Below are 71059 nucleotides of genomic sequence, written 5' to 3' on the forward strand. Positions count from 1 at the left end.
TTACTTACCCGAATCCGGAGCTCTCCAGGAGCATTCATAGATTTGCCCCGCAGTGTGTCCGATGCCGCACAATTTTACCAGTCCGAGGATGGAAGCTCAACGGAGAAGCTGTTCTGGTCTCAGTATGCTGAGGCCGAACACCCGGTGCCAATGAGCGACCAGCTGAAGCAGATGGTTGAGCTACATAAGGCGGCCGATCGGGCCATGAAGAGCTTTATAGTCCGGCTGTGGCCTGGCGATGCCCTTCCGAACAGCTTCTTCGGCCTGGTGAGGCGGCTTGTGGATGCCTGTCCGCGGCTGGAGGTCGTTAAGTGATCGGTCTGCATTGAAGGTGCACGCCGGGCTTTCGCTCGTGTGAAATTGCAGTGGGTCAAGCTAGACGCCGTGAAGCTGGTCAAGGAGGGGCCGCCGAAGGGCAAGGAGCACCGCCACCCCGAGTTGTACTACGAGGGTGTTCTGCCGGGTGCCCGTCTCATAGCGGACGAGTGTTCCAAAGATGTAATATTTGAGTGAGACTTGCTCGTTTTATCCTGTATTTATGAAAACTTGTTTCATATGCGCTATGCAACGCTTGTTTGAATTTAAAATATTACCTTCTGTTTGGCCGTTTATCAATCTGAGAGATGGCTAGTCCTCGACTTCTGCCCCCATGCCACGAGTGCTGGGGTGTTCGGGATAAATCTGAGCACTCTTGTTCCCATATTTGGGTCCTTCGAGGGAGGTGCTCAGCACAATGAACAAGGCAACCAGACTAATAATGATTTATCACTCTCACTTAGCCATAGAATTCTATAATTTTAAATTTTAGCGAAGCCCTTGCTATTTGAAAGGCCGAATTCGGGGTGCGATACATGCCTTTAAGCCGGACAGGGCCGGCCCCTCGCCCTAAGCGGCATAAGTCTTTAGGGACTCGAAAACCTCGCCGAACAGCGACCAGTCTCTCGCCTTATCATGACAGTCAGTTTTAGCTTTCTCTACTGAGGTGCTGAACCTAGCAGAACCGGGGCACAATCGCAGTAGTTCTCCTAGCGCTACCTTAGCCGATAGAGCGGAACGTAAGGTACCAAAACATAGGAGCCGGGAAAACCCAACATTTGACCAAAGACATGATTCGGAGCTGATGCATATAATGCTATAAGTTCGGGGTGCCGCACTTGTGAAAGTGTTCGGACTTGTCACACCGTATTATGGGGTACGTAAGCCCCTGGTGTGTTGGCCGTACCAAAGTGTACGGTTGCAAGGCGTCATTAATGAACACATGGATATATATATATATATATAATAGGAATGCAATAATAGTCGTAATGTCATGCATTGTTTAGTCAAAAGATCGCGTTAAAGCAGAGTGATACAGGTAGTGCGATAAGCAAAGAGTAGGACTATGTCCCTTCCAAGGGCAAGCTGAGGAATGATATGAAATCGAATATTTCGCTTATTACTGTAATCCACCTGGGAATTCTGTGGTATGACGTAGCTGGTTGCCTCCTTGGTTGCTGCATGATGTGTTCGGCAATAGTGCTACCGGACAGTGTTTCCAGAGATTAAGGTCCTAAAAAAAGAGAAAAATTACAAAACGGGAAGCCCCTAGTGCGTTTTAAACCACGTCTTGGGGCGTGCCGCAGTTTTGCCCCCCCCCCCCTCCCCGCCTGTGCCCATGGTATTTTTAGTGCATAATTGTGTACGCGTGGCACGAGTTTTGCTGTTGGGCTGGGATTTGGGTGGGCGCCGTATTGCTACGCGAGCTCAGATCGTGCCAGGCGGTCCGTTTGCCGATTGCTCTGAGTGCGCTTGAAGGTGTCCGGGCTTTGAAGCGCTGAACTGGTTGATTGCCTTGAGAGGCTGCTTTGCGCTTCTGCTGTGAGGGCCGCGGTGTGCTCCTCTGTTCGGAGAGAGCAATCTGTGTTTCCATTGACTGTAATAACTCCGCGAGGTCCTGGCATCTTGAGCTTGAGGTATGCATAATGTGGCACCGCATTGAATCTAACAAATGCGGTTCGCCAGAGCAGCGCATGATAACCACTGCGGAACGGGACTATGTCGAAGATTAACTCTTCGCTTTGGAAGTTATCCGGGGATCCGAAGACCACTTCCAGTGTAATTGAGTCTGTGCAATGGGCCTCTACACCTGGAATGACGCCTTTAAAGGTCGTTTTTGTGGGTTTGATCCTTGAGGGTTCTATACCCATTTTTGCGCACTGTGTCCTGATAAAGCAGGTTCAGGATGCTACCGCCATCCATAAGGACTTGAGTGAGGTGAAATCCGTCAATGATTGGGTCTAGGACCAATGCGGCGAATCCGCCATGATGGATACTAGTGGGGTGGTCCCTGCGATCGAAGGTGATCGGACAGGAGGACCAAGGGTTGAACTTTGGGGCGACCGGCTCCAACGCATATACGTCCCTGAGCGCATGCTTCCGCTCCCTCTTGGGGATGTGGGTTGCGTATATCATGTTCACCGTCCGCACTTGTGGGGAAAACCTCTTCTGTCCTCCGGTGTGTGGCTGACGTGATTCCCCCTCGTCATCGCTATGCGGCCCCTTGTCTTTGTTTTCGGCAAGCAACTTGCCGGCCTGCTTGAACACCCAACAATCCCTGTTGGTGTGATTGGCTGGCTTGTCTGGGGTGCCGTGTATTTGACACGAGCGATCAAGTATACGGTCCAAGCTGAACGGACCCGGCGTACTTTGTTTGAATGGCTTTTTCCGCTGACCGGGCTTAGAGCCTTTGAATCCGGCATTGACTGCCGTATCCTCGGTATTTTCGCTGTTAATGTGGTGCTTATGTTTGTTGCGACGTGACCTGCTACTGTCGTCCTTGGTATCCGAGGTACCATGGTTCTTTGATATATTATTACTACGAGCCAGCCAGCTGTCTTCTCCCGCACAAAAGCGGGTCATGAGCGTCGTGAGAGCTGCCATAGATTTTGGCTTTTCCTGACCAAGGTGCCGGGCTAGCCACTCGTCTCGGATGTTGTGTTTGAAAGCCGCTAAGGCCTCTGCATCCGGACAGTCAACGATTTGATTTTTCTTTGTAAGGAACCGAGTCCAGAATTGCCTGGCCGACTCTTTTGGCTGCTGAATTATGTGGCTCAAGTCATCGGCGTCTGGTGGTCGCACATAAGTGCCCTGAAAGTTGTCGAGGAATGCGGCTTCCAGATCTTCCCAACAGCTAATGGAGTCTGCCGGCAAGTTGTTAAGCCAATGCCACGCTGGTCCTTTGAGCTTTAGTGGGAGGTATTTGATGGCGTGTAAGTCATCACCGCGGACCATGTGGATGTGGAGGAGGAAATCCTCGATCCATACTGCGGGATCAGTTGTGCCGTCGTATGATTCAATATTTATGGGTTTGAAACCTTCTGGGAATTGATGATCCATTACTTCGTCTGTGAAGCATAAGGGTTGTGCGGCGCCTCTGTATTGGGCTATATCGCGACGCAGCTCGAATGGGTCTTGCCCGCTGTGTTCGGCCTGGCCGGATTTGCTTTTACTATATCCGGCATAACGTTTATCGTCTCGCAGAGTGGTGCGCCTTCGTGATCCGTAGATCGATCTTGCATGCTTTGCTTTGTCCTCCAATATGTCCCGCAGGTCTGGCGTATCTCCCCAGGCCTTTTTATGTGAATGGCATCGGGGTGGAGGCTGAGTTTCTGGCTGGAATGCTTCTCTATCGCGGCCACTAGGTGGTCGATCAGCCGTATCATACGCTTCTTCCTCCAGTCGGGGTAGTAACCTGCACTTTGGGTAATTCTTGGAGGGGCGCTTGAGTTTATATTCCTCGGCCGCGAGGACTTCAGTCCATCTGTCAGCTAGCAGATCTTGATCAGCTTGAAGCTGATGCTGCTTTTTCTTGAGGCTATTTGCCGTGGCCATAAGACGGCGCTTGAAGCGCTCTTGTTCGACGGGATCCTCTGGTACGGCGAATTCATCATCGCCGAGGCTTGCCTCATCTTCGGAGGGGGGCATGTAATTGTCATCTTCCTCCTCTCCATCTGCCGCTCTCTCAGGAGGGCTAGCTTCTCCATCCTCCTGCTCTAAATCTTGCTGGAGGGGATTGTTGTTGTCTTCGGCACTATCCGGAGTGTTATTATCTCCTATGCCGGTATCACCACTTTTGCTTTGGCGGGACTTAGAGCGGCGCCGCTTACGTTGGCGCTTGGGTTGCTTCTTAGAGGGGTCATCCTCTGTTATCTCGTCGCCATTGCCTTCTTTGGGTGTATCCACCATGTATATGTCATATGACGACGTGGCTTTCCAGTGCCCTATAGGCGCTGGTTCATGTTTGTCTCCTACATCGTCGTCAATACCGTCGATGTCTTCGGAGTCGAAGTCGAGCATGTTGGTTAAATCATCGACAGTGGCTACAAAGTGGGTGGTGGGTGGGTGTCGAATTTCTTCGTCGTCCGCATCCCAATCCTGTTGGCCATAGTCCGGCCAGGGCTCTCCTGACAAAGAGAGAGACTTTAGTGAATTCAGAATGTCGCCGAAGGGCGAGTGTTGAAAGATATCTGCGGGGGTGAATTCCATGATCGGCGCCCAATCAGATTCGATTGGCAGGGGCGCGGGCGGTTCGGAGTTCGGAAAAGAGTCCGGCACCTTGGAGTCACGGGCTTTGCAGAGGATTAGGCTGGTGTTCGGCTCGATCGCCGTCGAGACTGCAGCCCCTGAGGCGGTGTCTAACCACCCGTCCTCGATTGGCGCAGTTGGCTCTGAGCTAAGGGTCGGAGCTGATGCGGGCGCGCCTTCTGGGGTACTGTTCGGTGGCAGAGCTAGGTCATACCCATCGTGACAGTGCAGCGCGCCCGGCTGCGGCTCGAATCCATCGAAGATCAAGTCTCCGCGGATGTCGGCCGTGTAGTTCAAACTTCCAAATCTGACCTGATGTCCAGGGGCGTAGCTTTCAATCTTCTCCAGATGGCCAAGTGAATTAGCCCGCAGTGCAAAGCCGCCGAATACGAAGATCTGTCCGGGGAGAAAAGTCTCACCCTGGACTACATCGTTGTTGATGATCGGAGGAGCCATCGAGCCTAACGGCGACGACACAGAGGAACTCTCAATGAAAGCACTAATGTCGGTGTCAAAACCGGCGGATCTCGGATAGGGGGTCCCAAACTGTGCGTCTAGGCCGGATGGTAACAGGAGGCGGGGGACACAATGTTTTACCCAGGTTCGGGCCCTCTTGATGGAGGTAAAACCCTACATCCTGCTTGATTAATATTGATGATATGGGTAGTACAAGAGTAGATCTACCACGAGATCAGAGAGGCTAAACCCTAGAAGCTAGCCTATGGTATGATTGTATGTTGTGGTTGTTGTCCTACGGACTAAAACCCTTCGGTTTATATAGACACCGGAGAGGGTTAGGGTTACACAAGGTCGGTTACAAAGGAGCAGATATCCATATCCGTATTGCCTAGCTTGCCTTCCACGCCAAGTAGAGTCCTATCCGGACACGAGACGAAGTCTTCAATCTTGTATCTTCATAGTCTAACAGTCCGGCCAATGGAGATAGTCCGGCTATCCGGAGACCCCCTAATCCAGGACTCCCTCAATCTCCCCAAGGAGAAGTGGTTTAAATATCATCCTCCCATAGAAGTAAAAGTAGCTGCACCTATTGAAGTTGAAGAAAAGACTGTCACTTATAATGATCCTATTGTTCCTACTTCTTATGTTGAGAAACCACTTTTCCCTGTTAGGATAAAGGATCATGCTAAAGCTTTAACTGTGGTTCATAAAAGCAATATTAAAACTTATACACCTCCTCAGCAAATTAAAGTTGAACCTGATATTGCTATTGTTAAAGATCTCTTGTCTGATAATATTGATGGGCATGTTATTCATTTCCTTGATGAGACTGCTAGAATTGTTAAACCTTGTGCAAAAGATAAAAACAGACCTGTGGTAGGCATGCCTGTTATTTCTGTTAAAATAGGAGATCATTGTTATCATGGCTTATGTGATATGGGTGCTAGTGCTAGTGCAATACCTTACGACTTATACAAAGAAATTATGCATGATATTGCACCTGCTGAGATAGAAGATATTGATGTCACAATTAAACTTGCCAATTGAGATACTATTTCACCAATGGGAATTGTTAGAGATGTTGAAGTATTGTGAGGGAAAACTAAATATCCTGCTGATTTTCTTGTTCTTGGTTCCCCACAAGATAGTTTTTGTCCCATTATATTTGGTAGACCCTTCTTAAACACGGTTAATGCTAAGATAGATTGCAAAAAGGATGTTGTTACTGTCGGTTTAGATGATATGTCTCATGCATTTAATTTCTCTAAATTTAGTAGACAACACCATGAAGAAGAATTACCTAGTAAGGATGAAATTATTGGTCTTGCTTCTATTGCCATACCTCCTAGTGATCCTTTAGAGCAATATTTGCTAGACCATGAAAATGATATGTTTATGAATGAAAGAAGGGAAATAGATGAAGTATTCTTTAAACAGGAACCTATTCTGAAACACAATTTGCCTGTTGAAATCCTAGGGGATCTTCCTCCACCCAAGGGTGATCCCGTGTTTGAGCTTAAACTGTTGCCTAATACTCTTAAATATGCTTATCTTGATGAGAAAAAGATATATCCTGTTATTATTAGTGCTAACCTTTCAGATCATGAGGAAGAGAGATTATTGAAAACTCTGAAGAAGAACCGTGCTGCTATTGGGTATACTCTTGATGATCTTAAGGGCATTAGTCCCACTCTATGTCAACATAAAATATATTTGGAAGAAGATGCTAAACCAGTTCGTGATCATCAACGACAGCTGAATCCTAAAATGAAAGAAGTGGTAAGAAAGGAAATACTAAAGCTCCTTGAGGCAGGTATAATCTATTCCGTTGCTGATAGTCAGTGGGTAAGTCCTGTCCATTGTGTCCCTAAGAAGGGAGGTATTACTGTCGTTCCTAATAATAAAGATGAATTGATTCCTCAAAGAATTATTACAGGTTATAGGATGGTAATTGATTTCTGCAAATTAAATAAGGCCACTAAAAAGGATCATTACCCCTTACCTTTTATCGATCAAATGCTAGGAAGATTATCCAAACATACACATTTTTTCTTTCTAGATGGCTATTCTGGTTTCTCTCAAATACCTGTGTCAGCCAAGGATCAATCAAAGACTACTTTTACTTGCCCTTTTGGTACTTTTGCTTATAGACCTATGCCTTTTGGTATATGTAATGCACCTGCTACCTTTCAAAGATGCGTGATGGCTATATTCTCTGACTTTTGTGAAAAGAGTTGTGAGGTTTTCATGGACGATTTCTCCGTCTATGGATCTTCTTTTGATGATTGCTTGAGCAACCTTGATCGAGTTTTGCAGAGATGTGAAGAAACTAATCTTGTCTTGAATTGGGAAAAGTGCCACTTTATGGTTAATGAAGGTATTGTCTTGGGGCATAAAGTTTTTGAAAGAGGTATTGAAGTTGATAAAGCCAAGGTTGATGCTATTGAAAAGATGCCATGCCCCAAGGACATCAAAGGTATAAGAAGTTTCCTTGGTCACGCCGGATTTTATAGGAGGTTCATTAAGGACTTCTCAAAGATTTCTCGGCCTCTGACTAATTTATTACAAAAAGATATACCATTTGTCTTTGATGATGATTGTGTAGAAGCATTTGAAATACTTAAGAAAGCATTGATCTCTGCACCTATTGTTCAGCCACCTGATTGGAATCTACCTTTTGAAATTATGTGTGATGCTAGTGATTGTGTTGTAGGTGATGTTCTAGGGCAAAGAGTTGATAAGAAATTAAACGTTATTAAATATGCTAGTAAAACCCTAGACAATGCTCAAAGAAATTATGCTACTACTGAAAAAGAATTCTTAGCAGTTGTATTTGCTTGTGATAAGTTCAGACCTTATATTGCTGATTCTAAAGTAACTATTCACACTGATCATGCTGCTATTAAATATCTTATGGAAAAGAAAGATGCTAAACCTAGACTTATTAGATGGGTTCTCTTGCTACAAGAATTTGATTTACATATTGTTTATAGAAAGGGAGCTGAGAACCCCGTTGCAGACAACTTGTCTAGGTTAGAAAATATGCTTGATGACCCACTACCTATTGATGATAGCTTTCCTGATGAGCAATTAAATGTCATAAATGCTTCTCATACTGCTCCATGGTATGCTGATTATGCTAATTACATTGTTGCCAAATTCATACCACCTAGTTTCACATACCAACAAAAGAAAAAGTTCTTCTATGATTTGAGACATTACTTTTGGGATGTCCCATATCTTTATAAAGAAGGAGTAGATGGTGTTATTAGACGTTGTGTACCTGAGCATGAACAGGAACAGATCCTACACAAGTGTCACTCTGAAGCTTATGGAGGACACCATGCTAGAGATAGAACTGCACATAAGGTATTGCAATCTGGTTTTTATTGGCCTACTCTCTTCAAAGATGCTCGTAAGTTTGTCTTATCTTGTGATGAATGTCAAAGAATTGGTAATATTAGTAGACGTCAAGAAATGCCTATGAACTATTCACTCGTTATTGAACCATTTGATGTTTGGGGCTTTGACTATATGGGACATTTTCCTGCCTCTAATAGTTATACACATATTTTAGTTGCTGTTAATTACGTTACTAAGTGGGTAGAAGCTATTCCAACTAGTAGTGTTGATCATAACACTTCTATTAAAATGCTTAAAGAAGTTATTTTTCCAAGATTTGGAGTCCCTAGATATTTAATGACTGATGGTGGTTCACATTTTATTCATGGTGCTTTCTGTAAAATGCTTGCTAAGTATGATGTTAATCATAGAATTGCATCTCCTTATCACCCTCAGTCTAGTGGTCAAGTAGAATTGAGTAATAGAGAGCTCAAATTAATTTTGCAAAAGACTGTCAATAGGTCTAGAAAGAATTGGTCCAAGAAACTTGATGATGCATTATGGGCCTATAGAACTGCATATAAAAATCCTATGGGTATGTCTCCCTATAAAATGGTTTATGGAAAAGCATGTCACTTACCTCTCGAACTAGAACACAAGGCATATTGGGCTATTAAAGAGCTCAATTATGATTTTAAACTTGCCAGTGAGAAGAGGTTATTTGATATTAGCTCACTCGATGAATGGAGAACCCAAGCCTACAAAAATGCCAAGTTGTTTAAAGAAAAAGTTAAAAGATGGCATGATAAAAGGATACAAAAGCGTGAGTTTAATGTAGGTGATTATGTATTGCTATACAACTCTCATTTAAGATTTTTTGCAGGAAAACTTCTCTCTAAATGGGAAGGTCCTTACGTTATCGAGGAGGTCTATCATTCCGGTGCCATAAAAATCAACAACTTCGAAGGCACAAATCCGAAGGTGGTGAACGGTCAAAGAATCGAACATTATATCTCAGGTAATCCCATAAATGTTGAAACCAATGTTATTGAAACCGTAACCCCGGAGGAATACATAAGGGACACTTTCCGGAACGTTTTAGACTCCGAAAAGGAATAGGTATGTGGTACGGTAAGTAAACCGACTCCAAAATAGTTTTTAAGGCAATATTTCTCCGTTTTGGAATATTTAGGAAATAGAAAAATAAGAAGCAGTCCAGGAAGGACACGAGGCCTCCACGAGGGTGGAGGGCGCGCCCTACCCTATTGGGCGCGCCCCCCTACCTCGTGGGCACCTCGTGCGCTCTCCGGACTCTATTTTCTTGCACGACACGTATTTTGGTCGGTAAAAATTCATTATATAATCTCCCGAAGGTTTTGACTCCTGTATCACGCAAATATTCTCTGTTTTTGTTTCGAGTTGTCCTGCTACAGATTAGAGCAACATGTCGTCCCAGGATTTGGAAGGAGAAAGCTATGTGGATGATTACCTTGCAGATCCTAAGGTCTATGGGGATGTGGAGCATTGTGGTTGGACTACGGAAGAAGAAGAGGACTATGAAGCCAAGGGAAGGGAGGAGACGAGCTCAGAAGAAGATGAAATCCCATTACCTCAACCTGGGGACATCCATGTGGAGTTCAAAAAGTCAAGCCTCCCGGATAGAGTAAATAAACCTAAGATCGAGTTTATCCCTTTTCGCCTCTTGCAGGAAAACAAGCAGGAACTATGCAAAAAGATACTGAGCCTGGAGGGAGATCGATGACCTAAGGGACCAAAACTCTGTCCTCAAGCATAAATTAAGGAAGAATCCTATGCCATCAACAAAACCATCACCTTCTCCACCAACAAAGAAGAATTGAGTATCTGGTATGGGCACTCCCCTTGGCAACTGCCAAGCTTGGGGGAGTGCCCCGGTATCGTATCACCATCACTTTTATCTTTACTGTTTTTCTTAGTTTGATCCTTTTGGTAATATCTTGATCTAGTAGAATAAAGTTTATGGCATGATCTAGTTTTGAGTTTTGCTTTATGATCCCTCTATGTAATCGAGTCCGTGAGCTATATAATAAAGATTAGTGTTGAGTCAAGGGCTTGATTATTTTGCCATGATCCTAAGTGAATAAAAGAAAAGAGAAATAAATAAAAAAGGAAACAAAGAGATCATATGGATCTTATGGAGAGTAATGAGCTCACATAGAAAAAGTATGATGAATAAAAGTTGTTGAGACTTGACAAACATAGTTTTGGTCATTGTTGCAATTAATAGGAAGTAATAAAGAAAGAGAGGTCTTCACATATAAATATACTATCTTGGACATCTTTTATGATTGTGAGCACTCATTAAAATATGACATGCTAAAGAGTTGACGTTGAACAAGGAAGACAACGTAATGGGTTATGTTTTCTTACATATGAGATAAATTATATTTCGTGGATCATCCAACATGGTTGAGCTTGCCTTTCCCCCTCATGCTAGCCAAATTCATCGCACCAAGTAGAGATACTACTTCTGCTTCCAAATACCCTTAAACCAGTTTTGCCATGAGAGTCCACCATACCTACCTATGGATTGAGTAAGATCCTCCAAGTAAGTTGTCACCGGTGCAAGCAATAAAAATTGCTCTCTAAATATGTATGACTTATTAGTGTGGGAGTAAATAAGCTTTATACGATCGTGTGATATGGAAGAAATAAAAGCGACAGACTGCATAATAAAGGTCCATATCACAAGTGGCAACATAAAGTGACGTTCTTTCGCATTAAGATTTCGTGCATCCAACCATAAAAGCGCATGACAACCTCTGCTTCCCTCTGCGAAGGGCCTATCTTTTACTTTTACCTCCTACCTTGCATAAGAGTCATGGTGATCTTCACCCTTCCTTTTTACATTTTATCCTTTGGCAAGCACAGTATGTTGGAAAGATCCCGGTATATATGGCTAATTGGATGTGAGTTTTCATGAACTATTATTGTTGACATTACGCTTGAGGTAAAACGTTGGGAGGCAAAACTATAAGCCCCTATCTCTCTCTGTGTCCGATTAAAACTCCATACCCATAAGTATTGTGTGAGTGTCAGCAATTGTGAAAGACTATATGATAGTTGAGTATGTGGAATTGCTGAAAAGCTCTTATATATTGACTCTTTCCTATGTTCTGCTAAATTGCAATTGCTCCAATGACTGAGATTATAGTTTGTTAGTTTTCAATGAAGTTTACGATTCATACTTGAAATTGTGATTGAATTATTACTCTAGCATAAGAAATCATATGACAAGAATTATGTAAGTTGCTGTTCTAAGAATGATCATGATGCCCTCATGTCCATATTTTACTTTTATCGACACCTCTATCTCTAAACATGTGGACATATTTTTCGATTTCGGCTTTCGCTTGAGGACAAGTGAGGTCTAAGCTTGGGGGAGTTGATACGTCCATTTTGCATCATGCTTTTATATCGATATTTATTGCATTATGGGTTGTTATTACACATTATGTCACAATACTTATGCCTATTCTATCTTATTTTACAAGGTTTACATAAAGAGGGAGAATGCCGGCAGCTGGGATTCTGGGCTGGAAAAGGAGCAAATATTAGAGACCTATTCTGCACAGCTCCAAAAGTCCTGAAACTTCACGGAAGACGTTTTCAGAATATATAAAAAATACTGAGCGCAAGAAGTTCACCAGGGGGGCCACACCCTGCCCACGAGGGTGGGGGCGCGCCCAACCCCCCTGGGCGCGCCCCCTACCTCGTGTGGCCCTCCGATGGCCATCTTCTGCTATATGGAGTCTTTCGATGAGGAAATAATCATAAGCCATCTCCTCGGATGAAACTCCAATCTAGGGCTCCGACAGAGCTGTCCTGCCAGGGAAACTTCCCTTCAGGAGGGGGAAATCATCGCCATCGTCATCACCAACGCTCCTCTCATTGGGAGAGGGCAATCTCCATCAACATCTTCACCAGCACCATCTCCTCTCAAAACCCTAGTTCATCTCTTGTATCCAATTCTTGTCTCCAAGTCCGGGATTGGTACTAGTAGGTTGCTAGTAGTGTTAATTACTCCTTGTAGTTGATGCTAGTTGGTTTATTTAGTGGAAGATCATATGTTCAGATCCTATATGCATATTAATACCCCTCTGATTATGAACATGATTATGCTTTGTGAGTAGTTACATTTGTTCCTGAGGACATGGGAGAAGTCTTTCTATTAGTAGTCATGTGAATTTGGTATTCGTTCGATATTTTGATGAGATGTATGTTGTCTCCCCTCTAGTGGTGTTATGTGAACATCGACTACATAACACTTCACCATTATTTGGGCCTAGAGGAAGGCATTGGGAAGTAATAAGTAGATGATGGGTTGCTAGAGTGACAGAAGCTTAAACCCTAGTTTATGCATTGCTTCGTAAGGGGCTGATTTGGATCCATATGTTTCATGCTATGGTTAGGTTTACCTTAATACTTTTGTTGTAGTTGCGGATGCTTGCAATAGAGGTTAATCATAAGTGGGATGCTTGTCCAAGTAAGGACAGTACCCAAGCACCGGTCCACCCACATACCAAATTATCAAAGTACCGAACGTGAATCATATGAACATGATGAAAACTAGCTTGACGATATTCCCATGTGTCCTCGGGAGCGCTTTTCTCTATATAAGAGTTTTCCAGGCTTGTCCTTTGCTACAAAAAGGATTGGGACACCTTGCTGCACTTTATTTACTTTTGTTACTTGTTGCTCGTTACAAATTATCCTATCACAAGACTATATGTTACCACTTATTTTAGTACTTGCAGAGAATACCTTGCTGGAAACCGCTTATCATTTCCTTCTGCTCCTCGTTGGGTTCGACACTCTTACTTATCGAAAGGACTATGATAGATCCCCTATACTTGTGGGTCATCAATCATCCTGCACCGGTTCACCCTCCTCCTCTCCACCCAGCGGCTGGAAATCAATGGTGGTCCAGTCGATTCCAGTTAGGGCCTTGAATACAGCTTCGTCGCTTATAAGGGTGGAGGGGTCAACATCAGGAGCGTAGGTATGCTTACGGATTGGTGGGATAAGATTCTCCACATCATGAGTTGGTGCAACAAGTCATTTGTTGTCAACATCATAAACCGGCTGATAGTGAGAGAGATCTGTTTCTTCGGCCAGTTTGCTCGCTAATGGGCGCATTTCCTTTGTCAAAGCTCGAAGATCATCATTATCAAACTCTAACCCATCTTCCTTTATGCTCGGATAGCTGCGTCCTATATCGGCCGAGTCAAGATCTGGTATCCAGGCATTAGCCCGGATTAGCGCAGTCAGAGCACCCACCCTTGCAGCTGATCTTTTTAACTCGTCCAACTGGGCAGGCAGCATTGACAACTTTTCTAACGTTTCCTTGATCAGGTTTGGGGGTGGTTTGTTATGAGCGGCAGTGCAAATGATCCGTTGTGCGCCGGTATATAACTGCTCTATAAGAGTATAGGCAGCCTTCAACTTCTTCTGCATATCAGAGCCCAGGTGGGTAATGCGAGATCCTGCATCATTGAACATATTGATAAACCGACAGTTTATGGGATAATACATGTTGAAGCTTATCATAAGGGTACTTACCAAACACAGCAGTGGTCATGGCATTGATTTGCTGCTTCAAGCCAGTCAATTCTTCTGCTACCGGTTTAAGAGTTGTTCCAGCGTCCTCCGCCCGCTTTAGCAGAGTTGCTTTTTCAGCGTCCCATCCTGCCCGTTCGCCTTTAAAGCCTTCTTTCAGTTGTTCCATGGCTGTTAAAGCGCCAGTCAGCTCTTCTTTAGCCTTGGAAATTTCTGCCTGTTGGGACTTGATATTTTCCTGAAGGTCGGTGATTTGAGATACTTTTTGGCTTAGATCGGCCTGCAAGCAACATGTAATGAGTTAGTAATGCATATTTGAAGTCCCAGGCATATAACAGGTTATACACTTGGCACTTGGGGGCTAATGCGTATGGCTTTTATCAACTAACATTTTCAAGTCCCAAGCACATAACAACTTATACACTTGGCACTTGGGGGCTAATGTATATTTTCTCAAGTCAAAATTATGGATTTTTCTTCATCAATCGGTTTACAAAGATGGTGTCAAGAGTTTTGGAAGCTTCACGACAAAAAGGTACCGATTCATCCTAAAGGTATAAACCGATCCCTGGGGGCTACACAAGCAAAAATTGCAAGATTCATACTTTAAAGTCCCAGTTCATCCTGAAACGATAAACCGGCCCTTGGGGACTACGCAGGCAAAAGTTGAAGCATTACAAAGTCCCGGTTCATGATGATATCATAAACCGGCCCTGGGGGCTGCTGGAGTTGATATTAGAAATTGGACACAAGAGAAACAATTATGAAGAGTTAACAGTGTTTACCTCATATCGCTCCATCATAAGGCCCACTAAACCGGCTTCATAGTCGCGGCTTGTATACAGGCGATTTAAGAAGCCAGAATGAATCTCTTGGGCGTTGAGGTGGGCATAGCTGGATAAATCCATTTTCCACTTGCCCTTATCCATAGCAGAAAACTCTTCCTTGGCACTATGCGTTGATAAAGCGATAGGATTGCCAGGGGTGGTGTGGCCGACGCTGGTGACAATGACATCATCCGATTGGTCATTAGCTGCTTTGGCTGGGCTTGGCGGCTTGTCTGCAGCTTTAGCCGGGCTTGGCGGGTCAGTAGCATGGCCGGTGGGATCCTCTTCCATCGGTTCAGCAAAGCTTTCATGATGTTCTGGTGGCGGATCATCATGTATAGCGTCAACATTAGGCTCAAATTGTTCTGGGATCTGTTCCGGGTTATCATCAACCGGATTATCATCAGTCGGTTTATCATCAGTTGGTTTATTCAATTTGGCCTTTTTGCTAGGCCTGGCCTTGGCTCTGAAAGGAAAAGATATAAAGGTTAGTATAACAAACAAGTATAAAGCGTCAAAGAGTTAAGTTTAAAGTGTTCACCCAGGAACAGTCTTGAGAGGAGGGAGTTGTGTGGCCATTGACTCGCTGGATGATGAATGAGGTGTTCCCTGATAGTTTGAATCAGACGGATTAAGAGGTTGCCTGAAATAACCCACCTTGGGATAAGGAGTATCAGAAATATATGAGACCTCCGATCGACGTTTCCGGGTTGGAGTGTTCGGTAAACCGACTGAAGTAGCTACATGGCCACTGTGCCGGGTTGTGCGGCGAGATTCATGCTGCTATTTCTTCAAAAGAAAGTTGGGATCCAGATAAGCTAGAGGGTGTGAAAATTTTACTTTCCAGTTTGCTTGACGGTTTTTCTGTTTTGGTTGAGGATCTGAACCGAAGGAAAGAATAATTACCTCTACATCTTCATCCCGGCTAGCTTCAGCGTCCTCCTGATAAGGGTCATTGTCAATGAGGTGTATGAAAAATGAACCAAGAGAATCAAGTTCTACCTATGAGTCCAGATTATAAAGATCCTCGTCGAGGTTCAGCCCGGTGGATTCAGTTGTTTTCTTCTTAGCAGGTTTTTTGACGACCTTTGTCTTGGGACGAGGGGTCTTGGCCGGTTTATCCTAAGGTTTCTTCTTCCAAAATGGGACGTCACCCTGTTAAAAGATTGACAAAGGTTATAAGAAAAAGTCAAGAATATCAGGTACAAACAGGAGTTAGGCAAATTCTTATAGCTGGCGATTTATTCAAAACGCAGAAGGGACTTAGCCCTGTTTTGCTGCAGACAGCCACCGATTCATTCAGTATCTTTTTAACAGCTTCAGTGATTTCAACGTCCGTTAACTGAATTTCAGTGTGCCATCGAGGATCTTTTGAGTCCCCTGTGTACTCGCACATTAAACTGGGGCGACGGCTTAAAGGCAAAATACTCCAAGATATCCAGCAATGAACAAATAGTAAAGATCAAATAGGACAGTTTGAGAATTGCGTGATGATGTAAATTTAAACCTTCTCACAAATGAATCAGTTAGGTAGTAGTACTGAGGGCACTTATCTGCCACGAAGCTCTCAAGATCAGCGTTACGCACATATGCTTCAAATTCCTCCTTAATTCCTGCCTGAACCATGAAGTCCTCTAACGACCATTCACAAGGCCGCACTTGAGCATCTCTTGGTAGTTCATTGTCCAGCTCACGTATTGCGGGCCTTGGGCCTTGCTTCCTTGAGGAACCACCTTGGTACATTTTCCTAAACATATTTCTTCCTCTGAAAAATTTCTAAATTTTTTAGTAACTTAAAAATAAAAGTGAACCAAACTCAACAAAATTGATAGCAACTACTCCTACAAGTGCCTAGAGGCTATATCATGCATTAAAACTACTTTTGACCACATAAATTTGACATGCAAGCTCAAGAACAGGGTCACCTAAGCAGCAAAATTTTGCAATGAATAAGGCACTAGAACAAAAACTAATTGGACCATTGGAGGAGTCACATACCGAAGAACAATCCCTCAAATCAGTTTTGTGAATGGAGCTTTTGAGTAAGGAGATCGAAAATGGCAGCAAGATGAGCAAGAACTCGGGTTTGAGCTGGCTAGTGATTTTTCTGGAGCAAGACGAAGTGTGTGGGTGTAAGTATAAGTGGAGGGGACCCACGTGGGGTCCACGAGGCAAGGGGCGCGCCCTCCACCCTCGTGGGCACGTGGCTGCTCCCCTTGTTGTGTTCTTAGTGCCTAAAATCCTTAAATATTCTGGAAAAAATCATATTTCATTTTCACGGCATTTGGAGAACTTTTATTTTCGGGGTATTTTTTATTGCAAGGATAATTTAGAAAACAGACAGAAAATACTATTTTTTTCTTTATTTAATATAAATAACAGAAAGTAAAAGGAGGGTACAGAGAGTTGTGTTTTCTAAATTCATCCATCTCATGCTCATCAAAAGGAATCCACTAACAAGGTTGACCAAGTCTTGTTAACAAACTCATTTCGAATAACATGAAACCGGAGAATTTTCAAATAACACTAGGTTACCTCAATGGGGATATGCACATCCCCAACAATAAGAATATCATATTTCTTCTTGACAGTAGGAAGAGGAAATTCAAAACCTCCAATAGTAACTGTTGAAATTTTTCCAATAGAATTGATACTTTGGACTTGAGGTTGTTTCCTCGGAAAGTGTACCATATGCTCATTACCATTAACATGAAAAGTGACATTGCCTTTATTGCAATCAATAACAGCCCCTGCAATATTCAAAAAGGGTCTACCAAGGATAATCGACATACTATCGTCCTCGGGAATATCAAGAATAACAAAGTCCATTAAAATAGTAACGTTTGCAACCACAACAGGCACATACTCACAAATACCGACAGCTATAGCAGTTGATTTATCAGCCATTTGCAAAGATATTTCAATAGGTGTCAACTTATTCAAATCAAGTCTACGATATAAAGAGAGAGGAATAACACTAACACCAGCTCCAAGATCACATAAAGCAGTTTTAACATAGTTTCTTTTAATAGAGCATGGTATAGTTGGTACTCCGGGATCTCCTAGTTTCTTTGGTATTCCACCCTTAAAAGTGTAATGAGCAAGCATGGTGGAAATTTCAGCCTCTAGTATCTTTCTTTTATTTGTAACAATATCTTTCATGTATTTAGCATAAGGGTTCATTTTAAGCATATCAGTCAAACGCATATGCAAAAAGATAGGTCTAATCATTTCAGCAAAGCGCTCAAAATCCTCATCATCCTTTTTCTTGGATGGTCTAGGAGGAAAAGGCATGGGTTTCTGAACCCATGGTTCTCTTTCTTTACTGTGTTTCCTAGCAATGAAGTCTCTCTTATCATAACATTGATTCTTTGATTGTGGGTTATCAAGATCAATGGCAGGTTCAATCTCTACATCATTATCATTGCTAGGTTGAGCATCAACATGAACATCATCATTAACATTATCACTAGGTTCATGTTCATTATCAGATTGTGTTTCAGCATCAAAAATAGAAATATCATTGGGATTCTCATGTGTGTCAACAACAGGTTCACTAGAAGCATGCAAAGTCCTATCATTTTTCTTTTTCTTCTTCTTAGAAGAACTAGGTGCATCAATATTAGTTCTCTAAGAATCTTGCTCAATCCTCTTGGGATGGCCCTTAAGATACAAAGGTTCCTGAGTCATTTCACCCCCTCTAGTCATAACTCTAACAACATTATCATTCTTATTATTATTTAATTCATTGAGCAAATCATTCTGAGCCTTAAGTACTTGTTCTACTTGAGTGGTAACCATAGAAGCATGTTTACTAATAAGTTTAAGTTCACCTTTAACTCTAGACATATAATCACTCAAGTGTTCAAGCATATCAGCATTGTGTTTTAATTGTCTACCAACATAAGCATTGAAGTTTTCTTGTTTAACAATAAAATTATCAAACTCATCTAAGCATTGGCTAGCAGACTTATAACGAGGAATATCACCTTCATCAAATCTATAGAGAGAATTTACCTTTACTACCTGTGTCGGGTTATCAAGACCATGTATTTCTTCAATAGGTGGTAAATTCTTAACATCTTCAGCTTTAATACCTTTTTATTTCATAGATTTTTTGCCTCTTGCATATCTTCAGGACTGAGAAATAGAATACCCCTTTTCTTCGGAGTTGGCTTAGGAGTTGGTTCAGGAAGTGTCCAATCATTTTCATTACTCAACATATTATTCAATAGCAATTCGGCTTGATCAACAGTTCTTTCCCTGAAAACACAACCAACACAACTATCCATGTGGTCTCTGGAAGCATCAGTTAGTCCATTATAAAAGATATCAAGTATTTCATTTTTCTTAAGAGGATGATCAGGCAAAGCATTAAGTAATCGAGAAGCCTCCCCCAAGCTTGTGGGAGACTCTCTTCAATTTGCACAAAATTATATATTTCCCTTAAGGCAGCTTGTTTCTTATGAGTATTTAGCAGAGAAGTAATAAATCATATCCTGGGGACTACGCACACAACCAGGATCAAGAGAATTAAACCATGTTTTAGCATCACCCTTTAATGAGAATGGAAACAACTTAAGGATAAAGTAATAGCAAGTTTTCTCATCATTAGTGAACAGGGTGGCTATATCATTTAATTTAGTAAGATGTGCCACAACAGTTTCAGATTCATAGCCATATAAAGGACCAGATTCAACCAAAGTAATTAACTCAGGATCGACAGAGAAATCATAATCCTTATCAGTAATAAAGATAGGTGAAGTAGCAAAAGCAGGGTCATATTTCATTCTAGCATTCAAAGACTTTTCTTTAAGCTTAGCTAATAATTTCTTAAGATCAGATCTATCATTGCAAGCTAAGAAGTCTCTAGCAGTTTCTTCATCCATAACATAACCCTCGGGCACAATAGGCAATTCATATCTAGGTGGAGAATCTTCATCATCACTTTCATCAATATTATCAGTTTCAATAATTTCATTCTCTCTAACCCTAGCAAGTTGTTCATCAAGAAATTCACCTAGTGGCATAGTAGTATCAAGCATAGAAGTAATTCCATCATAAGTATCATGCAAAGCAGAAGTGGCATCATCAATAACATGCGACATATCAGATGAATAGCAGGAGTAGGTGTCGCAAGTTTACTCAAAACAGAAGGTGAATCAAGTTCAGAGCTAGATGGCAGTTCCTTACCTCCCCTCGTAGTTGAGGGAAAAATCTTGGTTCTTTTATGTTTCAAGTTCTTAATAATTATATGCAGATATAAATCCCAAGTGACTCAAAGAATATAGCTATGCTCCCCGGCAACAGCGCCAGAAAATAGTCTTGATAACCCACAAGTATAGGGGATCGCAACAGTTTTCGAGGGTAGAGTATTCAACCCAAATTTATTGATTCGACACAAGGGGAGCCAAAGAATATTCTCAAGTATTAGCAGCTGAGTTGTCAATTCAACCACACCTGGAAACTTAATATCTGCAGCAGAGTGTTTAGTAGCAAAGTAATATGATAGTAGTGGTAATGGTAGCAAAAGTAATGGTAGGAGTTTTGGTTTTATAGTGATTGTAACAGTAGCAACGGAAAAGTAAATAAGCGAAGATCAATATATGAAAAGCTCGTAGGCATTGGATCGGTGATGGATAATTCAATCATGCAACAGTTATAACATAGGGTGACATATAAATAGCTCCAGTTCATCAATGTAATGTAGGCATGTATTCCGAATATAGTCATACGTGCTTATGGAAAAGAACTTGCATGACATCTTTTGTCCCACCCTCCCGTGGCAGTGGGGTCCTATTGGAAACTAAGGGATATTAATGCCTCCTTTTAATAGAGTATCGGACCAAAGCATTAACACATAGTGAATACATGAACTCCTCAAACTACGGTCATCACCAGTAAGTATCCCGGTTATTGTCACTTCGGGGTTAATGGATCATAACACATAATATGTGACTATAGACTTGCAAGATAGTATCAAGAACTCACATATATTCATGAAAACATAATAGGTTCAGATCTGAAATCATAGCACTCGGGCCCTAGTGACAAGCATTAAGCATAGAAAAGTCATAGCAACATCAATCTCAGAACATAGTGGATACTAGGGATCAAACCCTAACAAAACTAACTCGATTACATGATAAATCTCATCTAGCCCATCACCGTCCAGCAAGCCTACGATGGAATTACTCACGCACGGCGGTGAGCATCATGAAATTGGTGATGGAGGAAGGTTGATGATGATGGTGGCGACAGATTCCCCTCTTCGGAGCCCCGAACGGACTCCAGATCAGCCCTCCCGGGAGAGATTAGGGCTTGGCGGCGGTTGCGTATCGTAAAAGGTGATGAATCCTTCTCTCTAATTTTTTCTCCCCGAAAGTGAATATATGGAGTCAAGATGGACGTCGGTGGAGCATCAGGGGGCCCACGAGGCGCCCCCACCCTCGTGGACAAGGTGTGGGCCCCCTGACGTGGATTCTTCTTCCAGTATTTTTTATATATTTCAAAAATAATCTTTGTTGATTTTCAGGTCAGTCCGAGAACTTTTATTTCTGCACAAAAATAACACCATGGCAATTTTGCTGAAAACAGCGTCAGTCCGGGTTAGTTCCATTCAAATCATGCAAGTTAGAGTCCAAAACAAGGGCAAAAGTGTTTGGAAAAGTAGATACGACGGAGTCGTATCACCCGCCCGGTCGGAGGAGCAGGAAGCGACCGGGGGAGGGGGATTGGGCCGGCCTACTGGGATGGGCCGAAGCCTAAGGGGAGGCCAGGGGCATTCTCTCTCTCCTTTGAGTTTCCTTTTTCTTTTTTCTTTTTTTTGTTTCTCTTTTTCTAGCAGCTTTTGCATTTTATTTTGCCACAAATGACTTTGCAAAAATATGCCACTAGCCAAAACAAATTCAAAGAAGTACTGTGCACTGCCACAAAAATGTTGGGAATGTTTTGAATCCCTTTGGATTTATTCAAAAAGAATAGGGCATTTTGAAAGGCTGTTTTGGCTCTATTAAAAAGCATTAGGCCCATTTAGAGTTGGTGATGATGTTGTGTTCCTTAACAACAAATAGTTTTGGATTATTTGCTAAAAGGTGAACATTTTTCCAACAAGTTTTGATCAACTTCATTTTGCACTTTGAAGTTGAATGGAATTCCAAAGAAGGAATTTGAAATGAGATATTATCCCAACATGATTATCATTGCAAATCTCAGTAGCTTAGCATCATCATGATGGATTACTATAGCTCCATTACATAGGGGTGTTACAATTCTCCTCCTCTAAAAGAAATTCTCGTCCCGAGAATTAGGAGGTAGAAGGGAAAAGATCGGGGTATTTGGCACAGGGGTTATCCTCGCGTTCCCAAGTGGCTTCATCCTTAGTATGATTTGACCATTGCACCTTGAGGAACTTGGTAACCTTCTGGCGTGTTTGACGTTCAGCTTCTTCAAGAATGCGGATCGGATGCTCTTTGTATGTGAGATCATCTTGAACTTCAATCAGTCCTGGATCCACTTCACGTTCCGGATTCTTGAAGCATCGGCGAAGTTGCGACACGTGGAAGACGTCATGGACGTGAGAGAACTGAGGTGGCAACTCCAATTGATAAGTCACCAGTCCACGATGGGAGAGAATGCGAAAAGGACCAATGTAGCGAGGAGCTAGCTTGCCCTTGACTCCAAACCGATGAGTGCCTCTCAAAGGGGTGACACGCAAATAAGCTTGTTCACCAGGTTGATAAGTTGAACCCTAGTGTTTCCGGTCATAGTTGCTCTTATGGCGGGACTGGGCCGCCTTGAGATTATCCCGTACAATGTGAACCTGCTCTTCAGCTTGTTGAATAATGTCTGGACCAATGAGCATCCGTTCCCCAGTTTCTGACCAATTCAGAGGGGTTCGGCACTTACGTCCATAAAGCACTTCGAAGGGTGCCATTTTCAAGCTGGCTTGATAAGTGTTGTTATAAGAGAACTCCACATAAGGGAGAGATTCTTCCCACTTCTTGCCGAAAGAAATAACACAAGCTCGAAGCATGTCTTCAAGAATTTGATTGACTCGCTCGACTTGGCCTTGGGATTGGGGATGATAAGAAGTGCTCCAAGTAATATGAGTTCCCATTGCCTCTTGGAAACTATCCCAAATCTTCGAAGTGAATATATTGTCGTGGTCTGAACCGATCTCCTTCGGAATGCCATGGAGTGACACAATTCGGGAGATATACAAGTTTGCTAATTGACTAGCAGTGATTGTCTCCTTGACTGGCAGAAAGTGAGCAACCTTCGAGAATTGGTTGATGACGACAAAGATAGCATTGTTACCTTTCTAAGACTTGGGAAGGCCAGTGACAAAGTCCATCTGAATCTTATCCCATTTCCATTCAGGAATAGGGAGAGGTTGTAGAAGTCCAGTCGGTTTCTGATGTTCTGCTTTGACGCGACGGCAAACGTCACATTCTTTGATATATCGAGCAATATCTTGCTTCATCTTGGACCACCAATACTTCTGACGAATGTCTAAGTACATCTCGGTACTTCCCGGATGAATAGAGAGAGGGGTGTCATGCACTTCTTTCATCACCTTCTTTGTCATAAGATCGAACTGGGGTACTACAATACGATCTCTGAAGTATAAGGTTCCATCTTCACCAAGTGAGAAATCTCCAGCTTTCTCTAAGGCAAGATCCTTTTTCATCAGATCAACATGAGCACCTTTGGCTTGAGCAAACTTCATTGCTTTTAGAAGAGTTGGTTCCAATACGAGGTTATTTAGAGAACCTTGTGGAACTAGCTGAAGGTTCAGCTTGCATAGCTCTTCATAAAGGCAGGGTTGAGCTTTGTAGGCCATGTGATTATTGCAATATGACTTGCGGCTCAGAGCATCGGCCATGACATTAGCCTTACCATGGGTATAGGATATACCGCAGTTGTAGTCAGCAATAGCTTCCATCCATCGCTGCTGACGGAGGTTCAGGTCTGGCTGAGTAAACAGGTACTTCCGACTCTGATGATCAGTGAAGATATCGCAATGATTGCCGAGAAGGTACTGTCACCATAGCTTCAGTGCAAAGATAACCGCAGCAAGCTCGAGGTCGTGAACTGGGTAGTTCTCTTCATGAGGACGCACTTGACGGGAGGCATAAGCAATCACTCTGTGCTCTTGCATTAGGACACAGCCTAATCCTTGTCGTGAAGCGTCGCAATAGATGACGAAGTCCTTGTGAGAATCAGGGGAGCAAGCACTGGGGCAGATGTCAGCTTGACCTTGAGTGTCTGGAAACTTTCCTGACACTTTTTAGTCCAATCAAACTTAACGCCTTTGTGTAGCAGATTGGTCAGTGGCTTGGCGATCTTGGATAAGTTCTGGACAAAGCGGCGACAATAGCTGGCTAGTCTGAGAAAGCTTCTGACTTGCTTGACAGTCTTCAGAGGGGTCCAATCAAGAATAGCCTGAACGCGCTCTGGGTTGAAGGCAATACCATCCTTGGAGATGACATGACCAAGGTATGTGACTTCGGGTAACCATAATTCGCACTTGGAATACTTGGCATAAAGTTGATGCTCTCGAAGCTTTTCCAGAACAAGACGAAGATGTTCGACATGTTCTTCTTTGTTCTTCGAATATACCAGAATATCATCCAGATAGACCACGACGAACTTGTGAGGTAATCCATGAATATGTAGTTCATCAGACGTGGGAATGTGGCCGGAGCATTGGTCAAGCCAAAAGACATGACGGTGTACTCGTAAGAACCATAACGAGTGACGAATGCAGTCTTTGGAATATCGTCTTTGCGAACACGGATCTGGTGGTAACCCAACCACAAGTCGAGTTTAGACAATATTGATGAACCAGCCAGTTGATCATACAGATCATTGATCCATGGAAGGGGATATTTGTTCTGAATTGTAGCTTGGTTGATAGGACGATAGTCTTGGACCAAACGATTCGTTCCGTCCTTCTTCTTGACGAAGAGAGAATGTGCTCCCCAGGCGGAGGAACTTGGAAGAATGAAACCCTTGCGAAGGGATTTGTCGATTTCCTCCTTAAGTTCAAGGAGCTCATGAGGTGGCATCTTGTAGGGTCGCTTGGCGATAGGAACGGTGCCTGGTTTCAAGTCGATGACGAACTCCACAGCCCGAGTAGGAGGTATTCCTGGAAGTTCTTCCGGAAAGACATCTAGGAAGTCATGAACAACTGGAATCTTTTCAATTCCCTCAAGAGGTGCTGCGTTCAACACATTCAAGAGATAGAGCCGGGCCTCGGCATTTTGAACCAGACGAGCATTGTAGCTTACTATCTCATCTGAAGGGTGTAGAAGGTGGACGGTTTTAGTGGCGCAAACAATAGAAGCCATATGTGCTTTCAACCAATCCATTCCCAGAATGAGGTCAATATTGGAAGACTTCAGAATAATGGGGGAGGCAAAAAATTCCAACCCTTCGATTTCAATTGAAACGTTGTGGCTAACCATGGAGGTTTGGCATTGGCCCGCAGTGGTTTTTACCACTAGTGGAGTGTGCATCTCTTCGTATTAAATGCCATGCATGAATGCAAAATCTTCTTATATGAAAGAATGTGATGCTCCTGAATCAAACAAGACAGATGCTGGTACTGAATTAACTAGAAGAGTACCCATCACAGTAGCAGGCTGGTCTTGAGCTTCGTTTAGATCAACATGATTAGCCTGACCATGACCATAAGGTCTGGCATTGTTGTTGCAGGGTTGATTGATACACGAGCATTAGAAGGCAGAGCCAACTGATTCTGATTCTGAGGGCAGTTCCTGGAACGGTGACCTGGAAGGCCACACTTGAAGCACAGACCATCATTGGGATTGGAAGCAGGAGCTTGGGGTGGTGCAGTCCGAAGAGGCTACCTCATTGGTGGAGGAGGCAGACGCGGAGCAGCATAGGACTGTCTTGGTGTAGGTGCAGTTGGATGATACATGCTGTGGGGAATCCATATCGACGCTTCTGCGCTGACGGGCCCGAAGGTGAGCCAGCGTCACGGCTGCGCCTAAGGGATCCCTGGTGTTCCTGAAGACAAGTCTCAACCTTAATGGCCTTGTTCACCAAGGTGGCGAAGTAGGCAAAGTCATGAACGAGCAGTGCTAGTTTGATATCAGGGTGAAGTCCATCATGAAACTTCTCTTGCTTACGAGCATCAGTTGCAATGTCTTCTTCAACATAACGTGACAAGTCCAGAAATTCCCGCTGATAAGCATCTACAGTCTTGTTGCCTTGGGTGAGGTTGCGGAAATCTCGCTTCTTCCTGTCCATGATTCCCTAAGGAATGAAGCGGGCACGGAAGGCAGCTTGGAAATCCGGCCAAGTGATGATTGTTCCAGTAGGCAGGGTACGCCTATGGCTGTCCCGCCATTGAGCAGCGGGACCCTTGAGGAAGAAGGATGCGAAGGTGACATAGCTTGCAGTGGCTACATCAGCAGACTCCATTTCATATGTGATGTCGCGGAGCCAGTCATCAGCATCAAGGGGTTGAGTTGAGCTGCGGTAGATAGTTGGGTTGAGGCGCATGAAGTCCTGTAGAGTTACTGGGGTTGGCTATTGATTCATGTTCGGACGAGGAAACTGAGCCATCATTCCTTCCATGAACTGGTGATTCAGCTCAAATTATTGCATCATTCCGGCCATGAATTCAGACGGCGGTGGAGCATGGGCACCACGGCCACGACCAGCGGGTCTAACCATCCTGCTAACATGTAACATGGGTAGTTCAACATTGAGCATTTGCAATGACAAGGATCATTCATGATGAAACATGCATAATGAAAGAGGTACGATGGATACCACATAGTAGTCAACACGATAGTGTGTGTACTATTCAGAATACTATTCTAAGGAATAACTATGGCTTATCCAACTTTGGGGTGAATGTGGTCACGGGATCCTAATGTTAGAGTTAGTAAATTTGTCTAACCCGAATGGAAGAGAGATTAGAGCCCCAAAGTATAGACGAGGCGTAAAAGATCCTAATACCACCCAAATGGCGACGTAGGCTCGTAAGACACACAGCCAATGTTAGTAAAAGTTTTTTAGTGACTAGACTCAACTTCGACCAAGGAGTTGGAAAGGGGGCTACCTACAGGCAGTCGGCTCTGATACCAACTTGTGACGCACTCGACTCAATCATACACTAATCATACACGCAAATGTGTATGATCAAGATCAAGGACTCACGGGAAGATATCACAACACAACTCTAGACACAAATTCAAATAATACAAGCTTTATATTACAAGCCAGGGGCTTCGAGGGCTCGAATACATAAGCTCGAATACACAAGAGTCAGCGGAAGCAACAATATTTGAGTACAGACATAAGTTAGACAAGTTTGCCTTAAGAAGGCTAGCACAAAAGACAATGATCGAAAAGGCAAGGCCTTCTGCCTGGGAGCCTCCTAACTACTCCTGGTCGTCGGCAGCCTCCATGAAGTAGTAGTCACCCTCGGTGTAGTAGTAATCGTAGGTGGTGTCATTTGGCTCCTGAGCTCCACCATCTGGTTGCGACATTCGGAAAGAAGAAAGGGGGAAAAGAGGGAGCAAAGCAACCGTGAGTACTCATCCAAAGTACTCTCAAGACTTATGTCGGTGACAAAACCGGCGGATCTCGGGTAGGGGGTCCCGAACTGTGCGTCTAAGGCGGATGGTAACAGGAGGCAGGGGACACGATGTTTTCTCAAGTTCGGGCCCTCTCGATGGAGGTAATACCCTACGTCCTGCTTGATTGGTCTTGATGATATGAGTATTACAAGAGTTGATCTACCACGAGATCGTAGAGGCTAAACCCTAGGAGCTAGCCTATGGTATGATTGTTGTTGTCCTATGGACTAAACCCTCTGGTTTATATAGACACTGGAGGGGGCTAGGGTTACACAGAGTCGGTTACAAGGGAGGAGATCTACATATCCGTATTGCCAAGCTTGCCTTCCACGCCAAGGAAAGTCCCATTCGGACACGGGACAAAGTCTTTAATCTTGTATCTTCATAGTCCAACAGTCCGGCCAAAGGATATAGTCCGGCTGTCCAAAGACCCCCTAATCCAGGACTCCCTCAGTAGCCCCTGAACCAGGCTTCAATGACGATGAGTCCGGCGCGGAGATTCATCTTCGGCATTGCAAGGCGGGTTCCTCCTCCGAATACTCCATAGAAGATTTTGAACACAGGGATAGTGTCCGGCTCTACAAAACAAGTTCCACATACCACCGTAGAGAGAATAATATTTCCACAAATCTAATCTGCTAACACGTTTAGCAACATGACATCATGCCATGGCCCAGTCTTTATTCGAACCGTTTTTCTCAACCAGCACTGCACATATCGCGAGGCGGTTTTCCTGACACGTCTTGTCAAAGCAGAGATCGTGTCCCCCTTATTACGGGATTCTCATCAATACGGACGTGGGTAACCCAATCGTGCCTGTGGGTATGACTCCTCGATTTTAGGCAAGTCCCAAATAGACACGAGGAGGACGCTTGATATTCACCCTCTTTATAAAGAGGCCAAGACATGTCCTTTTTCCCTCTCGTGCTCAATTGAATCCTTCCCCCGCCTCGAGTTCCAACACCCAAGGCTCAGGTCAGGCGCTTCGGACCTTCAACCATGTCCGGATCCAGCCTCCAAGGTCGGTGGATGCCTTCCTCTATCACAGAGGAGGACATCAAGAAGCTGAGAGAGGCCAGGTATCTGACCGCCGAAATCTCGCACAGGCTGCCTGTCCGAGGGCGGGTCATCCCCACTCCCGAACCCAACGAGAGTGTTGTGTTCATCTTTCACTTCCTCCGAGGGCTAGGCCTCGCTCTGGATCCCTTTGTTAGGGGGCTCATGTTCTATTATGGGCTGGATTTCCATGATCTGGCCCCGGATTCCCTCCTTCACATCTCGTCGTTCATCATCGTGTGTGAGGCCTTCCTCCGCATTACCCCACACTTCAGCCTGTGGCTCAAGACTTCCAATGTGAAGCTAAAGATGATCGAGGGGCGACACGCAGAGTGCGGAGGCGCCGTAATAAGCAAAAGCGTTGATGCTCCATGGCCAGAGGGTTCCTTCCCAGAGGTGTCCAGTTTGTGGCAGCGGGGGTGGTTTTATATCACAGCTCCCCGGAGTACCAAGTAGGTAGCCGCCCCTGCCTTTCGCTCAGGCCCCCCACCACAACTGATGTCATGGATCAACAAGGGGCTGAACTGGGGGCCAGTAAATGATGTGCCGATATTGCAGAGTCGCATCCGAGATCTCCTTGAGAGAGATGTCAGCCTGGTCTTGGTAATGCAAGTCATGCTAGTTCGCCGGGTCCCGCCTTGCAAACGTCGACCCCTCCGTATGTGGGAGTTCAACCCGGAAGGACCATGAATTATTCAGCACTTCCTCGGCATGACGCTCGAAGAGATGTACAAATTGTTCTTCGGACCACAAATAAGGTGTCCGGACACCATCTAGGATGCGGGTCTGAGCTGCAATCGCCCAGATACCCAAGTAAGTAAGCCCGTGGCCGAACACACTGTCTTTTTATTTATCATAACATCATTATGAAAAGTCGCTCTTTGACCAGGACTTGGTAACAAAGGCGAAGATGATCAGGTGTTCAGCCCCCCTTCCCGAAGGTTCAGCAAATCTAGTACTAGCCAGAATGCTTGAGCTGGCGCCTTATCAGGCGCCCTCAGGGGAAGATAAAGGGGAGAATAAAGAGGCTGGAAGCGGGCCTTGCTCATTATTCATCCAAACCGGGGGAATTAGCGCCTCCGTGAAGGAGGATAACCACGGAGAAGAATCTGAAATTCCCTCTCCCCAAGGAAGGAAGAGGACCACCTCTGAAGACCCGGAAACAAAGGTTTCCAAACGGGGGAAGAAATCTTCACTAGAGGGTCCAGCCTCGGAGGGTACTCTTGCCGCACAGTGTCCGCAAGGGGATCAGCCCTCTACCGAGCTGTAAGTAAACAAAAAGTACTTAATGGTAAAAATATCCTACATTACTTCTGAAGATAATAACAGAAGCATATATCTTGCAGTTCAGATCGTAGCCCTTCTCGACAGAGTTCGTCTTTGGGGGATCTTCTTCCGGAGATGATGGAGAGCGAAACACCTCCCCCTGCCACCCCGCCTCATGAGCCGGGCGACCCTGAAGTGTCGTCGCGGAGGGTTTCTCCTGATCCGCCAAGGCCAGAGGGTAATCCTTTGGCCACCCGAAGTCCTCAGTATTTGGATCCTAAAGAGAGCAACAGAAAGAGTCCGGAACCATACAGTGTGCGGTCGGACGCACTGAAGGATCTTCTAGAGCAAGTGGCCATCTCAGAAGAGCATCATACGCTAATGGGTATGGTGATTGAAAGGATTTCATGCGCCAAAAGCGGGTTGCATGAAGGTTTTATGAGTCTGCTGAAAGGCTTTGAGGTACGTGAAATAGTGTATGTTTTTGACAGTACCGCACACGTTAGGTGTGCCCTATGCAGATAGTAGCCCCTGAGACTCTGGTTGCCGTCGAGAATGGCGGCAAACAGAGGATCATAGTCCCAAGAAATAATCAGACCACCGTCATGTGTAGGTGGCTGAAGCTCCGGTGGCTAGCCGGACTGGTGAGTTTGCCGAGCTGAAGCGGCAACTTGATGCGGCAGATGCCGACATCGTGCTTGTCAACAAGCGGCTCGACGAGGCACAGGGTATGTGATTTCTCCGGTGATCAACACATAGTAAGAGGAGCATGATGCCAGTATCTTTAATATGTTGTGACTGCAGATGGAGCTGCCACCGTGGAGATCCTTCAGGCAGAACTTGCCCGAGCCAAGGAACAAGCCAGAAATAGCGATGCGGCCGCTCTAAAGGCAGTCGAAGAGTTGAGGGCCGAACAAGCCGCGCATTGCCAGAGCAAGGAAAGAATGGCCAAGATGGCGTTGAGTTGAAAGATGCCGCCGACCGTTACCAGCTTCTTGAAAAAGAAAGCCGAGCGAAGGCAACGGACCTAGAGAAGGCCATGGTAGCAGCCAAGGAAGCCCGCTCCAAAATCAGAGCGACGAAGGAGGAGCTGCGTCAAGCTGGAGATATCATGGCTGGGAAGCCCTTTTTTTTGCGGACTAAGTTCAGAGATCCGAAGTATGCCCCTCTTGATCAACTATGGAGTTCTGCAGACGCATACGTGGATTTGGCGGCAAGTGCTGTTGATGCGGGCGAGTACTTCAAGGATCAAAAAGATCGTGAAGTGGAAAAGCTGTTCTGGTCATAGTTCCATGCTCCAGTGCGTCCGCTGCTGTTGAATGAGCGAATGGCCGAGTGGGCCGAGCTCCATAGGTTGTCCGGACTTGCCATGAGGTCTTTTGTGGATCATCTGTGGCCGGAAGGGCCAAGGCCGAATAGTTACTTTAGTTTAGTGCAACAATTCCTTGGTGTTGTGCCGCACATCGACGCTATGAAAAGGTCAGCGTGCATAGAGGGTGCGCGGATGGCACTTGCCCGTGTCAAGACATATTAGGCAGAGATTAAGGATGGCAATGGGTCGGGTTTGGATCGGGTTGAACAATATTAAATCCATATCCATATCCATGAAGACAGTCTTTGTCCATCCACGAAAAAATCCATGGGTGATAAATTGTGTCCATGTCCAAACCCGATAGATATCCATACCCATTGGTATCCATTGGGTCCTCTCAAGAAATATAAATTACACATAACATAGCGTTAACATAAGCTCCTCCATTCTTCACCTTGTGGCAGGCTAGGCCTCACTTATGTTAAACATCAACTTATGGTAAATCAACATCCACTAACATGCTAAGATCATTTAGTATTTTTCTAATAGTTGTGAATGACAAGTCATTTAACAAGGAGATAAAAATAAGGGAAGGGGCATTGGAGTATGTTACAGAGGGGATTGAATGTCAACTAATAAAAGTTATGATAGAGATTGTGCAATTTCTTTTACATGTTTTAGATAACAAAGTGTAAAATTGCAGTGGGACATGTGACTGTGGGGTAGGGATAGCAGATTTTGGCCCATTAAGTCACACTATCGGATCGGGTTTGGATATATCCACGGGTACAATATTATATCCATGCCCTACCCACGAGCAACCGGGTCGGGTTTGGGCGGCATCCATGGACACAAAAGCATATCCAGATCATGTCCATTCGGGTCGGATATGTTGGGGAACGTAGCAGAAAACAAAAAAAATTCCCTACGGTTTCACCAAGATCCATCTAGGAGTTCATCTAGCAACGAGTGATTAGATGCATCTACGTACCTTGTAGATCGCGAGCGGAAGCGTTCAAAGAACGGGGATGAGGTAGTCATACTCAACGTGATTCGAATCACCGAATATCCTAGCACCGAACGAACGGTACCTCCGCGTTCAACACACGTACGGTTAGCGTAACGTCTCCTTCTTCTTGATCCAGCAAGAGGGAAAGGAGAGGTTGAGGAAGATGGCTCCAGCAGCAGCACGACGGCGTGGTGGTGATGGAGCTGCAGTACTCCGTCAGGGCTTCGCCAAGCGCTATGGAGGAGGAGGGGGTGTTGGAGAGGGAGAAGGAGGCAACCAAAGGCGTGGGATGAAAGCCCTCCTTCCCCCACTATATATAGGAGGGCCAAGGGGGGGCGCCGGCCCTAGGAGATCCAATCTCCTAGGGGGGTGCGGCCAAGGGGGAGGAATCCCTCCTCCCCAAGGCACCTAGGAGGTGCCTTCCCCTCCTAGGACTCTTCCTCCCTTGAAACCCTAGGCGCATGGGCATCTTGGGGCTGGTGCCCTTGGCCCATGTAGGCCAAGGCGCACCCCCTACAGCCCATGTGGCCCCCGGGACAGGTGGCCCCACCCGGTGGACCCCCGGGACCCTTCTGGTGGTCCCGGTACAATACCGATAACCCCGAAACTTGTCCCGATGCCCGAAACAGGACTTCCCATATATAAATCTTTACCTCCGGACCATTCCGGAACTCCTCGTGACGTCCGGGATCTCATCCGGGACTCCGAACAACATTCGGGTTACTGCATATACATATCCCTACAACCCTAGCGTCACCGAACCTTAAGTGTGTAGACCCTACGGGTTCGGGAGACATGCAGACATGACCGAGACGACTCTCCGGTCAATAACCAACAGCGGGATCTGGATACCCATGTTGGCTCCCACATGCTCCACGATGATCTCATCAGATGAACCACGATGTCGAGGATTCAATCAACCCCGTATGCAATTCCCTTTGTCAATCGATATGTTACTTGCCCGAGATTCGATCGTCGGTATCCCAATACCTCGTTCAATCTCGTTACCGGCAAGTCACTTTACCCGTACCGTAATGCATGATCCCGTGACCAGACACTTGGTCACTTTGAGCTCATTATGATGACGCATTACCGAGTGGGCCCAGTGATACCTCTCCGTCATACGGAGTGACAAATCCCAGTCTCGATCTATGTCAACCCAACAGACACTTTCGGAGATACCTGTAGTGCACCTTTATAGTCACCCAGTTACTGGTACACCCAAAGCACTCCTACGGTATCCGGGAGTTACACGATCTCATGGTCAAAGGAAAAGATACTTGACATTGGAAAAACTCTAGCAAACGAACTACACGATCTTTATGCTATGTTTAGGATTGGGTCTTGTCCATCACATCATTCTCCTAATGATGTGATCCTGTTATCAATGACATCCAATGTCCATAGCCAAGAAACCATGACTATCTGTTGATCAACGAGCTAGTCAACTAGAGGCTTACTAGGGACATGTTGGTGTCTGTTATTCACACATGTATTACGATTTCCGGATAATACAATTATAGCATGAATAAAGACAATTATCATGAACAAAGAAATATAATAATAATGCTTTTATTATTGCCTCTAGGGCATATTTCCAACAGGATTTCCATGGATATCCATGTCCATGGGTAAAATTTCCATCCTTAGCAGAGATGGAGGCCACCACTATTGGAACACAGGGTTCGGCCGTGGGCCGAGTAGCTGCCGAGCACTACTTTGAAGAAGTCCTTGAAGGCGCTCGTTCGATAGAGGCTCGGTGCTCGAAGAATATTATGTTCTAGTGACATGTATTCCCATTGTAAAAACAATGTTCTATTGAATTATAAAGGCTATGTTTATACTTTTTCCTGAAAGTATTATGATGCCTCATGTGCGGCCGTTTATGTATATATGTATATAACCTGAAAGATTGCAGTCGTCGGTTTCAGCCCCCACGCATATAATGCGGGGGTGTTCACAAAAAACGCGTATTCACACTTGATCCATGAAGGAGGTGGTAGCGGAGCGAACAAGGCAATCGGACTATATTGCTTTAACACTTTCACTTAGCCATAGGAGTTTGACGGTGGGACTACTATATAGCCCCTGGTACTTCCGCGCTCGTGCGAATATGGGGCGCGTACGTACATGACCGGGAAACGGCCCTTCGTTAATGCGGAGGAATCCCGAAGATTCCGCTAAGTCATCAAGTGGTTAACCAGTCTCGCGCTTTATCATGACAGTCAGTTTTCGGCTTTCTCTACTGAGGTGCTCATCCGGATGAACCAGGGCACAATCGCAGTAGTTCTCCCGGTGCCGCCTTAGCCGATAGAGAGGAACATAAGGTAGCAAAACACGGGAGCCGGGCAAACCCAACATTTGACCAAAGGCATGATTCAGAGCTGATGCGTATAAGGCCAAACTCGCGATGCCGAACACTCCCTAAGGTATTCGGTCTTTATAACATATGTCGGGCTGAGCAATGCCCTTAATAATAAACCCCGAGTGTCCAGGTATGTGCAATATCCTGACGTGGCCACATGCCAATAACATCAGCATCCTTCTCGGTTGTATTGAGTATCCGGAGGATGTGAACAACAAGAGACAGTAAAAAAGGTTTACGCAGGGTCTTAATCTGAAAAGAAACCTTTGAGCGGGTCCTTGATGCAGTCTGCGCCTGTGTCTCCGTTGTGCCGTGTCCTGGATGGGTGTAGCATGATTGTCATCTGTAAAAGAGAAGAACTTAGGTGAAAGTTGCCGTGCCAGAAAATTGGTTATTATCAATAAACCATTAAAATTCAAGATAAGTCAAGTTGAGCCGAACTAGCCCTGATTACAAGCGGGAAGCCCCTGGTACCGTCTATGAGGGTTTAACCATCAAACCAATCTCATGTATATGTAGTGATGCACCAGACTCGTCTAACTGTGTCCGTGGTCTTGACGACCTGTCATTTATTCTGGTTGGTGAGGCCGTCTAGTGCTCGGCTGTTAAAGCCGCCGCACATTCTTCCGCGCGTAGAGAACGCTCAATATTTCCACTAACTGTGATGGTGCCACGTGGACCGGGCATCTTAAGCTTGAGAGAATCGTAATGCGGTACTGCATTAAAACGAGCAAAAGTCGCTCTTCCGAGTAGTGCTTGATAGCCACTTCGGAATGGAGCGATGTAGAAAGTTAACTTTTCGCTTCGGAAGTTGTCGGGAGAACCGAATACAACCTCTAGTAATAGAGAGCCCGTACAGTGGGCCTCTGGGCCTGGTATTGCTCCCTTGAAGGTAGTATTACTGTGGCTTATTTTTGTCGGGTCTATCCCCATTTTGCGGACTGTGTCCTGATATATCAGATTTAGACCACTTCCGCCGTCCATAAGGAGTCGTGTGAGATGGTATCCCTTTATTATTGGGTCTAACACCAAGGCAACCAATCCTTCATGCCGGATGCTTGTCGCGTGATCCCCTCGATCAAAACTGATCGGGCAGGCCAACTAGGGGTTGAACTTAGGGGTGACGGGCTCTATGGCGCGTATGCCTCGGAGTGCATGTTTGCTTTTCCTCTTCGTCACATGGATCATGTTTACTGTTTTAACCTCTGGCGGGAATTTTTTCTGTCCTCCAGTGCTTTGCTGGCGAGGTTCGTCCTCGTCTTCGCTTGGTGTCTCACCCCCCCTTGTGTTCGGCGTTTAGCTTACCGGCCTGCTTGAAGACCCAGCATTCTCTGCGGGTGTGGTTTGCAGGTTTATCGGGGGTGCCATGAATCTGACATAGTTTGTCGAGAATCTTGTTTAGGCTAGACAGTCCATCTCTGCTGCCTTTGAAAGGCTTTTCCCGCTGACCTGGTCGAGAGCCCCTGAATCCGGTGTTGACCGCCGTATTATCTGGGTTGTCTTCTTTATTTCGACGCTTGTTTTTACTGCATCGTGGTTTTCCATTGACATCTCTGACTTCGGATGTGCTTGGGTCGCTGGTGCTACTGTGGGCTAACCAACTATCTTCGCCCGCGCAAAAGCGGGTCATGAGGCTTGTCAGGGCTGCCATTGTTCTCGGTTTTTCTTGGCCGAGGTGTCTGGCGAGCCATTCGTCTCGGATGCTATGTTTGAAAGCTGCTAAGGCTTCGGCGTCCGGACAGTCGACGATTTGGTTCTTCTTAGTGAGAAACCTATTCCAAAGCTTTCGGGCTGACTCTCCGGGCTGTTGAATTATATGACTTAAATCGTCTGCATCCGGAGGTTAGACATAGGTCCCTTGAAAATTAGCCCGAAAAGCGTCCTCGAGCTCCTCCCAACTTCCAATTGAGTTTTCAGGGAGGATTTTCAACCAGTGCCGAGATGGTCCTTTAAGCTTGAGGGGCAAGTACTTGATGGCATGGAGATCGTCTCCGCGAGCCATATGGATATGGAGGATAAAGTCCTCAATCCAGACCCCAGGGTCTGTGGTCCCGTCGTATGCCTCTATGTTCACTGGTTTGAATCCTTCTGGGAATTCATGGTTCATCACCTCATTGGTGAAACATACGGGGTGTGCGGCACCCCTTTATTTGGATGTATCATGGCGTTCGGATGGTTGTAGTATTCGGTTTTGATTTTGTGCCGGAGCACGCTTCCTAGATCCATAAATGGATCTGGTCATACTGGATTTTTGGCGCAAGTCCTCACGTAGATCGTGTGTTGACTTATGTGCGACCTTGTTAGCCGCTCTATCGCGGTCACAAGGTGGTTGATCCGGCCAGTTAGCCGTTTTATTTTTCGGCCGTATGGGGTCTAAGGACTCATCGTCGAATTCGGGTAATAGCTTGCGCTTTGGATAGCTCTTTGTGTGGTAACCTCCACCATACTTTTCTTCGTTGTCGAGCACTTTGTTCCACCTGCTGTTGAGCGTATTTTATATGGCCTTAAGCCTTTGCTTCTGCTTCTTCAGACTCCTCGCTGTGGCAATAAGCCTTCTACGGAGGTTCTCTTGCTCAAAGTGCGTTTCCGGGATGATGTGTGCATCTTCGTCCGGACTGTTTTCCTCCCCGGAGGGGGTTTGATGAGGTTTATCCTCGGCGTCGCCGTGTTCGGACGTCGAATCCGTACTATGTTCGCCATTTGCAGCTTCATCGTGCTCTGCCGCCGGGGCAATGTGGTCGTCATTTCCTCTGGAGTTGACTGGAGTGTTATTTTCTCTTGTGCTGTTATCGTTGTTTTTGCCGATGCGGGATTTGGAGCGGCGCCTACGCCGATGCTTTGTTTGCTTCTTGGAGGGGTCATCCTCCGATGTCTCCTCCCGTTCCTCGTCATCGTTTTCTTTGGGTGTATCCACCATGTATATGTCATGTGATGAAGTGGCTATCCAGTGCCCTGTGGGCACTAGTTCCTATTCCTCTGCTGCATCGTCGTCCATGTCGTTGATTTTTGCAGAGTCAAAATCGAGCATGTCGGTTAAATCGTTGACAGAGGCTACTAAGTGGGTGGTGGGTGGGCAGCGAATTCCTTCATCGTCCGCATCCCATTCTAGCCGGACATAGTTCGGCCAAGGATCTCCTGACAAGGAGAGAGACCTTAATGAATTTAGCACGTCGCCGGAAGTTGAGTGCTGAAAGATATCCGCGGAGGTGAACTCCATGTCGGCGCCCAATCAGATTCGATAGGCACGGATGTAGGCGGCTCGGAGTCTGTGGCCGGAGACGAATCCAGTGGTTCGGCAACACGGCTCTCGTAAGGGGTGAAGTCAGTATCCGGCTTCATCGCCACTAAGAGTGTGGCCTCCGTGGCAGGGTCTATCCCTCGGTCCTCGGATGGCGCAATTTGCTCTGGATTGAAGGCCAGAGTAGTTGTAGGTGTGATCTCCCGAACACTGTCCGACGACAGAGCTAAATCATGCTCGTCGTGATCGTGCGGCGCACCTGACATGGGCTTGAATCCGTCGAAGATCAAGTCTCCGCGGATGTTGGCAGTGTAGTTTAGGTTTCCGAACCTGACCTGATGGCCAGGGGCGTAGCTCTCGATCTGCTCCAGATGGCCAAGTGAGTTGGCCTGCAGTGCGAAGTCACCTCTGGTCCACGGGTCGGTGAACGAATGGGTTTTGGGAAATAGAGAACATGGACTCGATTGAACAAAGGTGGCACCGGAATGAATAGCCCACTTGTTTCGGGCAAGAATGAATGGGACTGATCGACTCGAGTTACCGAGCGACCTTCACTCTTCTACTCGAGCTTTCACTTCTGCGCCGAATACGAAGATCTGTCCGGGGAGGAAAACCTCACCCTGGACCACATCGTTACCGATGATCGAAGGAGCCATCAAGCCCTATGGTGACAACACAGTGGAACTCTCAATGAAAGCACCAATGTCGGTGTCAAAACTGGCGGATCTCGGGTAGGGGGTCCCGAACTATGCGTCTAAGGCAGATGGTAACATGAGGCAGGGGACACGATGTTTACCCAGGTTCGGCCCCTCTCGATGGAGGTAATACCCTACGTCCTGCTTGATTGATCTTGATGATATGAGTATTACAAGAGTTGATCTACAACGAGATTGTGGAGGCTAAACCCTAGGAGCTAGCCTATGGTATGATTGTTGTTGTCCTATGGACTAAACCTTCCGGTTTATATAGACACCGGAGGGGCTAGGGTTACACAGAGTCGGTTACAAGGGAGGACATCTACATATCCGTATTGCTAAGCTTGGCTTCCACGCCAAGGAAAGTCCCATCCGGACATGGGACGAAGTCTTTAATCTTGTATCTTCATAGTCCATAAGTCCGGCCAAAGGATATAGTCCGGCTGTCCGGCGACCCCCTAATTCAGGACTCCCTCAACTTACATCAGATCTAAACTAAGTATGCATCTGTATCAAACGAATGGGTTGTATCTGTGGACTAAACTGCAGAATGCCAGAAGAGAAGGGGAAAGCCTAGCCTATCAAAGACTAGCATCTTCAAGCATCTTGCAGCATTTAGAAGAGTACAGATCAACATAATGTAAAGTAGTAGCAGTGTTATCAACCTCGGCCAGAGATCCTTTCTCGACTCCCTACGAAAAAGCAATCCCAGAGCCATACTATCTAGCTATCACCTCAAGTATCCAGTTCTAGTTGTATCGATCGGGATACAACTCCAAGTGTCCGTTACCGTAGGACAGGCTATCGATAGATGTTTTCTTCCCTGCAAGGGTGCACCAACTTACCCACCACGCTCGATTAACTCCGGCCGGACACACTTTCCTGGGTCATGCCCGGCCTCGGCCAAACAATACGCCGCAACACGACCTAGGCTTAATAGAGAGGTCAGCACGCCGGACTAAACCTATCCCCCAGGGGTCATCAGCCATCGCCCCGGGAACTCTTGCACGTTGCAAACGCGGCTGGTGAGCATACCTATCTACCTCCTTAAAAAGGTAGGTGCTTACGCAGTCCAACCTGTCGCGCCGCTCAGTCGCTGACGTCTATTAAGCTTCGGCTGATGCATACGACGCAGAACGCCCATACAATGCCCACGTGATGGCTAGTGCTATCAGGCCAGAGGCCCCTAGGATCAAATATCCAAATCATAGTGGATTAGGAACGCGCGGTAACAAGCAAAGACTCGCGAAAGATGTGACCCCGTCGCCCCGTCTCGAGGACTTGCGGCAAGGGCTAAGAATGCCCAACCACGCCTAGTAGTTATCTCGCGGGCACCCTCCAGGTCAACCCGACTCCACATCACTCACAATTAAGCTCGCGCGGGTACCCCTCAGGGCCGACCCGTCTTTAGTAACCTGGTTCAGGGTAAAGTCATAGTAAGCATAGTAACCGTGTGTCTAACACCAAGGGGAACCCTGAGGAACCACCCTCGATGTATTCCACTCGATGTCATCATCAAGGTGAACGTAAGAAGAACCACCCTCGAGGTTCACACTTGAGGGTTTGCACGACAGAGTCGTATCGGAAGTGGTTAAGGAGGAAATCACCCTCGATGACCACGACCGAATAGCTACACTACATAGATCTTATCAGGAGTGATGTATGAGGTGTCATCCTCGGCACTCGATAGTAACTCTGCAGAGTCGTATAACTAGGGAGGGGGGTGATGTGCGGTGTCGGGGCCTGGACGTCGACCATGTTGATCGAGTCATCGAACATAAAGCGGGGCAACAAGGACAAGGTGGGGGTCACTGATGGATCACTAACCAACCTATATTAAGCAGTTTAGGATAAGCAGGTAGGTAACAATAAGCAGGTTATAAAAACAGGCTATGCATCAGAATAGTATCATACAGAAAGCAGTAGTAGTTCTAATGCAAGCATGAGAGGGAAAGAAATGGGCGACATCGGAATGCTCAAAGGGGGGTGTCGGTGTCAAAACCGGCGGATCTCGGGTAGGGGGTCCCGAACTGTGCGTCAGGACGGATGGTAACAGGAGGCAAGGAACACGAAGTTTTACCCAGGTTCGGGCCCTCTCGATGGAGGTAAAACCCTACGTCCTGCTTGATTAATATTGATGATATGAGTAGTACAAGAGTAGATCTACCACGAGATCGGAGAGGCTAAACCCTAGAAGCTAGCCTATGGTATGATTGTTGTTTTGTATCTTGTCCTACGGACTAAAACCCTCCGGTTTATATAGACACCGGAGAGGGTTAGGGTTACACAAAGTCGGTTACAATGGTAGGAGATCTACATATCCGTATCGCCAAGCTTGCCTTCCACACCAAGGAAAGTCCCTTCCGGACACGGGACGGAGTCTTCAATCTTGTATCTTCATAGTCCAGGAGTCCGGCTGAAGGTATAGTTCGGCCATCCGGACACCCCCTAATCCAGGACTCCCTCAGTAGCCCCCGAACCAGGCTTCAATGATGATGAGTCCGGCGCGCAGATTGTCTTTGGCATTGCAAGGCGGGTTCTCCTCCAAATTCTGTGTACCTGTTGAATAAAGTCTGGTTTCTTGTAGATGTTGCGCTCTTTGGCTTCTACGCCCAATAATGGCCGCTTCCCACGTGTCAAACGAATATGAAAAGTCTGAGTGTTTTTACATTCACACCCCTAGCTGCGTAAATGAGCTGACCTATTTAAGGGGACGAGGATTTAGATCCAAACTACATCTTCCCCCCTTCGTGAGTGTTCATCAGAATGCATCCGACAAAGGTCCATTCCACCATGGCCAGCCGTCGCGACTCCTCCTCTCGCCCTTCCAGCCCTCAGCATGGATATTGGGAGAGATGCTCTATCCCACATAGCGAGCTAGTGATGCTCCAGACCAAGGGATTTCTCCCCCCGGCCTATATGGTCCCGGTTCGAGCCGGCCTTGCCATTTATAATGGCGGAGAGCAAGCGGAGAGTGCCCCTAATCCCTCCAAAGGAGAGTGGGTGTGCCTCGTCCCTTATTTAATAAGGGGGCTCGGATTTCCAATCCATCCATTTCTCTGGGGGCTCCTGGAGTTCTATGGCCTCCAGCTACACAATCTCACGCCTGCCTCCGTATTGCATATCGCGGTCTTCGTAGCCCTCTGCGAGCTGTTTTTGGGTATTGAGGCTCATTTCGGGCTATGGAAAAGGTTATTCTGCCTCGTGCCCCGCTCTAAGGAGGGGTCAATGTATCAAGTGGGCGGAGCCGAAGTGTGGCACATCGCCGGGACCGGATATCTGTCCGGAACCCCAAAGAAGGCGTCCGAAGACTGGCCCTCGGAATGGTTTTATATAGAAGATGTCCCGCTGCCGGATCCTGTCCGGATCGGCCTTCCTGAATTCGATAGTGCTCCCTTAGAGAAGCACCTAAGCTGGCGTCCCCGGAGCCCTCAGAGGAAAAGTGACAGGGACATCATTTACCTGATGGGACGAATAAGATTGCTAGCCCATTCCGGACTAACCATGATCGGGGTTATGGCCGAATGCATTATGCGGGGGGTGCAACCGCTTCAGTATAGAAGCCACCCCATGTGGGACTTCAACGGGGAGGACGACGCCACCCGCTACGGCCGTAAGGGGCCGGATTCAGCTGCCGCTCTGCTAAAGATCTTGTCCACTTTGTATAAGGGAGAAGAGGAGGAATTTCTCCGCGTCAACCCACAGGGTGGATTCTCTATGCACAATCCCCAGCTGGGTAAGCGGTCGTATTTACTTGCCCATCCGTTTTGTATTCCCATTGTTAAATATTCAGGCTGACGACTTCAACGCAGGAACTGCGCCAGGCTGTTAAGGAAATAAGCAGCCCTCCTCCACAACCCGAGGACCCAAGACGGTCCCTCGACCCGGCCTCTCGATAGGATCCGGACATATCTGTGGAGCTGATTGATGGAGTGTTCCATCAATTGAGCAAGGACAACGCATTGGTGGCCATTACGGCCGATTACCCAGGGCTAATCCCGGCCTCCCAGGTAACTGAGATCGAAGTCCCAGTACCCCGAATAGGTGTCCGCCCTCTCGTGTTTTCAGTTTCCTGATTACAACCGAACTTTGCAGGGGAGGTTTTTAAGGCGGAAGGCCAAACCTGCGGCGACAAGCCAACGAGGGGCCGCAGGGCCCCATGGGCAGAAAAGAAGTGCAGTCCGAACCAAGGTGTCAACGCAAAGGTATGGCGCGCCCCCTTATCCCAGGTGTTATACCTTCGAGGCACATTGACACTCGTGCTCTCTTTAGGACAAAGAGACCTCGCCGGACTATATCCGGAGAGGCTGCCAATCGCGCCTCCACCAGCCAGGCTCCAAAGCCTGGTCCGGAGGCGGAGGCGAATGCAAGGCGCGTGCCAGGCGCTCCTCCAACGGAGGATGTGGACGGGTTGTCTGCCACCAACTCTGAGGTGGAGAGTGCCATGAACCACAGGCATCGCCGGACAATTCTTTGTGATGCTTGTTTCCCCCAAGGGGCGTTAGATGCCTTCAACTCGGGAGATGCGTACCTCCGTGCCGCTCAAAATGGTCTAGCCAGAGCCACGGAGCAATATGTAAAAGACATACGGGTAAGAAAATTTTGGTAATTATATATATATACCAGTAGCCCCCGAGACTTGAAACAGTTAGAATAATTGATTTAAGGATCATTTGTTATGCAGGTTCTTACAGAAAAGAATTCCCTACTGTCCAAGGAGCTGGAAGAGTGCAAAGCCCAACTTGAGGCCGCACTAGCCGCGGCAGGGGAGCCCAAGGAGACCCCCTCTGGTAATATACACTTCGAAAGATAAGTATTTTGCGAAGCACGGCATGGGTGCGAATCTGACAAATGAAATTGCAGATGGCGCCAGATTGAATCCGGAAAGGCAACACCTCCTACGCCAGCTAAAGGCTGGTGAGAAGGTGCTGACAAAGGTGAGGCGGGAGAAGAACAATCCCCAAGATGCCAACACCAAGCTGGGTGTTGAGCTGAAAGATGTTCGTGCCCAACTGTCAGACTCCGTGAAGGAGACTCAGCGGCTTCGGCGCGGCATATTTAGTAAGTGCTTGAACAAACCTTTGAAAGAAAGTTCGGCAAGGAAGTCGACTAACAGAGCAATGTCTGTAGGTGTGCTAACAGGTCATCCTGTAGAGGAGATGCCCGGTTCTACGGGTGACCTTCTTCCCGAGCTCTCGCAACTGCTCGATCGAGTTCGGCAGGTGATGCAAGGCGTCGCCCAGGCCCTGTGGCCATCCGTCTCCATGCCTGAAGGTCTTGGAGAGCTTGCGGAGAAGTTAAAGGGAGCACGGCGGCGCTTCCGATTATGGAAGATATCGGCCTGCCGTCAAGGCGCTAGGGAGGCCTGGGCCATGGTGAAGACGCGGTACGCAAATGCTGACCCCAACCACATGGCCGAGGTCGGTCTTGTAGGGCCCGATGGGAAGGAGACCCCTGTAAGCTTAGTATACGGCCAAGTAGAGTTGGCCGCAAAGTATTCCCAGCAGGACTATAAATTAGACAGCCTGTTAGATGGTATTGAAGAGGAATACAATCAGTCAAAATGACTACGTAATTTAGTTGACATTTATAATGCCTTCTAGCCGGATTGTAGATCATTTGTCATGGCCGACCTTTTCGCTTCAGCCTCGGGACCTGACGGTCCGGAGTGTGTCTGAATTCCCATGTGGTTATATAGGAACCGGGGAATGCATGGAGACCAGGCGTAGGGGTCATTAGTGCGTGAAGAGACAAGTGCCCGACTAGTTATGTTATATTACATGGTTAGTAAGAAACATCTTCCAGGGAGAATAGTTCTGTTAGGGGTTCCTTTCCCTGGGAGGCATGCCCTAAGGTGCATGTCCATGTTGCGAAAAGAAATGCAGGAAAAACATCTGGGGGCGTATAGATAAAAATAAAAAAAGATCATCTTTAGTTCACCGACCGAATATTCCCTTAAGAATTCTAGCTTTTGGCTTCACCCAGTCTGAGGTACACGTCCGGCTGACCCGACAGTAACAATCGCAGAGGTGCTCCCTTTACCACCTAGCCAAACAATCGGGAACGTAGGGGTAAGCACAGGAGCCAGGCAACCCATCTTGGCCAAAACTTAAGACATATCGATGCATATAATGGTGAATAAAAGATACATGCGGAAGTGTGACACATGTGTTGGGCATGAAGCCCGTATGAATAAGCTTCTGTTTAAAGAAGCCCCCAGGTTTAATGAGCGCGGATAGCGCGTCACTTTATGAGCCTTTAAAGGCTATAAGAGAGAGAGAGAGAGAGAGAGAGAGAGAGAGAGAGAGAGAGAAGAAGAAGAAGAGAAATGTAAGACAGAAAATATATAAAAAATGGACAGAGGATGGAGACGAACACAGAGTCCGGTGCTAGGCATAGAATCTTTGGATACGGGCTGCGTTCCATGGGTTCAGCTCGAGTCGGTTAAACGATGCATCCCGCGGGCGGTACGCTCCTCCAGTCAGGACTTGGTCAATTATGAAGGGACCTTCCCACTTGGGCTTGAGTTTGTCCTTTTTCTTGTCCGGTAGTCGTAGAACTAATTCGCCAACGTTGTAATTTTTGGCCCGTACTTCTCTGCTTTGGTATCTTCGAGCCTGCTGTTGATAGAATGCGGAACGGGCTTTTGCCACGTCACGCTCCTCCTCCAATGCGTCCAAACTGTCCTGCCGATCGAGCTCGTCTTCTCTTTCTTCGTACATGCGCACTCGAGGTGAGTCATGAATTATGTCGCAAGGCAAAACTGCCTCTGCGCCGTACACCATAAAGAATGGTGTGTATCCGGTGGTGCGATTCGGCGTGGTCCGCAGCCCCCAGAGTACGGAGTCGAGCTCCTCTACCCAGTGCGTGTTAGATTCCTTGAGGGACCGCACTAATCTGGGTTTGATGCTGCTCATGATAAGACCATTTGCACGTTTGACCTGGTCATTAGTTTGTGGGTGATCGACGGAGGCATAATCGAACTTGATGCCCATGTTGTTGCACCAAAGTTTTACCTCGTCGGCCGTGAAGTTCGTGCTGTTATCAGTGATGATGTTGTGGGGGATGCCGTAACGGTGTACAACCCCGGATATAAAGTCTATCACTGGTCCGGATTCGGCCGTCTTAACAGGCTTGGCTTCTATCCATTTGGTGAACTTATCCACCATGACCAGTAAGTATTTTTGCTTGTGGGTTCCGCCTTTAAGGGGTCCAACCATGTCAAGCCCCTAGACCGCGAAGGGCCAAGTAATGGGGATAGTTTGGAGGGTGGTGGGTGGCATATGGCTTTGGTTTGCAGAGAGCTGGCAACCGGTGCATCGTTGGACTAAGTCCTGAGCGTCTGCCCAGGCCGTCGGCCAATAAAAGCCTGTACGAAAGGCCTTGCTTACAAGGGACCGAGCTGCAGCGTGATGACCACCGAGTCCGGCATGAATTTCAGCCAGGAGGTTCCGCCCCTCCTCTTCGGAGATGCACCTTTGAAGGACTCCGGTAGTGCTTTTCTTATAAAGCTCTCCCTCGTGGACTCTGTAGGCTTTGGATCACCGCACTATGCAACGTGCCTCATTTTGGTCCTCGGGGAGTTCCTACCTAGTAAGGTAGGCGAGGAATGGTTCTGTCCACGGGGCGATGACAACCATTATTACGTGGGCTGAAGGTGTTATTTCATTGGCAGAGCCTCCGATTGTGTCAGAATGTTCGGTGTCGGGCAGTGCGGTTGGGTCCGGGCTGTTATTGTCCGGCTCCCCTTCCCATACTACGGATGGCTTGAACAGCCTTTCCAAGAAGATGTTGGGGGGACTACATCGCGTTTTGCGCCGATGCGTGCCAAGACATCTGCCGCCTGATTATTTTCCCGTGCTATATGGTGAAATTCAAGCCCCTTGAACCAAGCTGACATTTTTAGGACGGCGTTGCGGTAAGCTGCCATTTTTGGATCCTTGGCATCGAAGTCTCCATTTATTTGGGATATTGCGAGGTTCGAGTCCCCGCGCACCTCTAGGCGTTGAATGCCCATGGATACTACCATCCGGAGACCATGTAAAAGGGCCTCATATTCGGCTGCATTGTTGGAGTTCGTGTACATAATCTGGAGTACGTATTGAACTGTGTCTCCTGTGGGGGACGTCAAAATGACGCCAGCCCCCAGTCTGGCCAACATCTTGGAGCCGTCGAAATGCATGATCCAATTTGAATATGTGTCGTACTCTTTAGGGAGTTCGGCCTCCGTCCATTCTGCGACGAAGTCGGCCAAGACTTGCGACTTGATGGCTCGCCGTGGCTTATAAGTTATGTCGAACGGGAGGAGCTCAATGGCCCATTTTGCAATCCGGCCCGTTGCGTCACGGTTGTTTATAATATCGTTAAGTGGTACTTCCGAGGCTACTGTTATTGAACACTCTTGAAAGTAGTGTCGTAGCTTCCGGGATGCCATGAATACCGCGTACGTGATCTTTTGATAATGCGGGTACCGTGATTTGCAGGGAGTGAGGACAGTGGACACATAATAGACCGGCTTTTGAAGGGGGAATTTGTGTCCGTCCGCTTCTTGTTCGACGACGAGCACTGCGCTTACAACCTGATGTGTTGCTGCAATGCATAATAGCATTGGTTCGCCAATGTTTGGCGCGGCCAGGACTGGGTTTGTTGCCAGTATGGCTTTTATTTCGTCAAGTCCGGCCGTGGCTGCATCCGTCCATTCGAAGTGTTCGGTGCGCCGAAGGAGGCGGTAAAGGGGTAGGGCCTTTTCTCCCAAGCGGGAGATAAAGTGGCTTAGAGCCGCCACGCATCCGGTTAACTTTTGTATTTGTTTGAGGTCCTTTGGGATATCCAGTTGCGACAAAGCTCAGATCTTGGCTGGATTTGCTTCGATTCCTCTACCGGATACAATGAAGCCCAAGAGCTTTCCGGCAAGAACGCATTTTTCCGGGTTGAGCTTGATGTCGTTTGTTCGGAGGTTATCAAATGTGAGCCTCAAGTCGTCTATTAGAGATTCGACATGTCTTGTTTTGACGACCACATCATCTACATATGCCTCCACTGTTTTGCTGATCTGGCTTGCCAGACATGTCTGAATCATGCGTTGATATGTTGCGCCGGCGTTTTTAAGCCCGAAGGGCATCGTGTTGAAGCAGAATGGGCCGTATGGTGTGATAAATGCCGTTGCGGCTTGGTCTGGTTCTGCCATCTTGATTTGATGGTAGCCGGAATATGCATCGAGGAAACACAACGAATCGTGTCCTGCGGTAGCGTCGATAATTTGATCGATGCGGGGGAGGGGGAAGGGATCCTTTGGGAAAGCCTTGTTAAGGTCTTTAAAATCAACACACAGGCGCCAGGATTTGTCCTTCTTTGGTACCATCACCAGGTTTGCTAGCCAGTCCAGATGTTTTATATCTCTGATGAATCCGGCCTCCAATAGCTTTGCTAGCTCCTCTCCCATGGCCTGTCTCTTAGGTTCGGAAAACGCCGAAGAGCCTGTTTGACAGGTTTGAATCCTATTTGGATATTTAAGCTGTGCTCGGCCAGCCTGCGTGGGATTCCTGACATGTCTGAAGGGTGCCAGGCGAAAATGTCCCAGTTCTCTCGTAGGAACTCTCGCAGTGCGGCGTCTACATCAGGGTTTAACTGTGCCCCGATGGAAGCTGTTTTATTGGGGTCCGTTGGATGGACTTGGAATTTGACTATTTCATCCGCCGGCTTAAAGGAGGTGGACTTGGATCTTTTGTCGAGTACCACATCGTCCCTATTCACCGTAGAGCATAGCGCAGTCAGTTCCTCAGCCGCTAGGGCTTCGGAATGCCTCGAGGGCCAGTGCGAATGTCTTGTTTTTGGCGCGGAGTGCTCTGTCCGGATCACTAGCGAGAGTGATGATCCCGTTAGGCCTGGGCATCTTGAGCTTCATGTACCCGTAATTGGGTATTGCTTGGAAGATTGTAAACGCTTCCCGCCCTAGCAGAGCGTGATAACCGCTGCTGAACGGAGCCACATGGAACGTGATCTCTTCGGACCTGTAATTATCCGGCGTGCCGAACACCACATATAGTGTGATTTTTCCTGTACAACGCGCTTCCCAACTGGGGATTATTCCTCTAAAGGTTGTGCTGCTTCGCTCAATGCGGTTCCAGTCTATTTCCATTTTTTGAAGGGTTTCCTCATAAATGAGGTTCAATCCGCCGCCGCCGTCCATGAGTACCTTGGTAAGACGAAAGCCGTCCACTATTGGACTGAGGACCAATGCGGCTGGTGCTCAGGCTGTTCGGAATTTAGGTTCATCACTGGCGTTAAAGGTAATAGCCGTGTCACTCCATGGGTTTATTGTTGCTACTTGGTAGACTTCGGCAAGGCTGCGGAGTGTCCTTTTCCGCATATTATTTGATGCGAAAGTCTCGAAGACTGTTAATACCGTATTGGTGTCTTTGGGGTGGCTTTCTGTGGCCTCTGGAATTAGGAGATTTTCGCCAATTTTGGCCACCTGCCGGAGTATGCAACATGCTCTAAGGCTGTGAGTTGGTGTGGCGTCCTCTGTACTGTGAATTTTACAGGGTCCATTAAGCCATCCTTCCAGTACGGTTCCATGCCCTGTAGAGGGTTTTTGCTTTTTGGTGTTTGACCTGGGTGTCTGGCGATGATGCACCCTTTTATTTCGGATTGGGTTTGTATTCAGGGCCGGATCGTCCCAAAATTTTATTTCGGTTTTCCAGGCGCTTTCCATCGCATAGTACTTTCGTACGATGGACGCCAACTCAGCGAAGCGTGTAATATCACGGCGACTTATGGCATTGAGGATTCCCTTGTCCGTGCAATTATTGCAAAAGATTGAGATTGCGTCTTCCTCGTGGCAGTCCTTTATCCTGTTCTTAACCAGGAGGAATCTGGCCCAGTAATGATGTACTGTTTCATCGGGCTCTTGCCTAATTTGGGATAGATCGCTTATGTTCGGGTGGGTGGGAGGAACTAAATCCGAAGCCTCACCCCATCTGAGGCTCAGAGGCCGAGGAATTTCCGAACTCAAAAATTTGGATTCCTGGATGCTGTCCAATGAATCCAGCCCGTCGCCTGACTCTAAGTTCAGGTCTTGAGTGATATCCTCCCCTCCGCGGGTATCCGGCTTGGAGGGATCGGGAATTCGGACGTAGCTAGTCCTTAAGATAGATGAAGGGTCGCCGCACTGTCCCTCTACCACGGCAACGTGATGGGTGACTTGGGGAGAGTTAATCTCTCTCAGATCGGGTTTAGGCCCAATCTGGTCATAATCCGTAGCGACTCCCAGGGCGGCGATGCGATCCAAGAGCTCGTTTATTGAGGAGAGCTCCATTGGATCTAACTGCTCGGCGAGTTTCGAGCTGACATGAAGATTGTTTTCGATGGCTCGAGAGGTCATTGTCGGCGCAGAAGCCGAACAGGCGGTCATAAGAAAACCACCTAGCCGGAGGGTTTGGCCGACAGCCAAATCTCCCTTAGCAACGGTGCCGTCTTTAAAGACGGGGCGAGGCATCCTTCCTGATGGCGACGACACAGAGGAACTCTCAATGAAAGCACCAATGTCGGTGTCAAAACCGGCGGATCTCGGGTAGGGGGTCCCGAATTGTGCGTCTAGGCCAGATGGTAACAGGAGGTAAGGAACACGAAGTTTTACCCAGATTCGGGCCCTCTCGATGGAGGTAAAACCCTACGTCCTGCTTGATTAATATTGATGATATGGGTAGTACAAGAGTAGATCTACCACGAGATCGGAGAGGCTAAACCCTAGAAGCTAGCCTATGGTATGATTGTTGTTTTGTATCTTGTCCTACGGACTAAAACCCTCCGGTTTATATAGACACCGGAGAGGGTTAGGGTTACACAAAGTCGGTTACAATGGTAGGAGATCTACATATCCGTATCGCCAAGCTTGCCTTCCATGCCAAGGAAAGTCCCTTCCGGACACGGGACGGAGTCTTCAATCTTGTATCTTCATAGTCCAGGAGTCCGGCTGAAGGTATAGTCTGGCCATCCGGACACCCCCTAATCCAGGACTCCCTCAAGGGGTTTGCTTGCCTGGAAGCTCTGCTCAAAAGGAAGAGGTGTCGTCGACATAGTCGATCACAGGGGCGGCATCGGTCTCGGGGTCTACCGGAGAGAAGAGGGGGAAGAAACAATAAATATAAAGCAAACAAAGCATCACAAAGCATAACATGGCAATATGTTGTGCCGGGTGTGACCTAACATATGGCTACACGATAAAGGTGAAGGGGGAAAACAACCGGGAATGTTTTCCCGGTTCCGGACCTGTGTCGGACACATGACCGAAGGGGGAATGTTCCATGTTCAGATAGTTAGAGGCATCTGACAGGTAAACGGACCGCGTATCCGGATTTGTCTCGTCGTTTTGAGAAACTTTCATGTATAAAACTTTTTCATCCGAGTTACGGATTATTTTCTATGATTTTCAAAGATCTAACAATATTCTGTAATTATTATTAACTAAAAAGATAATACTGCATCAGCATGACACCATCCTGATGTCAGCAGGGTCAACATTCAACTCTGACCGTGTTGACTGGTCAAAAGGAGTAGTGGGGCCCATCTGTCATAGACTCAACTAATTGAGCAGGTTTAATTAGACTAATCTAGTTCATTAGGCTAATTAAGCAAGATTAATTAAGTTAATTAATTATCCAACTAATTAATTAATTAACTATTTATTTTTTTATTTTTTTAAAAACCTTTTTTAATAAAAGCCAGGGCGCGTGGGGCCCGCTGGCAGTGGCATAAGGCCATCCTAGTGGAGCGGGTTAATGGGCGGAGGGGTATGGGCGTGGGCGCCCGTCGAACGGGGCACGGCGAGGCCGTGGCCGGCGATGGCCATCGGGGCGCGGTGGGGCGCCGGCCAGGGGAAGCGAGGCCGTGGGGCGAGCGGGCTGCGGCGTCGCAGCAGCGCCGGCGAGGCGGCGCGCGAGGGGGAGGCGGCCAGGGCGGACTCGGCGGGTCGGCGCGATGAGCGGCGGCGCGACACATGCGGGGGCAGCATAGGACGACGGGGTGGACGAGGCCACGGCGAGCGGCGACTGCTACGAGGTAGCGCGCTGCGGCGGGCGGGCAGACGGCGCAGGAGGCAAGGCGCGGGCGCGCAACGGCGGAGCCGGGCAAGACCAGGCGCAGGGCGCGGGCCGTGGTGGCAAACAACGCGGCTAGGGGCGGCGCGAGTGGCGTGAGGACGGCGGGCGAGGCCGCTGCGGCGACAGCGGGTAACCGGACGACGCAGTGGCCAGCGGCGGGAGGCGGGTCACGACGACAATATGCGGCGGCCAAAGTCGAGCGTCGAACAAAATGAGCATAGCGGCTCGGTCCCGACGGGCTATCCGGCTGGAGGACTCCTACGAGATGCCACGAGCGCGGTGGCGTGCTCGGTCGAACTGGAGAAGCACGAGAGCAGCGGCATAACGAGCAGTGGTGGCGCGAGCTTCGGCAATGGCGGCAACGGCGCGGGGAGAAGACTACGGATCGACGACGTATAAACGAAGGAAAGGAGAGGGGCGGGAGCTCACGTTGCGGCACACGAAGGCCATCGGGGGCTTAGTAGCGTAGGGCGGTGGCCAGAGTCGAAGGTGACGACGGCGACCCGAGGAAGACGACGAAGGGGATCCGGCGCTGTAGAGGTCCGCGGCTTCGACTCGTGGTCGGGGACGGCGTAGCGTGCACGGGCAGAGCTTCAAGACAACTCGGCGAGGTGAGGGTGGACAGTGGCATGCGATGGACGGCAGTGGCCGCGCTCGGGCGCTCGAGGGCAAAGGCAAGTCCATAGGGGGGGGAGGAGGTGGATCTGGGAGAGGGCGGAGAGGGGGGAAGTGGAGCAGGGAGGCGAGGGGATTCTGGGAGTGGGTGGAGGTAGGTGGGGGGGGGACTCGAGGAGCCGGAGGGGCGCTCTTATCCTCTCGCGGGGGCGTTGCTGGCGAGGTGGCTGGGCGGCGACGGGCGCGTGCTGCCCCGCCCGGTCGGAGGAGCAGGAAGCGACCGGGGGAGGGGGAGTGGGCCGGCCTACTGGGATGGGCCGAAGCCTAAGGGGAGGCCATGGGCTTTCTCTCTCTCCTCCGAGTTTCTTTTTTCTTTTTTTGTTTCTCTTTTTCCAGCAGCTTTTGCATTATATTTTGCCACAAATGACTTTGAAAAAATATGCCACTGGCCAAAATAAATTCAAAGAAGTACTGTGCACTGTCACAAAAATGTTGGGAATGTTTTGAATCCCTTTGGATTTATTCAAAAAGAATATGGCATTTTAAAAGGCTGTTTTGGCTCTGTTAAAAAGTATTAGGCCCATTTAGAGTTGATGGTGATGTTGTGTTCCTTAACAGAAAATAGTTTTGGACTTTTTGCTAAAAGGTGAACATTTTTCCAACAAGTTTTGATCAACTTCATTTTGCACTTTGAAGTTGAATGGAATTCCAAAGAAGGAATTTGAAATGAGATATTATCCCAACATGATTATCATTGCAAATCTTAGTAGCTTAGCATCATCATGATGGATTACTATAGCTCCATTACATAGGGGTGTTACAAAAGGTCCCCATTTAGCTTCGCCTCGACAAAGACGAGGCAGATGCTTTGGGGATGTCCTTCCCTAACGAGGCTTGCACATCACAAGCAAGGGTGTTGATGTACCGAGTGAATTGCACGTACAGTCCCTGTACTCGCTGGTTTGGTCCAGAACGGTCCTGGAACTTGCGCGTTGCCTCGTTACGATCCCGCTACTTGCGAAACTGGTCCATCGATGGTCCTGCGGCAGGCCCACGTACGTACACGACTACATGTCCTGCCACATCAGCACAGGCCGACGCGGGCCGATTCAGTTTTTGCAAAGGGGGCCCTTGCTTTCAGTCGAGTCCTGCACCCGTCGAGGTAGGCAGAGGCAACGACGAGCAGCGGCGGCGGTTGATTGAGATCGGTGGCGATCGGCAACGCGATAGCGAGCATTGAGGGAGAGAGTAGAAGGCGATTGGCGATGGCTGCGAGGACATAGCCACTGTGAGTCGTCATCGGCAGCGATGGTTCCCGTCCGGCGGCACAACAAGGGTCCTGTACCCAAATATGGTGAGTTCGTTTCCGGCTCATACCTCTCCTCTGGCTGTTGTTAGTAGGGAAATATTGTTTATTGATTTGGAGCCTTTCCATGATCATCAATTTAGTTCAAGTTGGTACTGATTTGGTTAGGGTTTGGATGCAGTCGTAGGGTTTTTGAACGGATAAACTGAAAAATTTGTTTTTCCTTTGTTTGACAGCACACGAAACTGATCACTTCACTACAGAGTTCGTTCATGGTGGATTTTTCATGGGGATAGGAGGCAATAGGTCCTATGTTAATGGAAGGAAGGTTTGTTATGATTATTGCGAGGCTGACATGACATGTATGGCCATGTTTGATGAGTTAATTGAGACATTGGGTTATGAAAGGAAAGCAAGTATTAACACGTACTTGTTGCTGCCTGGTATGCAAATCAATGAAGATGGTCTTCGATTGTTATCAAAGGACAGCGACACAACCTGCATCAGGGCAATGGTTAGAGAGGGACATAGGTTTCTCATGTTTTATCTTGAGCATGGGGATAACATTACCACAGAAACATGGGATATTGTTATTGCAAACCCCACCCCTCAATTGCATGATGTTATCAGGCCTATGAAGTGCAACAGAGAGCAGGAGCATGAGAGTGTTTTGGAGCAGAGCAATGTGCCATACAGTCATGTTGATGAGGGTACAAAAGAAGGGACAAGTACATGCAGAGTGAGAGGAAAAACAGAGAAAGAAGATGACGCGGGCAGTGATGATGAATCGTCTGACTCCGATTATGCTCCATCATTAGTAGATAGTGACTATGATCTAGAGGATGGTGATGAAGATTTGTTCATTCACAGGAAGCAGAATGGTGCGGAGAAGGAATGGAAAGGGAAAGGAAAAGAAGTTGTAGAAGATGACATTTCTGAAGATGATAGACTGGACCTTCCAGATTCAGATGAAGAAGACATGAAATTCAATTTCAAATACTTTACAGAGGCAGATATGAATGAGCCAAAGTTCCATTTGGGTCAAGTGTTCTCGTCTATTGATCAGTTGAGGAAAGCAATTAGAGAGTACAGCTGCAAAGAGAGGTTGAACATAACATTTCCGAAGAATGACAAAACTAGACTTGGAGCTAAATGCAATGATGGATGTCCTTGGTATTTGTATGCATCATATGACAACAGGACACAATCAATTATGATCAAGACATTCATAGATGAACACACTTGTTGCAAGAAGTGGCAAGTAAAAGCTTTTACTGCCAGATATATAGCTCATAAGTATGTGGAGAAGATCAGAGCAGATGAGAAAATGACACTAAAGGGTTTAGGGTCACTAGTGCAACAAGAATGGAACATGAAAGTCAAGAGGGGAAAACTTGGTAGAGCTAGGAAAATTGCACACAACATAATATATGGAGATGAAATTGCACAATACAATAAGTTGTGGGACTATGGGCATGAGTTGAGGAGATCTAATCCAGGCAACACTTTCTTTGTTGAGCTTGCCAATGATGGTCAATTTAGGAAATGTTACTTCTCATTTGATGCATGCAAGAGGGGTTTTTTATCATCTTGTAGGCCAGTTCTCTTTCTTGATGGAACCCATTTGAAGACCCAATTTGGAGGCATTCTCTTGACAGCTATTGGAATGGACCCCAATGATTGCATCTTTCCAATAGCTTTTGGTGTTGTCGAAGTTGAGAATACCAAAAGTTGGAGATGGTTTTTGACTGCTTTGAAAGAAGACTTAGGCATTGCGAACACCTCGCGATGGAGCATTATGTCAGACAAGCAAAAAGTAAGATCATATGTCTCATGTATTTTATTAATGCTCACATGCATTTTATTGTTCTAATAAATTCTACATGCTTACATAGTTTTATTATCATAATTAATTCGGCATGCTTACATTGATTTATCTCAACCAGGGATTAATTAGGGCTGTTAAGGAACTATTTAGTGACTCGGAGCATAGATTTTGTGTTAGGCATTTATGGCAGAATTTCACAAAAAACTTCAAAGGTGAAATCTTGAAGAACCAACTGTGGAGATGTGCAAGAAGTACTACAAAAGGTCAATTTAGGGCCAACATGGATCAGATGCTTATTTTAAATAAAGAAGCTCATGATTGGTTGGATGAGTTAGATCCGAAAACATGGGTTAGAGCTTCTCAAAATGAATTCCCTAAGTGTGATGTGCTATTGAACAATAATTGTGAGGTGTTCAACAAGTACATCTTAGAAGCAAGAGAAATGCCCTTCCTAAGCATGGTGCAGACAATAAAGGGGCAGATAATGGCAAGAATTTATTCGAAGAAGGAAGAAGCAGGGAAGTGGCATGGCAAGATATGTCCAAAAATTAGGAAAAGACTTGAGAGGCATGTGGAAGCTGCTAACACATGCACTACTGACCCAGCAGGACTTGGGATATTCCAAGTTAATGATAGAGGTGCTGATTTTGAAGTGGACATCAAGTCGAGGACTTGCAGCTGCAGGAGATGGGATTTGACTGGAATTCCATGTTGTCATGGAGTGGCTGCTTGTAGGCATGAAAAAATACCTCCTGAAGAAATGGTGCACTCATGCTACTCCATTGAGACATATTTGAAAGCATATGAGCATATTATCATGCCATGCAGAGATGTGGCTGAGTGGCAGAGGATGTATGGCAGAGAAATACTTCCTCCACCAATTCTGAAAAAGAAGGGAAGAAGAAAGAAAAATAGGAGGCAACAACCAGAAGAGAAAGAAGGCAGGGCAGGGAGAAAAATGGGTAGAGGAGGGGCTGTTATCCATTGCAGCTATTGTGGTGCTGCAGGCCACAATATTGGAGGATGCACTGATTTCAAGCTTGGTTTGAGACCAAAGAAAAAGGGCAAGATAGTTAGAGCCAAGCCACCAGTTTCCTCTGATTCAGAAAATGAGGATCCTGTCCTAACACAGGTAATATCTCTAATAGCATGTATCATTTCCCATATATATATTTAATTAACTGTGTGTGTCATTTCCCAATGTATTTAATTAATAGCAAGTGTCATTATTAATATAGGAGCAAAATATGCACACCATGGGTTTGAGTCAACCAGAACATACTCCATATGAAGCAGAGGTCATTTCTACATTGATTGTTGAGGTTTGTTTGTATGTGCTTTCTTAGTGACATTTCTGAAATATTTATCTATGCCACGTGCATAACTCAAATCCAATATTTAACATTGCAGACGCAGTCATGCCAGAGACAAAATGTGCAGCCAACTGCTTTACTAGAAAATGCTTTCATTCAAGCAAATGTCCAAATGCAGCCCCCTATGCAGGAGACAACTGCCACAATCCATGGAAATGTTCATAGGAAGAGAGAGGTTTTAGCTTTGGCCAAATTGAAGGCAGCTGCTGAGAGAAGGGAGGTTGCGGATCAAGCCAAATTTAATGCAGCAATGGCAAAGCTTAGAGAAGAAGAGAACAAATTAATGATAGCAGCTCAGCGGAGAAAGCAAGAGATGGAAGAAAAGAGGCAAGGTGCTGAAGAGAGGAAAAAAGCAATACTGGAGGAGAAAAAGTTAGCAGCCGAGGCAAGAAAAAGAGCTGCTGAAGAAAAAAAAAGGAAAGCTCAAGAGGAGAAATTTGCACTTGCCGAGGCAAAAAGGTTAGCTATGCAAGCCAAAAAGAGAGAAGCACTAGAGGCAAAGCAAAAGAGGTCGGAAGAAAAAAAAGAATTCAAGAAGAGAAGAAGAGAGAGGCAGAGCAAGCATATGAAAGGGAGGAAATGAATTTCCTGTTCATGCAACAAGAGGAGCAAGAAAGGTAGCAGAGATGGAAAGAATATCAGCAGCAAGAGGAGAAAGCAAAGCAAAAGGCCTGTGAGGAGCAGATGCAAGCAAAAGAAAAAACATGCGAGACAGAGGTTAATAGGGTTCAAACTACTCCAGTAATGGAAGAGGAGGTTAATAGGCCTCAATCATCTACAACAAGGAAAGCCTTTGAAGAGAAAAAAAAAGCTAGATGATATGGCAGCAATGAGGTTAAGAGCTGATGAGGAGAGGTATAGGGCATGGCTGCAAAAAGAGAAGGAAATGGACCAAGCAAATGGTCAACAAGGCACTTCCAACAAAAGAAGTCTTCCAAGCCAGCAAAACACTCAATTTAAGATGCCAAGAAAAGTTAGAATGTTTGATTATTTCAAGTAGTAGTCTAGTTCATGTGATGTGTCAAATTCAGTTTCTTCTGGACTATTATGTAGTTGAAACCATGTTTATTTTTCCACATGATCATCTTATGTTCATGATCATGGTGCCCAGGATGTAATGATCATCTTATTTTGGAGGATATTTGGAAAACTATGACATTTCGTTTCCTGAGATTTTCAAATTTCCTATGATATTTTCTGTCCTCAGATTTGCATATTCCCTGTGATATGTTCATACATTGCCCAGTTTCTATTAACATTGCATCTTCATATATCTAAATCATGTAGAAAATGCAGTGCAACACCAAATGGTACAGCACATAACCATATAATGCCTGCACTATGCATATACATGTACTGTTCATGCTCATACATTGCCCAGGTTCTATGAACATTGCCCAGGCTCATGTCTAAATTATGTAAAAAATGCAGAGAATGACCATATGTAACAACACATGACCATATAATGCTTGTACTGTTCATACATACATATATATAATCCATGTACTTTATCCTGCACTTGACATGATCAAATGGCACATCACAGTACCAATTCCAGGAGAAAATACACAGCATACATGACCAAATGGCACCTGACCAAATGGCAAAGCTCTAATATAGCCCAGCTCACAACACAGTATATCACATTAGAATTTTTGTTCAAATTACAAAGCTCATGTAAGAACAAGCACATATCACAACTATGAAATTACCAAAAGATTACACACACCCCAGATCATCTAACTTAACTAACAACATTTCAAACAGGATGGTAACAAACATCCCAATGCCATTACACAAGCCAAAGTACTAAACTTCAGTACTGTCCAAACTTGACACGCCTCCAACAACTCCCGCGTTCTCGTCGGTGACGCCGGAGCAGGCGGAGACCGTCCTCCTTGACAGCATTCCAACCTTTGGCAGAGGCACCACCACCTTGAGCACCTTCCGATCGATACACGAGTCACGCAGCAATGCATTGACCTGTAATTCCCACCTGTCAGAGGGCAGCTCGATGTCAATCAGCTTGCCGTGAAGCTCCTTCAGCACGCCCATGCGAAGTCCGGCTCACACGCACCGTCAGGGAGGCCTTCATTGCGGGTGCGGCTCGGCTCCGGCAGAAGACATGGTGGCTCTCCGCGGCGCCACACCTGCTGCGGGAAACCCACCCGTGCACGCTGACGGTGGACGGTGGAATCGCAGGCGCGGGCCACTGTTGGGCTAGCTTTGCCTCCGCCCGCACAGGAAGCGGCGCTCATGCTCTAGCCGGGGCGGGTGACGGCTGGGACAGCTTCGCCTCCGCCCGCATAAGAAGGAAGGGGCCGGCGCAGGCTGGGACAACACTGCCTCGGCCCGAAGGACTCCTACTCTTGCCGGGGCCGGGAACGGAGCTACCGAAGGTCGCCGCCGCTGCCGCCGCCGCCGGCCGTGGTTCTAGGGTTAGCGATTTCTATCTAATTTTGGGGATCGAATTGGGGGATTTCCTTTTTTCTCGCTCGGGTTAGGAGAAACTGAATCGGCCCGCATCGGCCTGTGCTGATGTGGCAGGACATGTAGTCGTGTACGTACGTGGGCCTGCCGCAGGACCGTCGATGGACCAGTTTCGCAAGTAGCAGGATCGTAACGAGGCAACGCGCAAGTTCCAGGACCGTTCTGGACCAAACCAGCGAATACAGGGACTGTACGTGCAATTCACTCTGATGTACCTAACTATGAACTCTTGGGCGGGGAGCATGCTTCAGTGCAAACAATTCAGGCGAAGACTTCTTACCTAGCGAGCTACACTTATTAATGTTGAATATACTACGACTGGAGGATTGTGCCCCACATACGGCGATTGGTCCATTGGGCCCGATGTACCGTATCACAGAAGCGGTCAAGTTTGGCACTGAAGGATGAGTCAAGATCCACCACATCGATGTGTACAAGCTCCGTGCCATGTCTATGCATGCTCCCCAAGGTCATAAGGAGTCCAACCCTGCTGTGGGGTTAGATCGACTTAAGTAGACAATTGAGCACGACGTTAGAGCCGAGACAACTCCCTGTGGCATAGCATTGGTCGTGTTCTAAGACTGGTTGTAATAAGTATCATATACTAGTATCATGCATATGATACTAGTCTATGATACTACATCCGTAATGCATAGTATTATATGTTGGTATGATATGTTGGTATCATAGGGTACTACAGTTATTGTCATGCATGACACAAAAAAAGCACACCATTTAATATGATACGGTATCATGATATGATACCCAAACCTCTCTTTCTTCATTTAATTCTATGTCACCTCCAGTTCTTTTCGGCGATTCTCCAGAATCGCCCCCCTCCCCGACTTCTTCCAGAATCACCACTTCATATATTTTTTACAATCCTAGCTAATTAGACCTTAACTAGACAAGATTGTCAAAAAAATATGAAGTGACGATTCTGGGAGAAGTTGGGGAGGGGGCCAATTCTGGAAGAATCACTCAAAAGAACTAGCCCCTAAATTGCTTAGTTGGCATGGGTCCCCTGCAAGAAGCATTTCTGGAACACGGGTGTCCCGAACACTTTATTTTGAATAATTTGAAAATCACATTTGAATTAAAAAAATATCCAAAACAAACCCTACGCTAATATGAATGTATACCACACAAGTGTAAAGTTTGATGATGAAACAAGTTGACATGTGAGCTACATAAAGATGACAAATTGTTAATTTTGAGAAGTTAAACCATGCACACATTGTTCACCGCTAAAAAAAATCCACGCTCTTGTCTTCTTTGCGTAGCACATGTTAATTTACTTCGTCATCAAACTTTGCCCGTGTACAGTATATCTCCATACTACCGCATAAAATTCGTGTTCGTATTTTAAAGACTTTCAAACATGATTTTCAAACTATTTGAAATGAAGTGCTCATGCGACCCTTGCTCTGGAGCAACGTTTTGGCCTCCCATGTTCCAAACCGTCCTCACCGATAGACACTTCTCTATTCTTATAAAAAACCGAGTTAGTGATGATGGTGTGCCCGCCATCTTATAATATAGACCGTTCGATCTATATCTGACAGATAGAAAGCAAACTATGACAATTTTGCAAAAGGATATCCGCACCTCTCGTTCATCCTTATCTCCCACAACTTCATTGTTGAGTAATTAAAAAAGAAGCCTCCGGAACAATCTGGCATGATGGCCGCTGCCGGCGTCGTCCATCTCCATGCCTCTGATAAGTCCGACCACCAGTCACCACCGCGCCCCACTCCTCACCTTATCTCTCATCTTTCTCGAGATATCATTTTTTCGATGAAATTCTCGAGATATCATTAGTTTTTACACATGGGATTACTCCTGCATGAGTCAATCACAATAAGTGTTTTGTAAAAAAATGCATCTTGATGTTCTGTGCAATGCACAGGTTGCTAGTCATAAAAAAAAAGCAGACACTTTCCGATCCACCGCGCTCCTCTAGTCTCCGCGGTCTCCAATTTCAAATCCATCCCCGTATCCGCCGCCACGTCATCGATCCGCGCCACCAGCCTCGCACCCGCACCTCCATCCCACCCTTCATTTCAATCCAACGTCCCACCCCCGCCGTCCCACGGATCGATCCCAGCGAGCGCCTCCCGCGGTCCCGCCCCAAAGCCACGAAAATCCCGCGCTTCCCCCCCAAATCCTCCCGATATAAACTCGCCACCACCCCACAATCCCAGCACAAGCTTCTTCCCAAGCACTTCCTCTTCTTCCTAAGCGCACACATCCCTCGGAGCTAGGTGGATCGGCGATGTCGGGGCGCGGCAAGGGCGGCAAGGGGCTGGGGAAGGGCGGCGCCAAGCGCCACCGGAAGGTGCTCCGCGACAACATCCAGGGCATCACCAAGCCGGCGATCCGGAGGCTGGCCAGGAGGGGCGGCGTGAAGCGCATCTCGGGGCTCATCTACGAGGAGACCCGCGGCGTGCTCAAGATCTTCCTCGAGAACGTCATCCGCGACGCCGTCACCTACACCGAGCACGCTCGCCGCAAGACCGTCACCGCCATGGACGTCGTCTACGCGCTCAAGCGCCAGGGCCGCACCCTCTACGGCTTCGGCGGCTAGATTCGTGTCGTGTGTCCGTTTGTGCTGTGGAAGACGGGTTTTACTACTGCTTTGGCGTGCGTCGTTGTGTTCCGTCTTGTGTTCATTAGGCTGTAATTCCTTGTTGCGGTCAATGAAACTAGTTCTGTTCTGAATCCTGACCTGAAGTGCAATTGGTTTGACTTAGATGAAATGCAATTGGATGAACGATTTATCACTCGTTGCAATCTGTACAGATGCAGAAGTATTGTTGGAGTGGTAAAATGTGAATCAAGACGCCAGATGCATATTCCTGAAATACTGACCAAGTGCTTCGCTGTGTTGAATTCGGTTTTGGTTTTCTAAGGTTGATTGGTTTGATATTAGATTTCTCATTTTAGATCGTGTATAGCTGAAGTGCAGTTGATTTGTCTTAGCTGAACTGCAGTTGATTGAACGATTTACCACTCGTTGCAACCTGTAGAAGGGGCGCATCCTTTTGATTTGGTTTGGTTTCACTGGGGAACGAATCTTGTTTTTTTTTTCTGTGCAGATCTACAGATGCAGAGGTGTGGTTGTTGGAGTGGTACGAACCCTCCATTAAAATGTGAAATCAAGATGCAAGATACCTATTCCTGAAATCTTCACCAAGTGCTTCGATGTGTTGGATCCGGTTTTGATTTTTGTAAGTCTGGTTAATTTGTTTTATTAATATATTTCTTGCTTTAGATCGTATAGCTCTACTGCTGGACTGTACATTTGAGTTATAATTGAAATGCAACTGAACCAATGTTTACATTGGACAGATAGCTGAACTGCAATGGATCCAGTATTGAACGTTCGAGTTGTTGCTGAAATGCAATTGAATGAATAATTATCACTCATTGCAATCTGTAGAAGAGACGGACCCTTCTGTTTGGTTTTGGTTTTGCTGGGGAGTGAATCTTGATTTTTTTTTTCTGCAGATCTACATACTCCAAATGTATATAAAATTTCTGAATGATACATCAAGCCTCTGGAGTATATAAAATTTTGAATGTTTCAATGTTGGTGGGGTGTAAATAATCTAGTCAATACAAATATGAAATCAAAACGCCAAATATGGCCTTCTATTCCTGAATGAAACAACAACGAGCATGTGGAGCAACTATCAGAATGTTTCTGAATGATACATTAAGCACTGGGGCAATCAAAACATTTCTGAATGATACATCAAGCCTCTGGAGCAACCATCAGATTTGAAATAGTACATCCGACAATTACAACTGCATGTTGTATGTAGAACAACTATCTGAGGCTCTGCACTAAACTGATATTTTTCCTAATAATCAGCTCGTTCCTCAGAGGAATGTACAGTAGAGATTATATTCCTTTCCTAATAATAATCTTGTTCCTCAGAAGGATATACAGTACTACAACCAACTCGTAGGATGATTTTTCTTCTTTGAGAAATTGTAAGTCCCTATCAATAATTCTCTAGAGCAGGAATTGCTTGCCGGTGTATGTTTTGCCAAACTCCCAATCCTTGGGCACAACGTTAAAATTGGTCATCGTCGTGCCGTCACTCGAGGTGAGCTCAAAGGACACCGGCTGCCCTGTGAGATCTAAGTTGATGTGCCATATCTGGCCCCAGTTGCGGCCCATATCGAGCCAGCCAGACTCTGTTCCTTTGATCTTCACTGATCTGACATCGCCAGCGCCACCGACATTGCTGATTAGGACTGTGAAGAAGAAGCTCTTCCCGGAGACCGAGAACCGCACGCCGCCTTCACGAAGGCACTTGACGCTGTTCATAAGAAAACAAGTCAATCTCAGCAAAGAATCAGAGGCATTTTTTCTGACAGGTTAATGCTATTAGTAGCTTTATTTGTCCTTGTTGTTTGTTCTCATGCAAATCCTGCAAACTACTCCCTCCGCCCCATAATGTAAGACGTTTTTTCACACTAGTGTAGTGTCAAAAAACGCCTTACATTGTGGGACGGGGGGAGTACTTAACAAGTAATGAAATGGTGTGACATAGATGAGTCCCAGATCATAGTAGGATGTATATTTCCATGTCAATTGTCCTACGAAACATGAAATCTCCAGGATCACGAAAACACATTGATAGCAGAATGTTGTACAAATCCGTCATTCAGGAAACCATCTCAAAGAATCACCTCAATTTTTCAAATTACTAGACAACTTAGACGCACGTAAAGATTATTACACCCTTCTATAATATACTTTTCAGTTTAGCATACATGCACGTTTTTAACTTTGTATTCTGAATGGCACAGGAGTAGAACCTCACTAATTTACAGATGCGATCGTAGTCTGTTTGAATCTCAAACAGTAACAAATTAAATGAAGTGTAAGCACAAGCTAAGATGATTAGTTTCAGTTCAAGAAAGTCCTAGTAGTAAAAATAATTAATGAAGTTTTCTCTGGAAAAATAATCAAATGAAGTTGTTTCAAAGGGAACTCAAAGAGCTACCAACCAGTGCATAAATATCTAACACAAACATAGAATATTAAGGACAACCACAAATAATGTGCCACTACAACTTGCAGGGCCAGTTTGATTGTCACCAGGTAGTACCTGAGAAGCAGATAACTTGTGTAGCTTTATTAGTGATGATGTGCATTTTTGCTGTTTCGTGAAACAGTGGTTTGTTCTCTACCATACATTTATTCTTTCTCTTTGGATAGTGCTAATTGCTATTCGCTAACAGTAAAGGAGCTATATAACAGCTGATGAAGCTAAAGTCTGACATAGTTTAGTTGCAGAGCACAGCAGGGTTGATATTGCTGCCAATTGCCTCAGGCGATGATTTGGAACATCAAATCTTGAGGATAAAAAATGCACATTAACAGCACATTTCATTAAACCTGTCATTCATCAAAGCATCTAGAAGAAGTACCTGTCTCTGCTACACCTTTTAAGTGTGGCATATATGCAGGTTCCTAACTTTATGTTCTGAACAGCACCAGCATAGTGCTTGCTAATTTACCAAATTTGAGTGTGAAGTGTTGCCATTCGCCATATCCTAATATGTTTGGATCTTAAATACCAATAACAAACCAAAAAAAGGGTAAAGCTAAGATGATTAAACAATCAGGCAAGTCACTATCCAAAGTTCCTTTTTAACACAGTTTTAGTAGTACAAATAATCAACTAGATTTCCCTCAAGAAAATAAATCAAGTTGTTTAAAGGATCCCAAGGAGCTACCAACTGGCATAAATATCAAACATAACCACAGAATATTAAGGACAACACCAGTTAATGCGCCACTACTATTTGTAGGGCCAGTTTGGTGATACCGGGTACTGGAGGGCACATCATGTAAACCCAGAAGCAAATAACCTGGTGATGCTAGTTCGGTGCACATCAACAACTCTAGAAGTTCCAAAAAAAATCTTGCAACCTCTCCATTAATATGGTTCAACCAGTCCTTGCAGCAGTCAATAGAATATTTAAGCACTAACTGTCAATAAGATCCACATTTCCCAGAATTCCTCAGTTATCAACAAAATACAGGATAATCACTCAGATAAGAGGTGCTTAGTTTCTTTATGTTTTTAATTAATTTTCATATGAGTTATCATAGCTCAGCATACCGATTCTGCACTCTAGTAACCATAGACTGTCGTGAATTGTGGAATAAAATTTAGATGATGTGAAAATATATGCAATGATGAATCCAATGATATATATTTGGTGGTGTATATGTTAATATATTTTTCTACAAACTTGTTTAAAGTATATAAAGTTTGACTTCAGACAAACGTAATATGCGGAGTAAATAAAAACGGAGGGAGGACAACTAGTTATCACCAGCTGCATTATCATCATCAAGATGATAGCGCTGTTTTAATTCTAAGAGAGCCCCAAAGAACAAAATAAACTCAAGGAGCCACGGAAGTCTAATGCTTACACCAATGAATATGATGCAAATACTGAACCAAACTGTAGTACAGTACTATAATTGATCAAATCACGCAAACCGAGCATGTGATACTCTAGATAGTCAATGGCTCGATGCTGCATCAAAAGGCTCATAGGTGCTTTCCTCCTAACCCAAACACCAAATCACATTAGTACATTTATTTACACTTGGTTCTATGCATCTTTGTACTACCTTGTTAGTAAAGGAAGGCCACATTAGAGCAGATAAAACTACCCTAATTCGAATCCTAACCAAAAGAACTTGCACTTCACCACAGTGGAAGAGGGTCCACTTGATCCCCTCCACACTTTCCTCACCAACGGACACTTGCAATTCAGCTTTTTTGGGATCCCACATTGCGGCAAACCAAAGCAATCTCTAGCTTGGCAAGCACTTTCCCAGCTCTACACAAATTGAATCAGGAAACCGAGGAAACTTTGGCCTTAGATCTAGCCGAACATGGAGTGCAAAGCAGAGCGAGATCGAGTGCAGGCAAGAATGGAGCATACGTACCGGCGGTACTGGATGGGCATGACGCCGGCCTTCCAGAGCGCAATCTTCTCGAATGCCTGGATGGGGAGGAGGAAATGGTGGTTGGGCGGGTTGCAGACGCCGCCGGCGTCGGCGGGGAATCCGTAGTTGGGCGGGCAGAAGTTGGTGGCGGTGACGACGATGGAGGTGCCGGGGAGGCAGTACTTGAGGTCCTCCACGCACTTGACCTCGTAGCAGCCCCCGCAGGCGGCGCCGCGCTCGAACAGCGCCGTGCTCAGCCCCACCGTTGCCATCCCGTACCCGTGCTTCCCCAGATCCCCGAACCCGCACGCGCCACCTGCACGCCGCACCCCACAAAAAGAAAATCACAGATCAGCTCCGTGCCCATGTCCATGGCCGCCAGGATCGCAAGAACCGACTGTGGTACGAGCAGAGAAGCTCCGGTAACCGAGCGTGCGGTTTGTGGAAATTCCGTTGGCGGCAACATACCGAAAGAGGAAAAGTGAACTAATTAATGCCTGCAGCATGGACGCGAGGAATTTTGGTAGGAGCGCAAGGACGGTTTGGTGGATTCGTTTCTTGGACTGCTGCCATGACGGAGAGCTAGGCGAGGTTTGTTGGTGCTTACCGATGGCGTCCCCGGGGTCGGCGGCGAAGTAGGAGGACTTGGCGTTGCGCCATTCGGATAGGGCGGAGGAGCCGTAGGAGGAGGGGTGCTGGTGGCCGGCGGCGAGGGCCGGGAGGAGGAAGACGACGAGGAGGATGAGCGGGGGAGCCATGGCTCCCAGCAAGCAGCTTTTCGTCCGTGCGCTTGCTTCTCAGTGAAGTGAAGCAGGGGAGAGTGTGAAATGGAGGTGCTGTGCTTCGGTGTTCTGTCTTTTTATTTTGCAGGTTCTGGGGCCTTCTTTGCCTTTATACATGTGCACACGGGTATATTTTTAGTGCAGGTTCTCTTCTCGAGTGCTCCAGCTTTTGATCGATTAATTCTTTTCTTTTCGGGAAAGAGTGCATTTGCTCGTCTGTTTTGTTTCCTTTCCTGGTGCACCGCAGCTTATTGCTTCGGTGAAACGGCAAAATTAGAGCACTTACAATCGGACTTTGCAAATCCAGCTCCTCAAACGTCCGCAGATAGTGACCGGTCACGTCTTAAATTAATCATTCTGTATCACCTTTTTTACATTTTAATCCTTAGATCCATATAAAGCATGCAAAAAAAAATCATACGTACGTACCCTAACTAATCTTCGTCGTCGGAGACGTCCACAACAATGTGCTGGGCGCCGGTTGCACGGGCGGGTAGGAGGGTGCCGGCTGCTCGACCTCATCCATATAGGCGAGCATCTCCGTCTCCTCCGCGACCTACTGCGCCTCCATCTCCTGCCGGGACGGCGTCTGGCCTCCGCAGCCGATTCCGACGGGAGGGAATCGAGGATGGTCTGCTGCTCCGCCTGCAAATCCACGTCGCCAGCGGCCCCCACGCCCTCCTCCTCCTCCTACTCCTCCTACTCCTCCGGATCCACTGCATCCGGAGGTAGCCCCTCGGCGATCCGGACTTCACGCTTAGCCCGGATCTGCTGAAGGAGCTCGAGCCGGCACTCCGGCGCCATAAATGGCCCGCTCTTCACCCGACGGCGTAGAGGCATGGCTACTAAGCGGACGGGTGAAGTGAAAAGTGGCGATGTGAACGGACATGTGGAAGAAAATGTGGATGGACGGTAGGGTTTCGGCGCCGCCGGTCGACTTAAATAGCTGGTCTAGGCACTAAGCGACCCGCCGGAGCTGCGTCACGCGACCAGTGCTCAGAAGGAGACGAGCTTCGGATCGTCGGGTTTCCAGGTGTTTTCAGCTGGGACCCCGCCGTCAGTTCGACGTGGCAGGCGTGCCCGGACGCGTTCGGACGCCCCATATCCGTCACATATTTAGACTGGATATGAGGGTGTCGGTCAGCCCGGGCGTTTGAAGTCTGTTTGAGATGTCTATCTGAATCGAAAAAACATGACCGATGAGTGACTGGACGGACTGCCGGGCATTTGAGGCCGGTTTGGGACCCACGGCTTAGATGCTCTTAACAAATTATATCATGAGTGAGAGGTTCATGATAAACCCGGATCGACGGTCAGTACTGCCGACGATGCTCGAAACAGTTGTGTTAAGGTACTCGTAGATACTCTCTCGATTACTAGTAGCAATCACTTGCGGATACAAGTTTGGTGGCGATTACAGGAACGATACAAGAATTTGGTTGCTAGGGTTCGACGCGAGACAGGAAGAGGAAAGGGGAAAAGAGCCGAGCCGCCGTTGTCGTGATCCTCTGGATAACCCTAGGACGCTGCCGCTCCTCTCCTCAAGTAGCTTCCAGGACGGGCTTCAGTTAACCCACGCTGGGCCGGAGACGCGTGGGTTGGGCTTCCTGGGCCGGGCCGCACGTGGAGCCGTGGAGACCTGATCGTTGGTGTTGCCTTGCGGGCCGGCCCTGTCAGGGACGCTGACATCCCCCTCTTCTTGAGCAGAGGCTTGCCCCCAAGCCTCCGCGAGCGGGAAACGCTCCCTGAGACTCGCCTTGTCTTCCCAAGTTTCGCCGAGCGTCTCTGAATTGGACCAACGGACGAGCACTTGTTCCCTCATCTTGCCCTTCTCCTGGAGCCATCTTGATTGCAGAACTGCCACAGGAACCGCGAGCTCGTCATAACAATGAGGTAACTGAGGTTCAACAGCCATACCCGTGCTCAGGACGCGTCGAAGGAGCGAGACGTGGAAGACTGGATGGATAGTTGCTTGCGAAGGAAGCTGGAGCTTGTAGGCAACATCGTTGATCTTGCCGATGATAGGAAATGGACCGTAGTACTTGAATGCCAGCTTGTGATTTTCTCGTGGCGCGACGGAGGTTTGGATATATGGTTGCAGTTTCAGGTACACTTGATCGCCCACTTCAAACTGACGGAACGATCGCTTCTTATCCGCCTGGCTTTTCATCAGCTGTTTTGCTCTGTTCAGGTGTTGCTGTAACAGTTCCTGCACCGTATCCCTTTCCTCGAGCCACGAGATGAGTGCTGGCACTGAACATGTGTTGTCTGCTGTTATCCCCCAGTGCCGTGGCTCGTAACCGAACATAGCTTTGAAGGGCGTCATGCCTATGGCCGAATGGTGTGAGTTGTTGTACCAGAACTGAGCTAACGGGATCCAAAAACTCCACCGCCTGGGATAAGCTTGAGTGAAACACCTCAAGAATGTTTCCACACACTGGTTAACTCGCTCTGTTTGGCCATCCGTTTGCGGGTGGTTGGCTGTGCTGAGTCTAAGTTGTGTGCCTGCAGCCTTGAAAAGCTCCTGCCAAAAGTGGCTAGTGAACACAGGATCGCAATCTGATACTATTGCTCCCGGGAGACCATGCACTCTGTAAACTTGTTGGATGAAAAGTTGGGCCACCGATGCTGCTGTGTATGGGTGCGCTAGTGGCAAGAAGTAGCTGAACTTGGTTCGCTTGTCTACAATTACCAGGAGACAGTTGAACCGGCTGGATTGTGGGAGGCCGTCCACAAAATCCATGGATATCATATCCCAAGGTTTGTTAGGGATTGGTAACGGCAGCAAGAGACCTGGTGAAGCTGCCCGATCTGGTTTCGCTTGCCGGCATATGACACAACACTGCACGTAGTGTTTGATTTGAACTTTCATTTTGGGCCATGCAAAGAGACGCCTGATGCGTCTGTAAGTGACTGGGAATCCCGAGTGACCCCCTACTGGGCTATCATGAAACGCTTGGATTATACGTTGTTGTATGTGTGTTCCTCCTCCCAGCCAAATTCTGCCTCTGAACCTGATGATGCCTTGCTGCAGTAAGAACCTGCCTTTGGGATTGTCACGCACAGCCAGCTGTTCCAACAGTTTCTGCGCCTGCGGGTTGTTGTTATAACTGTTGATAACATCTTCTAACCAACTAGGTTGACATGACGTGATCACCGATAGCACCTCCGCTGGACTGGCGCGTGACAAGGCGTCCGCGCCGTTGTTTTCATATCCCTTCTTGTACTTGATGCGATACTGGAGTCCCAACAGCTTGGTAAAAGCTTTCTGTTGCCATGGTGTGTTCAGCCACTGTTCCTCCAGGTGAATGAGGCTCTTCTGATCTGTATATATGACAAATTCTGCGTGTTGCAAATAAGGGCGCCATTGATCTACGGCCACGATGATTGCCAGATATTCTTTTTCGTATGTGGACAGACCCTGATATCTCGGACTCAATGCTTTGCTCATGAATGCAATGGGGTGTCCTTGTTGCTGCAGAATTGCTCCAATGCCTGTGTCGCATGCATCTGTCTCCATTGTGAAAGGCTGCTCGAAGTTCGACAATGCTAGCACTGGTGCGGAGATTAGGTGCTTCTTCAGGACTTGGGAAGCTGTTTCCGTGATCGATGTCCACTGAAATGGCACGCCTTTCTTCAACAAATTGAACAACGGTCGTGCTATCACTCTGAAATTGCGCGCAAAATGGCGATAGTACCCTGCGAGACCCAGAAAGCTTCGGACTCCCTTGATATCCTGCGGTGAGGTCCAGTTGGTAACTGTTGCTATCTTGGCCGGGTCCGTGGCTACCCCGCGAGCACTGATGACATGGCCTAGGTAGGATACCTGGCTTTGCCCAAACGCACACTTGCTGCGCTTAACTTTCCACTGATCCTTGCGTAGCAGTTCCAACACCTGCCGCACGTGGCACTTGTGCTCCTCTAACGTAGCACTGAAGATTAAGATGTCATCGAAGAAGCATAGCACGTAGACACGTAGCACTGGCTTGAGGGTTGTAGTCAGCCCTTCTATGAACGTGGGTGGAGCCCCAGCCAACCCAAAGGACAAAACCTTGAACTCGAAGTGCCCCTGATGCGTGGAGAATGCCATCTTGTACTCCTCCCCCGGCGCGAGCCTGATCTGATGATAGCCCGCGCGCAAGTCGAGCTTTGAAAACCACGCTGCACCATGTAGCTCATCCAGGAGCTCTTCTATAACAGGAACTGGAAACTTGCCGACGACTGTAA

At 46.8% G+C, this 71059-nt stretch overlaps 4 protein-coding genes across 7 annotated transcripts; 2 read left to right on the forward strand and 2 right to left on the reverse strand.

The window, feature by feature from the left end:
* Window positions 1–12963: 12963 nt before the first annotated feature.
* Window positions 12964–52240, reverse strand: LOC125539158 (uncharacterized). Of its 4 annotated transcripts, XM_087544618.1 has the most exons (10): window positions 51880–52240; window positions 34682–34760; window positions 19983–27306; window positions 15792–19052; window positions 15696–15731; window positions 15480–15578; window positions 15331–15398; window positions 14748–15255; window positions 13966–14242; window positions 12964–13889 (listed from the first exon to the last, which is right to left on the reverse strand). In XM_087544618.1, exons 7-10 carry the CDS (start codon window positions 15366–15368, stop codon window positions 13462–13464), a joined length of 1251 nt encoding a protein of 416 aa, XP_087400744.1. In that variant the 5' UTR covers window positions 15369–15398; window positions 15480–15578; window positions 15696–15731; window positions 15792–19052; window positions 19983–27306; window positions 34682–34760; window positions 51880–52240; the 3' UTR covers window positions 12964–13461. The 4 variants fall into 4 exon arrangements, with proteins under 4 accessions (XP_087400744.1, XP_048558487.1, XP_087400743.1 ...); XM_048702530.2 differs by having other exon boundaries at window positions 15480–15572; window positions 15792–27306; XM_087544617.1 differs by having other exon boundaries at window positions 15792–27306.
* A 1390-nt stretch (window positions 52241–53630) lies between these two features.
* Window positions 53631–57155, forward strand: LOC147986277 (uncharacterized). Its single transcript, XM_087541942.1, has 4 exons — window positions 53631–55187; window positions 55318–56331; window positions 56438–56521; window positions 56610–57155. Exons 1-4 carry the CDS (start codon window positions 53658–53660, stop codon window positions 57153–57155), a joined length of 3174 nt encoding a protein of 1057 aa, XP_087398068.1. The 5' UTR covers window positions 53631–53657.
* Window positions 57156–61250: 4095 nt separating this feature from the next.
* On the forward strand, window positions 61251–61786 carry LOC125539161 (histone H4). Its single transcript, XM_048702532.2, has one exon. The coding sequence runs from the start codon at window positions 61338–61340 to the stop codon at window positions 61647–61649; it is 312 nt and encodes a 103-aa protein (XP_048558489.1). The 5' UTR covers window positions 61251–61337; the 3' UTR covers window positions 61650–61786.
* A 960-nt stretch (window positions 61787–62746) lies between these two features.
* EXPA13 (expansin A13) lies at window positions 62747–66917 on the reverse strand. The gene is made up of 3 exons (XM_048702531.1): window positions 66658–66917; window positions 66051–66366; window positions 62747–63393 (listed from the first exon to the last, which is right to left on the reverse strand). The coding sequence occupies exons 1-3, from the start codon at window positions 66806–66808 to the stop codon at window positions 63084–63086; spliced, it is 777 nt and encodes a 258-aa protein (XP_048558488.1). The 5' UTR covers window positions 66809–66917; the 3' UTR covers window positions 62747–63083.
* Between the last annotated feature and the right edge of the window lie 4142 nt (window positions 66918–71059).

The sequence above is a fragment of the Triticum urartu genome, chromosome 2A (assembly GCF_056163025.1).
Source record: "Triticum urartu cultivar PI428250 chromosome 2A, HENAU_Tu73, whole genome shotgun sequence".
NCBI classification, from domain to species: Eukaryota; Viridiplantae; Streptophyta; class Magnoliopsida; order Poales; family Poaceae; genus Triticum; species Triticum urartu.

Coding starts and splice junctions, on each gene's coding strand:
- LOC125539158 (XM_048702529.2), bottom strand. CDS start 15,368: ATGGCCACACAACTCCCTCCTCTCAAGACTGTTCCTGG. Junction 14,243..14,747: donor TTATGATGGAGCGATATGAG/GTAAACACTGTT, acceptor TGTTGCTTGCAG/GCCGATCTAAGCCAAAAAGT. Junction 13,890..13,965: donor CATGACCACTGCTGTGTTTG/GTAAGTACCCTT, acceptor TCAATGATGCAG/GATCTCGCATTACCCACCTG.
- LOC147986277 (XM_087541942.1), top strand. CDS start 53,658: ATGGGGATAGGAGGCAATAGGTCCTATGTTAATGGAAGGAAGGTTTGT. Junction 55,188..55,317: donor TTATGTCAGACAAGCAAAAA/GTAAGATCATAT, acceptor TATCTCAACCAG/GGATTAATTAGGGCTGTTAA. Junction 56,332..56,437: donor AGGATCCTGTCCTAACACAG/GTAATATCTCTA, acceptor TTATTAATATAG/GAGCAAAATATGCACACCAT.
- LOC125539161 (XM_048702532.2), top strand. CDS start 61,338: ATGTCGGGGCGCGGCAAGGGCGGCAAGGGGCTGGGGAAGGGCGGCGCC.
- EXPA13 (XM_048702531.1), bottom strand. CDS start 66,808: ATGGCTCCCCCGCTCATCCTCCTCGTCGTCTTCCTCCTCCCGGCCCTC. Junction 66,367..66,657: donor CGACCCCGGGGACGCCATCG/GTAAGCACCAAC, acceptor TGCGGCGTGCAG/GTGGCGCGTGCGGGTTCGGG. Junction 63,394..66,050: donor ATGCCCATCCAGTACCGCCG/GTACGTATGCTC, acceptor TCTTATGAACAG/CGTCAAGTGCCTTCGTGAAG.